General features: G+C 44.6%; 1 pseudogene; it reads right to left on the reverse strand.

Moving 5' to 3' along the window:
• Positions 1 to 375: 375 nt before the first annotated feature.
• LOC106604992 (protein MMS22-like) lies at positions 376 to 42,095 on the reverse strand (annotated as a pseudogene).
• Between the last annotated feature and the right edge of the window lie 29,994 nt (positions 42,096 to 72,089).

Raw genomic sequence — 72,089 nt, forward strand, 5'->3', positions numbered from 1 at the left:
AATCAACTTAGGACGAAAGTCCCAATCCCTACATTTCAGATGTTTTCCCCACATAGGCCAACACGCAATTTATACCATGCAACTTACACCGTGCGATAATGGTTCCCCGTGGTGTTCCCCGTAGCGTTATATCAGGTAGAGTGACAAGATTCTCTACGAGGAAACGGATAAAAAGGCATCCTACATGCTGTCGGACTGCTTTGGACTGCTAATTCCCATAATGCAACAGTAAATGAACCTTTAAAAATAGGATTATGTATGGGTTAGGTTATGTCCAACATTTGAAAACATTTTGCTACGGTGTACAATAATAGACACGACCCAAGTGCTGAACACAGAGAGAGGAAGAGTAAAGGTTATGGCAGTTGGTGTCACTCACCGTAGAACAGTGACAGTCTGGTCACATGGTGCATCCCCTGAACATCTCTCCACCACCAGCTGCAGGGCCTCTGTACTGGTCCTCCTCATTGTGAACACACAGTTGCTTTTAGACTAGTTACCACACACAGATGCACATTGCACACACAAAAACCTAGAAAAACACTACCCATAAAAGCAAGCTTGTTTGCACATTGTTCACAAATATGATTACTGTGTGTACGTGTCTTTATGTGTGTGTACTCTCACCGTGAGGCTCGTTGACCAGCTTCAGGCAGCGGAGCAGAGAGGGGAAGGGGCATGGTGAGCAGGGCGGGGTCACTGTCATTGTTCCGTCTCAGCAGCTCCAATAGGAAGGCCAGGACCGTGACCTTTAAAATGCAGGAAGTTCTCACTATGGAGACAGACACAGAAGAGGTATGACACAGAGCCAGTCGTCTGGCCATTTAGTAGATGCTCTTAGGAGGCTGTCAAGGTGGATTAGGATGAAGTTGTCCTGAGACACTGCTCCAATTTCAGTTTGGCTTCGCATTCCCTTACCTAATTATTAAGGCTAGAATTTGGGCAGGGTTAACTCATCCTGGATATGTGCCTAAGAGCAATCTCTACCCAGAGCGTCAGAATCCTACCTGATCACCTGCAGGATGCTCCTCCTCAGTGCTGCCCCACGTGGGGTGGGTGTGACCTCGCAGGCCGCCAGCAGCGCCGGGTGATTGGCTGTGGCCCCAACCGATGGAGTGGCAGGCAGGAAATGGTCAAGGTACTTGGAGATGACATCACGGAGCTGCTTCTTTAGGCAGGCTCCCTGAGACAGACATACTGGCTGCTATAGACAGACCCTGGAGGGGAAGAAAGGAGAGACAAACACACAGTGAGAGAGGTCAGTATAGTATTATTAATTCTCATGGAAAATACTTCTGGATTTTTCTTTCCTCCCCTCTAACCCTGCTAGTATAGTATTTTCTGAAGTATCCAAACAATACTTTTTTCCTGAAGTATCCAAACTGGGGTAGTAAGTAACATAATGTTTAGGTATAGGGAGTGTTTGTGTTCGCGGGTGTGTATGCGTGTGTCTGTTCATGCGTCCCACCTGCAGGTAGAGGGTGTCATGACGTTGGCCTGTGGGTAAGGTTTATGACCCCCCATAAATACCTTTCTCCCCTTCCCCTCTCTCTCTGACCCTACTGAAGGACTTTTGAATAGCCTTTGTTAAATATAGAGAGTCTGGGAACATCAAACAAGTTGGGGGAAAGGAACCATATTTCGGTAATAGAACCAGTTGGAAATATGCGTTGGAACTTAATGAGTATGGATGTCAGTTCGGTTGTCATCTGAGACATTATGACTGATGACAGGATGACATAAACTGTACCTGGGAAAGTCTACCCATTCTAGTTATCAGATTCACATAGAATTGTTGTGCAATTTAAATGTTTGATATTGAAACGGTTTGTTAGGAGTTTAAATGTAATTTTAGCTTCCAAATGGGAGAATTGGGTTTTCATAAGGAAAGAGCCCTGACCAATCAGTGGCCCGCCCCTGTGAAGAGACAGGGGTTATAAACGATGAAACACACCCTTCTCCCCTCGCCACTATATAAGTCAGTGACGAAAACGTAACCAGTCTGTTCCGGGTACGTGAGGTCTGCAGCCTCTGCGTTAAAAGGACACACATGTCAAGTACAGAACTAAGCCAACCTTGGCGTGAGTTTTGGTTGCGAATGGAATGAACTTTGAACTTATTCACTACAGAAGTGATACTTCCTAGCTGTTGAGTTAGCAGTGGCCGCTGTAGATGTGGGCTAGGAAAGGACGGACGACGGATCCAGTCTAACACACAATGAAGATACTACAACGTATCCATTTTACCACCAGTGACATTCTTCCGAGGACAGGAAGATCTCTGTTGGCCAACACGGCCAGCATCTACGACCAACCTACCGAAGCGTAGCTCAGAGTAAATATTTATTGCATTTTCCTTTTCCTAATGGGCGGTAATTTAGAATGCATACGATAATGTATTTACGATGGCATAGCTGCTTTTTCTTGTTACTCAGTCTTCCCGCTCTTTCATTCAAGCCCAACCCCCTTTCTTTGTGTAACAAGCCGCCATGCCGGTTTAGCCCACTAGGGCACATTCTCCTATCATTTCCTTGTAACCATATCTGTTTGTTTATGCATTTCTGTGAATTATTTAGTTTAGTAAATAAATGATTTTAAGACAATTGATGTATGGATGACTCATAGTGAAGACTGGGTTCGTGCAGATAACCAACAATTTACAACGTTTGGAATGAGACTAACGTGAGGTAAACTAACACATCATTAATCAGAGGACTCATGGATCAGATATTATAATATCTGAAAGTTATATTAGGAAAATTCTAACTTTGTAATGTGAATATTTTCCTTGGTGCCCCGACCTTCTAGTTAATTACAGTTACACGATTAATCAGTTTAATAGCGTAATAATAATTACAGAGAGTTATTTGATAAACATGTCTTCAGTTTAATGATGCCAAAGACACGACAAGGGACAGGCTGTCCCTCAAGGCCTTGTCCAGCCCGGACAGAGAGTTAGGGAGGAGCAGCCCGGTGACAATGTTGAACTACAGCTGCTGGGCCTTGGAGGTGGCCAGCAGGGGACTCCAGTGCTTTACCACGAAACACACACACACACACACACACACACACACACACACACACACACACACACACACACACACACACACACACACACACACACACACACACACACACACACACACAGTCAACACCAAGGATGACAGACATTCAATGCGTTTGAGGAGATAGGCTCGAAGCAAGTCGCTGGGCAGAATTGCTCATCCTGATCCTCTCACATACGCCGATTCCTTCTCGCCCAACACCAAATTGACCTCAAGCCAATATCTTTTCTACACACTTGTAGAGATCTGAAATGATTGGATAGGTATAAGCAATAAGGTTATAGCTCCACCTTACACCTATCCAGTCCTTAGAGATTCATACAACAGCCTAAGGGGATAGGGGCAGCCCTCCGTGATGCATACACCCACCCACAGCCCAGTAGGCCAGCAGCAGCCCCTCCTGAGGACTCTTATCGACCAGGTAGTGTTTGATATACTTCATGATGTCCCCCTGTGTAGTCCAGAGCACGGGCGACCATGGCAGAATGCTCAGACAACATCTGCAGCCCACTGTACACACGCCCCACAGCCTGAAAAAGAAAAATACAAAAGCGACATAATGTATTTAAGCTGTATATGTTTGGAAATGCATGTCTTAATAGGGCATTGGGCCACCACGAGCAGCCAGAACAGCTTCAATACTTCTTGGCATAGATTCTACAAGTGTCTGGAACTCTATTGCAAGGATGTGACACCATTCTTCCCCGAGAAATTGCATTTTGGAAAACGCTGTATCAGGCGCCGCTCCATGAATCTCCCATAAGGGTTTTAATTGGGTTGAGATCGGTTGTTCGAGACACACACACACACACACACACACACACACACACCCTCAAAACCCCCTATGCTACTTTGAGACCCCTCTTTCAAAGTCACTGAGATCTCTTCTTCTAGACATGGTAGCCAAAATAATGGACAACTGGGCATTTTTATACATGACCCTTAAGCATGATGGGATGAATTGCTTAAATAACTCAGGAACCACACCTGTGTGGAAGCACCTGCTTTCAATATACTTTGTATCCCTCATTTACTCAAGTGTTTACTTTCTTTTGGCGATTACCTGTATGTATCTTGCATGCTGCAAATATCCTTGTTCACATGCGTGTGTGAGATGACAAGCTACCCTGTTACACTGTGTGTGTGACGTGGTGCTACCCTGTTACAGTGTGTGTGTGTAGTACCTTGATGAACATCTCCAGAGCAGACCTGGGCACTAGCTTGCAGCCCGGCCCTCTGCAGTAGGGAGTCCACCTCAGGGAGCCTTAATACGAGCCTAGTGAGCTCTGACAACAGCTCCTCCAGAGTCCTGCCTGGAAAAAGTCAGTAACACATCATAAATAATCATATATGCCACTTAGCAGACACTTTTATCCAAAGACTGCATTTACACACGTATCCCAATTCCGATCTTTTGCCCAATTATCGGCAGAATATCTGATCTGATTGGTCAAAAGACCAATAATTGGGCAAAATATCAAAATTGGTCTGCCTGTGTAAATGCTGGCCATTTTTAGGATGTGTATTAGCTCCTTATGGGACCTGAACCCACGACCTTAAGTGTTTCTAGCGCCACACTCTTTCCAACTGCCACACACACACACACACACACTTACATATCCACAACAAAACACTGAAATAAACGTACAGAAATACACATACTTAAAAACAGAAACGAATGGGAAATCATCATAATATTGTAATAGACAAGAAGTGTAGGTTGCAAGTGTTTTAAATGTGGCCTAACTGACTGAGGATGTCGTTCCATTGCTGAACGGAGACCAGTGAGGCCTGGCCAGTGTGTGCACGCAAGACTCTAAGTACCTTTGGATAAAAGCGTTTGCTAAATGGTCGGGGTTCTAGGTTGAGGTTCTGTACCTGCTCTGCTGTCAATGCCATCTGGGTTCATGTGGATGTGCTGCTGCCGAACATAGCGGAACCAGGCTCTCACAGACAGGGTCTGGGCTAAGCCCGACACGGAACCTCCACAGCCGGAGCTCACTGAATACACCAGCTCGCTGGGGAAGAGAGGTCAGTTTGACATAGAACAGACGACAAATGTGTTTAAGGGAATCACAAGTTAGAGTAAGGTGAGGCGCAGAATTGATCATCTTGATCAAATAATTCGTTATTGTTTGGGATGCGAGGTGATTTGTAGATCAGTGATTCTGTGCAGTCTGACCGCAATGTAGTGGATCTCAATCTCTATGTTCCACCAGAGCAAAGCGCTGCACAGATGTGCTAATCTGTATAAAGGAGGCTCACATGATGGATAGTAGTTTGGAATGCAAAGGTGATTTGTAGAGCAGTGATTTTGTGCAGCACCTTGCTTAGAATGATCATTTTGGATGTCTGCCACCACACATGGTTTGTATTCATTAGTGCACTCCGTAGCAAAGTGTTTTGCAATAAAAACCAAAAACAAGCATTTCTTATTGGACAAGTTCAGACCCTGCTTACTAGGGTAATGTACTGGAGTAATGTTACCTGTTCTGGAGCAGGTGGGGTAGGTAGCAAGTCACTAGCAGGGGGGTGCAGCATGTCGTCCCAGCTGAAGCACTGCATGATGGACTGGATGGGATTGGGCTGGAGGTCTTGGGGGGGGGCAGAGTAAATCCTGGAAATGAGAGTCAACATTCATACCATGTTACCTACGGTAACTACCATGGAAAATACGTTTGAGAGAGTCATACTATAATGGAAAGATTTTTCACTGCATGCTCAACACAAAGCACAGATGCAAGATATTGAGAGTAAAAGAACTGACGAGAGAAAAAAAAGAGAGAGAGAGAAACAGTGAGACAAAGGCAGACAGTGTATATTATCTCATGAGGAAGACAATTGTTAGTGTGTGCAACCCACAGTGTGAAATTGTTGTGTACAGTGAACATTTATCCTCCTCCCCCATTCCTCCCACTCTCTCCCTCTCTCCCTCTGGGTGTGCATCTGACCTGCGGCAGCATCAGCCAGCTGGGCAGGAGGGGTGTTGGAAAGGCGCAGGCTGCGGAGGAAGGGGAAAAGGTTGGCCCAGAGAGCTGCTGCCACCGCTAGGTGGCGGCCTTTACCCACGCTGGCATTGGGAGGAGGCAGCCAGGCACCGGGGGGGACATGCTGAGTGGCCAGGCTGGACATTGCGCTGATGGACCGTCCTGTAGGAGACACACACACACACAACCACACAGGAGAGAAACACACACACACCAATAACATCCTTATTCAACAGAAACACAGTATCTCTCCTTCACACCACCTCTCCACCTCCTTCCCTTTCTTATATTCCGCTTCCCTCCTCTCTTTCACATTATCTCCATCCTTCTTCATCGCTCTCTCACTCTTCCCATCTCTGGGGGGGATTAGGTCATGCGGTGCGATGCAAGGTAGAGAGGAACAGGACAGGGCAGAGCGGGGCTGATCCCCTGTACACAGACTGGGCTCTGGCTGCTGTGTCTGCCTGGCTCCACGGCGGCTGGCATTAGCCCAGATAAGCAGCTGAAGGAGCTGTAATCTCATTTAGACTGGAGATGATCCTCCTGTCCCCTCATTCGCCCGGATGGAGCGATGGAGGGGAGGGAGGGAGGGCTGAGTACTGGCATCCTCAGCTCCCCTTGCACTCCCCACTCGTGTCCCCCACACACACACACACACACACACACACACACACACACACACACACACACACACACACACACACACACACACACACCACACACACACACACACACACCTCTGCCTGCGCCTTCCAGCAAGGTTGCATCTAATCCAGAGAGAGCTGAGACAATCGATTAGAGTCTGAATTCATTAGCCTCGTTACTACGGCGGAATGGGCCTTTCACACCCATCAAGGCTCATTGTACAAGACATAGTCAGAGACCCCACTTAATCCTCCTCACTGCCGCTTCTTATAGCTGTACACACACCATTAGAGACCCCACTTAACCCCTCCCCCAATTGCAGCCACTAACACACACACACACACACACAGACTGACTTGCAACCCAGACAGCTGATGAAACTGTGGGTTTGCACAACCGATGAATTTCTGCACAAACTGTCAGAAACAGTCTCATGGAAGCTCATCTGCGTGCTCGTCGTCCTCACCAGGGTCTTGACTTGACTGCAGTTCGGCGTCGTAACCGACTTCAGTGGGAAAATGCTCACCTTCGATGGCCACTGGCACACTAGAGAAGTGTGCTCTTCATGGATGAATCCCGGTTTCAACTGTACCGGGCAGATGGCAGATGGTGTATATGGCATCGTGCGGGCAAGCAGTTTGCTGATGTCAAAGTTGTAAACCGAGTGCCCCATGGTGGCGGTGGGGTTATGGTATAGGCATGCATAAGCTATAGACAATGAATACAATTACATTTTATCAATGGTAATTTGAATGCCCAGAGATACAGTGTCGAGATCCTGAGGCTCATTGTTGTGCCATATATCCGCCCGCCATTCCCTCATATTTCAGCATGATATTGCAGGGCCCCATGTTGCAAGGATCTGTACACAATTCCTGGAAGCTGAAAATGTCCCAGTTCTTCCATGGCCTGCATACTCACCAGACATATCACCCATTGAGCATGTTTGGGATGCTCTGGATCAACGTGTATGACAGCGTATTCCAGTTCCCGACAATATCCAGCAACTTTGCACAGCCATTGAAGAAGAGTAGTACAACATTTCACAGCCTGATCAACTATATGCGAAGGAGATGTGTTGCGCTGCATGAGGCAAATGGTGGTCACACCCGATAGTGACTGGTTTTCTGATCCACACCCCTACCTTTTTTTTTAAAGCTATCTGTGAGAAACAGATGCATATCTGTATTCCGAGTCATGTGAAATCCCTAGATTAGGGTCTAATGAATTTATTTAAATTGACCAATTTCCTTATATGAACTGTAACTCAGTAAAATCTTTTTAAATTGTTGCATGTTTATATTTTTATATTTTGTTCAGTGTAGTTAAGACATACTGTAGTCTACACCGGCTTAATGCGTTTGTTGTTTTTGTCAGCTAATCAAAGTGGCACTGTCTACAGTGGCTCCAAATGAAGCAAACAACGTAGATCTTTAAATCAATGCAAAGTTGAATAAAAATTACGGAATTAAGTTAGTTAAATGATAAGGAGTAGGCTACAACGACCAATCATCAGATAGGCTGTTGTTTAATCTAAAATGAGTTGTAGACAAGGACGGGAAGCACAGCAAAATAGCCTCAATTAGCCTAGGTAGCTAGCTATATTAGCTAGCTTCTTTACATTGATTTGATGCGGTCAAGACAGGCACTATCTGTATGGCTACTCTCTCTTTTTTTCCTCCTTCCCGGGTCAAACTCAAGCAAGCAGAGTATCACCTCTCTCCTTTAGTCACACAGGATGCACAGCAAGCCAGTTCCCAAGTTGTTTTTTTGTTTTACATTTTAGTCATTTAGCAGACGCTCTTATCCAGAGCGACTTACAGTAGTGAATGTATACATTTCATACATTTTTTTTTTTCTTCTCCGTACTGGTCCCCCGTGGGAATCGAACACACAACCCTGGCATTGCAAACACCATGCTCTACCAACTGAGCCAACTGAGCCACACGGGACCTTACCCCTTTTTCTCCCCAATGTCGTGGTATCCAATTGGTAGTTACAGTCTTGTCCCAGTCAACTCCCGTACGGACTCGGGAGAGGCGAAGGTCGATAGCCGTGCGTTCTCCGAAACACAACCCAGCCAAGCCGCAATGCTTTGTGACACAATGCCCGCTTAACCAAGAAGCCAGTCGCACCAATGGGTTGGAGGAAACACCGTACACCGGGCAACTGCGACCAGCCTGCCACAGGAGTCGCTAGTGCGCAGTGGGACAAGAACATCCCTGCCGGCCAAACCCTCCCCTAACCCGGACGGCGCTGGGCCAATTGTGCGCCACCCCACAGGTCTCCCGGTCATGGCCGGCTGCGACAGAGCCTGGACTCAAACCAGGGTCTCTAGTGGCACAGTGCCTTAGACCACTGCACCACTCGGTAGGCCCCATTCCCAAGTTTTTTAACACATGTATTTCGACTATCCGGACATCTGATAAAATGTCATGATATTATTCTAATAGTGAAAATATTTAAAATACTCAACCATAAAAATAAACAAAAATAACGTCTCAGCAAAGAGCAATTTCTCAAGCAACACTTTTGCAAGGACTGTCTGGGAGTGGTCTCAGTGAAGAGGGAAAAACTGAAAACTAGCAGTTATTGCCTGAGAGGTTTGGAACTCTCTTTCTTATTGGTCTATTAACTAATGTAACCAGGCAGGCCAAAACTCCATCCCACCAAAACAGGCAAAAATTTCAGGCGGTATTTTCAAACAGCTCTTACACTAAACGGGCATTATCATAATTTTCACAATTACACAGTATTATCCAACCTCAGTGTGGAAAATGATGTTTATGATTGCACTGGGCCTTAAATAATGACAGGGGAAAACAACTATTGCCTCCCACCACCTCTATAATGTCCATCCACTGCTCTTTAGAGAGAGACTCAGGGTCCAATGGAGGGCCAAGGTGTAGGGGCGTAGGGTCTAGATACGGAGGAGAGCACTTAATTAAGATCTCAGATAATTGTCCACCACCCGTCCTCCAATATAATACTGAATGTGTACCACTGAGACCTCACACACACCCTCTGGCGACACAGGGGTCTCAAGCCCTCATGCACAGGATCATGGGAAGGAATGCAATGTGAGGAATTAGCCTACTGGTTGGCTGTTAGGCGGGCGGCCGGCCTTGGCGACAGCCATACGAGTCAGTGGTTGTCACACACGCACACACACCTCTTGGTCTCGGCCTCTGGCGGGATAATTCTCTTGATGTGTGCAGATTCCGCTCTGCTCTTAATAAACATAATGACGGCGAGGCACAATTTGCAGGACTACATAATTACCTGTTAATTGTGTCACTGAAAACACATTAATCACAGAGATACCAAGTACTGCCAGGATGGAGAATTAAGCATAATTTGGCGGGACGAATTTGAGAGAGCGCTTTTTTATTTCATTAAATGGGTCAGCGTGATCTCGGCCATAACACTGTCCCCTTTGGGAGTTTGTGCAAATGAGTGCCCTCCAACCCCGAGATATGAGATGGGGACGTTTTTAGAATTAGCGAAGCTAACGAGATATGCCGCGTTACGGGAGCCTGGACTGAAATAAGATGGGTGATAGTGATGGGTGAAAAATCTACAGTTACATATCGGGATTTTTTTGAACGATATATCGTATTGACAATATCGCAATATTTTTTATATCGTATCGGCACTTAAGTATCGTGATATCGTATTGTGAGGTCCCTGGCAATTCCCAGCACTAGCACACTTAGTGTTTCACCTTGGAGGTATGTGTGTATGTGGGAGTGTTGGCATGTATACACAGGTGAGTCAAAGCAAGCACACACTCATATAAGTCGTGAGTGAGGATTGTTGCAGGCTGGCAGCTTACTGCTTCACTAGCGCTGACTCAGGGTAATCCAAACTGAACAATAACACAACACTGTAGTGGTCCGGTCCATTTACATACAACCAGACATCCTCTCCCTCCTGACACCTCTGTCCTACCCTTTTACTTCTTCCCTCACCAAAACAGACACCTGTGTCACCTGTGCCTTTCTCTCTAAACCCTTGACCTCTGATTGGGTCGTCCGTGTAACACACACCGGTGGCCCGCCGGTGACTTCACCCTGACACCGTCTCCACTCTCCGCCACACAGTCACTCCACATACTCACGACCTGCCGCTATACCCATGGTGACCGCACTGGGGCCCCTAGAGGCCGTAACTATACTCAGGCCTCTGCCAGCACCTACTGAAGGTGACCTGGGGGCCACGGGGCCCCAAGAGACAGAGAGGGGCCTCCCGACACAATGGATGGGCTGGGTTTATCGTAGGGATGGAGGGGGAACAGAGGACAGCACAATCCTGTCTTTGTAGATGTCAGTACTGGCGCCTGACTGACCCCTTTACGGCTTCTAGATCACAGCATTGAAAGGTAGGGCCAGGAGTTTTTTCACGTGATCATGCCAGCAAAAACTCCAGGATCTAGTTGTAGGGTCTCCGGAGGGAGCAGGCGCAGCAGCTCACATGCCCGGCCGGCCACGTCCTCCAGCTCGGCCTGCCGGGTCAACACAACGAACAACAGCAGGAAGTTCATCAGCCCAGCCTCGGATAGTTCCTGCATCCGCCGCTGGTGGAAGTTGGAGTACACCCTGGAGAGGAGAGAGCGAGAGAGATGGATGAGAAACAAGGGACATAAGTTTCCATTGGTCATAGTAAGATGAAGAGATAGTAGTGTCACAGTTCAAATTGAGTGTGTGACATTCATATTACTCACTGAGACTTTGCATTGCTCTAGTCAAGATCAGAGTGCATATGTATTGGTAGATCTCCCCACCCGTCCCTTCCTCCATCATAAAGCTCCATCACTCCTTCTCTGGTGCTGATGAGAGACATGCCAGGCATGCGTGTGTGTCTGTGTGTATGAGAAAAACACCCAGCGCAACGTTGTTGGATCCTGCGCGTACCGTGAACAAATGCCTTTAGAGATCATGTTAAATGTCAGACACTCAGCCACGCAGCGGTAGGCACACAGTCGCCCTCTCTGCAGTCAAACCAATCTACTGCAACACCAGTTAGAGATCAATAACTACCACACACACACACACACACACACACACACACACACACACACACACACACACACACACACACACACACACACACACACACACACACACACACACACACACACACACACACACACACACACACACACCACCCCCTGCAGTGCACCCAGAGGGCTCCATAGTTCCCCTAGAACGGACACAGCACATATTGAGGAACAGGGACTGAAACTCCCCCATACAAATTATGAGCATTATCATGACTAGGGCTGTGGCGGTCATTACATTTTTGCAGCCGGTGATTGTCAAGCAAATAACTGCCGGTCTCACGGTAATTGACCATTAATTAAAATAAACACATTTAGCATCTCCTGGCTTTCATGCATAGCCTACAAGTCACTAATGCAGACCTTTGGAACATCTACAGTACCAGTCAAAAGTTTGGACACACCTACTCATTCATTTCTACATAGTAGAATAATTATGAAAACATCAAAACTATGAAATAACACATATGGAACCATGTAGTAACAAAAAATATATTTGAGATTCTTCAAAGTAGCCACCCTTTGCCTTGATGACAGCTCTGCACACTCTTGGCATTCTCTCAACCAGCTTCATGAGGTAGTCACCTGGAATGCATTTCAGTTACCAGGTGCCTTGTTAAAAGTTCATTTGTGGAATTTCTTTCCTTCTTAATGTGTTTGAGCCAATCAGTTGTGTTGTGACAAGGTAGGTGTGGTATACAGAAAATAGCCCTATTTGGTAAAAGACCAAGTCCATATTATGGCAAGAATTGCTCAAATAAGCAAAGAGAAACGACAGTCCATCATTACTTTAAGACATGAAGGTCAGTCAATCCGGAAAATTTCAAGGTCTTTGAAAGTTTCTTCAAGTGCAGTCACAAAAACTATCAAGCGCTATGATGAAACTGGCTCCGCATGTGTAGTTCCTAACGCGAAGCATGAAGGAGGTGGTGTGATGGTGCTTTGCTGGTGACACTGTTGTGATTTATTTAGAATTCAAAGCACACTTAACCAGCATGGCTATCCCATCTGGTTTACGCTTAGTGGGACTATCATTTTTTTTTCAACAGGATAATGACCCAACACACCTCCAGGCTGTGTAAGGGCTATTTGACCAAGAAGAAGAGTGATGGAGTTCTGCATCAGATGACCTGGCCTCCACAATCACCTGACCTCAACCCAATTGAGATTGTTTGGGATGAATTGGACCGCAGAGTGAAGGAAAAGCAGCCAACAAGTGCTCAGCATATGTGGGAACTCCTTCAAGACTGTTGGAAAAGCATTCCTCATGAAGCTGGTTGAGAGAATGCAGAGAGTGTGCAAAGCTGTCATCAAGACAAAGGGTGGCTACTTTGAAGAATCTCAAATATATGTTGAGTTGATTTGAACACTTTTTGGTGACTACATGATTCCATATGTGCTATTTCATAGTTTTGAAGTCTTCCCAATTATTCTACAATGTAGAAAATAGTAAAAATAAAGAAAAACGCTTGAATGAGTAGGTGTGTCCAAACTTTTGATTGGTACTGTACATAAATCAATTTAATATAGCCTACACCATCTCAATTAATCCATTACTAATTTTAGACAGGTCTAAAGACACATGATATGAAGAAAATGTAGACAAGATTTGTTTAGAATTCCGTGGTATTATATTATTTTATAGTATGAAGAATAAAATGTAACATAGTGTCATAAAAATAGTTGTACTCATCCTTAAAAATGTCGTACTGGAGAGAAGAGGACCAAAACGCAGCAGGTATGTGCAGGCTCATCTTGACTTTTATTAACTATCAAAATGAATGCCAAAATAACAAACCATGAGAATGAACGAACAACCAACAAACAGTCTGGCAAAGCATAGGCTCAACACAGAACAATTCCCCACAACCCCAAAGACAAACACACACACCTATATAGGACTTCCAATCAAAGGCAACTATACACACCTGCCTTCAATTGGAAGTCCCAATCATCAACCCAACATTTAACAAACACAAACATGCCACGTCCTGACCAAAATTAAAACACTAGCTCCATCTGCTGGTCAGGACGTGACAGTACCCCCCCCTCAAGGTGCAGACCCCGGAATGCACCTAAAAAAGAAAAACAAGAAAATCCCCAATACCCCAACAAAAACCCAACAAACAATAACCCCTAAACCATAAGGGAGGGAAGGGAGGGTGGCTGCCGTCAACGACGGCACTGTGCTACACCCTCCCTCCCCAACCCACCTATCCTGGAGGTGGCTCAGGTGCAGGCCGTTCCAGGCTGTCGGGGCAGTCTGGCAACTCGGGACAGTCGGGGCAGTCTGGCAACTCGGGACAGTCTGGCAACTCGGGACAGTCTGGCAACTCGGGACAGTCGGGGTAGTCTGGCAACTCGGGACAGTCGGGGCAGTCTGGCAACTCGGGACAGTCGGGGCAGTCTGGCAACTCGGGACAGTCGGGGCAGTCTGGCAACTCGGGGCAGTCTGGCAACTCGGGACAGTCGGGGCAGTCTGGCCACGCCGGCAGTTCGGGGCAGTCTGGCCACGCCGGCAGTTCAGCGCAGTCTGGCCACGCCGGCAGTTCAGCGCAGTCTGGCCACGCCGGCAGTTCAGCGCAGTCTGGCCACTCCGGCAGTTCAGCGCAGTCTGGCCACTCCGGCAGTTCAGCGCAGTCTGGCCACTCCGGCAGTTCAGCGCAGTCTGGCCACTCCGGCAGTTCAGCGCAGTCTGGCCACTCCGGCAGTTCAGCGCAGTCTGGCCTCTCCGGCAGTTCAGCGCAGTCTGACCTCTCCGGCAGTTCAGCGCAGTCTGACCTCTCTGGCGACTGTTGACTGGCGGGCAGCTCTGACGACTGTTGACTGGCGGGCAGCTCTCACGACTGTTGACTGGCGGGCAGCTCTGACGACTGTTGACTGGCGGGCAGCTCTGACGACTGTTGACTGGCGGGCAGCTCTGACGACTGTTGACTGCGACGACTGTTGACTGGCGGGCAGCTCTGACGACGACTGTTGACTGGCGGGCAGCTCTGACGACGACTGTTGACTGGCGGGCAGCTCTGACGACGACTGTTGACTGGCGGGCAGCTCTGACGACGACTGTTGACTGGCGGGCAGCTCTGACGACGACTGTTGACTGGCGGGCAGCTCTGATGACGACTGTTGACTGGCGGGCAGCTCTTGCCCCGTCAAACAGCCCTTGTGCCCCCCCCTAAAAAATTCTTGGGGGTGCCTCTCGGTCTCCCTTACCTCGCCAGCCTTCTTCCGCTGCTTGGTCCTTTGTTGGTGGGGAATTCTGGCATAAAAATAGTTGTACTCATCCTTAAAAATGTCGTACTGGAGAGAAGAGGACCAAAACGCAGCAGGTATGTGCAGGCTCATCTTGACTTTTATTAACTATCAAAATGAATGCCAAAATAACAAACCATGAGAATGAACGAACAACCAACAAACAGTCTGGCAAAGCATAGGCTCAACACAGAACAATTCCCCACAACCCCAAAGACAAACACACACACCTATATAGGACTTCCAATCAAAGGCAACTATACACACCTGCCTTCAATTGGAAGTCCCAATCATCAACCCAACATTTAACAAACACAAACATGCCACGTCCTGACCAAAATTAAAACACTAGCTCCATCTGCTGGTCAGGACGTGACACATAGCTGAATGAAATAGAAACGATATATTCTGTGTTGAGCGATTAACAAAGAAACAAGTCTTCCTATATGCTTAATTTAGAGTTATTTATGCAACTTTAGTTGTGATAAAAATGTTGGGCTATACAGTGCATTCGGAAGGTATTCAGACCCCTTGACTTTTTCCTCCTTTTGTTACGTTACAGCCTTATTCTAAAATGGGTTAAATCATCCCCCCCCCTCATCAATCTACACACAATACCCCATAATGACAAAGCAAAACAGGTTTTTAGACATTTTAGCAAATGTAAAAATAAAAATAAAAAATGAAATATGGAAATATGACATTTACATAAGTATTCAGAACCTTTACTTAGTACTTTGTTGAAGGACCTTTGGCAGCAATTACAGCCTTGAGTCTTCTTGGGTACGACGCTACAAGCTTGGCACACCTGAATTTGGGGAGTTTTTCCCATTCTTCTCTGCAGATCGTTGTCCTGTTGGAAGGTGAACCTATGCCCCAGTCTGAGGTCGTGAGAGCTCTGAAGCAGGTTTTCATCGAGGATCTCTCTGTACATTGCTCTGTTCATCTTACCGTTGATCCTGTCTAGTCTCTCAATCCCTGCCGCTGAAAAACATCCCCAAAGCATGATTGCCACCACCATGCTTCACCGTAGGGATGGTGCCAGGTTTCCTCCAGAGGTGACGCTTGGCATTCAGGCCAAAGAGTTCAATCTTGGCTTCATCAGACCAGAGAATCTTGTTTCTCATGGTCTGAGAGTCCTTTAGGTGCCTTTTCGCAAACTCCAAGCGGGCTGTCATGTGCCTTTTACTGAGGAGTGGCTTCCGTCTGGCCAAACTACCATAAAGGCCTGATTGGTGGAGTGCTGCAGAGATGGTTGTCCTTCTCAAAGGTTCTCCCATCTCCACAGAGGAACTCTGGAGCTTTGTCAGAGTGACCATCGGGTTCTTGGTCACCTCCCTGACCAAGGCCCTTCTACTCACGATTGCTCAGTTTGGCCGGCTGGCCACCTCTAGGAAGAGTCTTTGTGGTTCCAAACTTCTTCCATTTAAGAATGATGGAGTCCACAGTGTTCCTGGGGACCTTCAATGCTGCAGAAATGTTTTGGTACCCTTCCCCAGAACTGTGCCTAGACAAAATCCTGCCTCTGAGCTCTATGGACAATTCCTTCGACCTCATGGCTTTGTTTTTGCTCTGACATGCACTGTCAACTGTGGGACCTTATATAGACAGGTGTGAATACTTTCCGAATGCACTATGTTTAGATTTTTAAAACATTCTAAGGCTGCATGATGCGACTCTAATGATGATTGGAAAAAGGTCACATGAGCTCTGCTTTGTTTTTTTTCTGCAGGCTGTACACACTTCATCAGTCTCTCATTCACGATTTGACAAGCACTTGATAATATTCTCACCAGGCCTCGAATTTCTGTGTGGCATCCCCCTTGTGTGGCCCAATACCCCCTAAAGAATTCCATGCCTTTTTGCAGCCAAAGTGGCCGTTGTGGGATGAATATAATAATCATAATTCCCTTCTCCTGGCTGCCAATCAATTCTTATTAGCCAATGCCCATCATGTGATTGGGTCCTTCTCACAGGCATCTCAGCTCCATAGAAGGCTACAAGTGAAGACAGACACATCGGGGACACAACTGCGCGTGTCCTTATCGAATTCCAAGGCGCATATTGAAGGTGTTAGAAGAACTGTCACATTTACTTTTCGTCAGCCAACAAGATGAGCATGCCTAACGAACAGCAAAAGCACTAGCCTATGTCAATCTACTATCGCCCATAGTATGAAAGTTTACCTATTCTATTGGTCAACTAGTCCTTTTGTGCGAGAACTAAATATTCCAAACAGACTCTGGGACAGTTGTTGGATGTGATAGATCCCAAATTAATACAACCATTCACATCAAAAAAACATTTAAAAGCAATGATTCTGGTCCTCCTGAGTGGAGCAGCAGTCTATCGCAGTGCTTGAGGCGTCACTACAAACCCGGGTTCGACTCCAGGCTGTGTCACAACTGGCCGTGACTGGGAGTCCCATAGGGCGGCACACAATTGGCCCAGCGTTGTCTGGGTTAGAGGAAGGTTTGGTCGGAGGAGCTTTACTTGGCTCATTGCCCTCTAGCAACTCCTTGTGGTAGGCCTGTCGCCTGCAGGCTGACTTTGATGGTCAGTTGAATGGTGTTTCCTCTGACACATTGGTGCAGCTGGTTTCAAGGTTAAGTGAGCGGGTGTTAAGAAGCGTAGTTTGGCAGGTCATGTTTCAGAGGATGCATGACTCGACCTTCGCCTCTTCTAAGCCTGTTGGGGAGTTGCAGCGATGAGACAAGATCGCAATTGGATATCACGAAATTGGGGAGAAAAAGGGGGTAAAATACAAAAAAGGGGGTGGGGACAGATAAAGAGCGGGAAAGACAGAGAGGGTACCCATTGTACATACAGTTGGAAAACTATGCTCATGGGAATGTGGATACATTGCACATGAACAACAGCACATTCGAAAAGAAGTGCAATGTATATATTTATGTTTGTATATCTTTGTCGTCACTCTCTGTTGAAACCACTCGATCCGTCTATGGCGAGTAGTTTGATGCAAGTCTCTGGTTGTCCACCAGAGGTCACAATGTACTTAGTAGTTGTAGTGTTCGTTAGACTGGATCCTTCAGAGGTAAACACGCGGTGGTCCTCAGTCGAGTTTACTAGGCAACCGGTATTTAAAAAGCTGCAGACTGAATGTTCCGGTATAGTCCCTATTCTCTTCACTAAAGAGTTCCAGAGGGTCCCACCATTGTCTGGTCTTGTAGTTTTAAACCATTTGTCACATATTCAGCTCGCACTGCTCGTAGACTGGTCTCAATGGCAGCAACCCAGCATGTTTTGGTCTAATATGTTAATTCTTCAGCAAGTTCTTTAAAGCACTCGCCTTGGAGGGCGGTTCCATCACGTTGCCACAATGTCTGTGCTCACGTGGGCGTGGTTACTGACTTGGCAAAAGTTTATATGAAAAACAATTCTCCTTTAAAGGCTAAAATCACATTTCATCTTCACAAAAGTATTCTTATACTTAACCTGTTAGGGCTAGGAGGCAGTATTGACACGGCCGGATAAAAAATGTACCCGATTTAATCTGGTTACTACTCCTGCCCAGTAACTAGAATATGCATATAATTATTGGCTTTGGATAGAAAACACCCTAAAGTTTCTAACTGTTTGAATGGTGTCTGTGAGTATAACAGAACTCAAATGGCAGGCCAAAACCTGAGAAGATTCCATGCAGGAAGTGGCCTGTCTGACAAACTGTGTTTCATCTTGGCTCTTTTTATTGAGGACTGAGGATCTTTGCTCTAACGTGACACTTCCTACGGCTCCCATAGGCTCTCAGAGCCCGGGAAAAAGCTGAACGATATCGAGGCAGCCTCTGGCTGAAACACATTATCGCTTTTGGCAAGTGGCCGATCAGAGTACTATGGGCTTAGGCGCGTGCCCGAGTCGACCGAATGCTTTATTTTCTTTCGTCTGTTTACCTAAACGCAGATTCCCGGTCGGAATATTATCGCTTTTTTATGAGAAAAATGGCATAAAAATTGATTTTAAACAGCGGTTGACATGCTTCGAAGTACGGTAATGGAATATTTACAATTTTTTTGTCACGAATTGCGCCATGCTCGTCACCCTTATTTACCCTTTCGGATAGTGTCTTGAACGCACAAACAAAACGCCGCTGTTTGGATATAACTATGGATTATTTTGAACCAAACCAACATTTGTTATTGAAGTAGAAGTCCTGGGAGTGCATTCTGACGAAGACAGCAAAGGTAATAACATTTTTCTTATAGTAAATCTGACTTTGATGAGTGCTAAACTTGCTGGGTGTCTAAATAGCTAGCCCTGTGATGCCGGGCTATCTACTGAGAATATTGCAAAATGTGCTTTCACCGAAAAGCTATTTTAAAATCGGACATATCGAGTGCATAGAGGAGTTCTGTATCTATAATTCTTAAAATAATTGTTATGCTTTTTGTGAACGTTTATCGTGAGTAATTTAGTAAATTCACCGGCAGTGTTCGGTGGGAATGCTAGTCACATGCTAGTCACATGCTAATGTAAAAAGCTGGTTTTTGATATAAATATGAACTTGATTGAACAAAACATGCATGTATTGTATAACATAATGTCCTAGGGTTGTCATCTGATGAAGATCATCAAAGGTTAGTGCTGCATTTAGCTGTGGTTTGGGTTTATGTGACATTATATGCTAGCTTGAAAAATGGGTGTCTGATTATTTCTGGCTGGGTACTCTGCTGACATAATCTAATGTTTTGCTTTCGTTGTAAAGCCTTTTTGAAATCGGACAGTGTGGTTAGATTAACGAGAGTCTTGTCTTTAAAATGGTGTAAAATAGTCATATGTTTGAAAAATTGAAGTTTTTGCATTTTTGAGGTTTTTGAATAACGCGCCACGGGATTACACTGGCTGTTACGTAGGTGGGACGATTTGGTGCCACCTACCCTAGAGAGGTTAAGCTCTCCTCTCTGATGCGATCTTAGATCCTCACCCAGGAGTGAGAGTCATGACACCACAAATGCGATTATGCATTATTATAAAGGTGCATTTTCAAGGTGAAAAATATCTTCCCCAAACTTGAAACTCACGTGCCGCCTACGTATGGCAGTTAGCAGAGGTGTGGACTCGAGTCATGACAAATATGATGACTTGCAACTCAACTTTGACTTTAACACCAATGACTTGTGACTTGACTTGGACTTGAGCCTTATGACTCAACCTGACTTGATACCCTCCCCAAGCCCAAATATAAAAAATTCTGCTATTAAAAAAAGTGTGCAGCGCATCAAACTCTTCATTTAACGGATTACAGTTTGAATCGGACAGCAGCCAATCAAATTGTGCCAGCTGAGAAAACATTGTGCGTGGCAGTGCAGAGGAACATCAGCGGGTGAATTCTGATGGAGCCCTTGGAAAGACGATACCCCAAATTATTATTTTCGGATATAAAGACGACAAAAAACGAATTGCAACTTGAAAAACACGCGGGAAGAAAATTACAGACGGAGGCGCAACAATTTCCAACTTTGTTCGACATTTGAAGCTGCACAAAGAACGGTAAATCGTGGCTAATATAGCCGACAGCTATATATTTTATTACTTTACTGGTGTATCATGTAGGCTTGTGTAACGTTAAATCAATGAGCCTCCACACAGTCAGTCAGTGCGGGAACGTGATCATTGCACCCAAGATTGAGGTACAACTGGCTAGGCAGTTGGTAACCTAAATCCTGCCTGATGTTACTGCTGTTCCTAAAACCATTGACATACATTAACCTACTGTAACCACACAGTGAGAGAAAGAGTGTGTGTTAAGGTTGGGCGATTGCGCCCCATTGCGATCCTCAATAGTCGATCACTATTGGGGGGGTGTGTGTCTTTCTCCATGGAAATATAATGTTTATTTGGAAAGTAATAAATATTTAGATATTTTTAAAAGCATTCATGATTTGCGTAAATGTAATACACTATTACTCTTGTAATACCTTTTAACATTTGGTGAAGAGCACATTATGACTCGTTTTAAACTCGAAACTCAAAGTTTAGGACTTAAGACTTGACTTGATACTTGACGATCTGACTTGAGACTTGACTCGGACTTGCCTGTCTTGACTTGGGACTTGACTTGGGACTTGAGTGCTAAGACTTGATCCCACCTCTGGTGGTACAATCAGGCTTTACACTGATTGTAAAGAGGATTAATGTGCTTAATTTTAAGAAGATATTTTGCCACTTTAGTTGTGATACAAACCTTATCAACAGGCTACATGAGGTGTGTGACTATGATTTGAAAAAGTCGCAAAAAGAAGTAATGCGCTGTTTCTTGCCTGACTGCACACACTAGGCATCATTCACAAGCGACAGATAATACATCATTCACAAGTGAAAGGCTGATATTGTCACCCATCAGACCATTCTTAATTTAATCTTGTCTTTACATATATTAAATAATGTACAGTACCAGTCAAAAGTTTGGACACAGCGATTCATTCCAGGGTTTTTCTTTATTTGAACTATTTTACCAAGAGTGTGCAAAGCTGTCATCAAGGCAAAGGGTGACTACTTTGAAAAATATAAAATATATTTTGATTTGTTTAACACTTTTTTGGTTACTACATGACTCCATATGTGTTATTTTATAGTTTTGATGTCTTCACTATTATTCTACAATGTAGAAAATAGTAAAGAATTAAGAAAACCCTTGAATGAGTAGGTGTGTCCAAACTTTTAACTGGTACTCTGTGTGTGAAATGAGTTATGATTTAGAATGGACCATTATCATGCACCTGTCTCGGAACAGGGGCAGGGGGAAAAATACATGTAATCTATGCACTTCAATAGCGAATGGAGGACGCTTTTCCTGTGGTTCATTTTCATGCCAGGTAGGCTATATTCCTGTTGTAAAGCGAAGCAATATGCAAAAAATTAGGATAAGTTGAGAAATAAATAGAGGCCTAGCCTATAGAAAGCTGATGCAATCCTCTTTTTAATAGAAAACCATCAAAACTCTTGTTTTCTCGCGCAATTGTATAGCCTATAGAAATGTTCCTCAACATGAGCTCTCATTAAGTGTTCGATTTTATTTTCAATCACATTTGCATTTATGGCAGAGTGATTAGAGGGACAATAAAGTGCTGAGTACCAGGCAGTTAGCAAGTTTAATATGCTACTAATGACCGTCAGAGCTTGGAGAAGCTTAGTTACCGTGACTCAGCGGTCACGTAGAATTTGACTGCGGTCATGACCCATGACTGCCGGTGTGGCGGTAATACGGTCACTGTAACAGCCCTAACCATGACTGGTTCTAAAGTTCTGCTACATGCTACAGGGAGAGAGAGTGGGAGGAGGAGAAGGTAAAAGGTGTATGGATGGTATACATGTCGAAAAATAACCTAAGGCAGGAAGAGATTGTGAGAAGAAGCGAAAGATGAGAAAAAGAGAGAAGGTAGATAGGGAGATCCATTTAGAGAAAAACAGCAGTGGGAAATGGATTTACAGTTTGTCTGTAACAGGTTGGGAGGCTTTTTCCTGTGTTTTCTGTCTGTCAGACAGACAGTCCGTCTGCGTGTCTGTGTGTTTGTTTATCCTGGACATATTTTTCCGGAGGCAAGCAGATGCTCACGACTCCCGGCATAAGAGATCAGCGCTCTCCCAGTCGATCCCAGTAATGCAGCCACCACAGGCTTCCCATGGAGCCGGTCCAGCCAGCGAGAACGCTGCCGGAACGTTGCCGGAACGCCATAAGCACGCCCGGCTCTTCTCGAGGGAACTGGAGCAGAGACAGAGGGAGAGGGGGTGTTCTAATCTGGACCAGGCCCAGCCCAGTCCGGTCCCTGCCAGCAACCTCCCTGCCGCTGCCCACCCCCATCCGTGCTGGAAACCAACACGGCTTCGTTAAGGGGAATTAACCGCCATGCTCGTTAGCTAATTAGCCTTCATGTCTGTGGAGCGGCTGAGCACGTTCCAGACAGAGGGAAGTCATTAGGCGGATTTATCCTTCTCGCTGGCGCCCAGCCGGGCCCGTCCCAGGCCACGTTCTGATGTTGGGATCCATGGGCTTATCGTCTTTGGTCTCCCCCAGAAAGTGGAGCCATGGCTGGGGGAGTTTGGGAAGCAGCTGTGGGTTTGATGTGTGGCTCAGTGGGACTAGGCTGGCCTCCGCTGGGAGGAGAGGAGAGGCAGGTGGAGGTTCCTCCTGAGACACCTGCTCTCCCTGGGAGTCTGAGCAAATAGCAATGCCTCAGAGATGGGCTGTGCCACACCTGGCAGGCACACACACACGCACAGACACGACTCTCTGTGCCTTGATCTTGACGTGTCTGTGCGTGTGTGTGTGCCTGTGAGTGTGGACTTACCTGTCCCCCTTGGGACAGTATTTCATATCAACATAATATTGAACAAAACTAATTTAGCTCCATTTAAAGAGTACCTTAGGGGTTTAACTGGCCTCCTTTTCTGTACCCCTCCATGTTACCCATCCCTACATACACACACACACACCTCACCTGCCCTTGATCTGCCTCCAGGGGGCGCCGCCTGCGTTCTCCTGGGCCAGGTAGAGAGCCAGCACTCTGAGGAAGATGTGAAAGGAGTTGGCTGAGCGGTACAGTTGGGTGTGGCTGGGAGAAAGGAGGGGGGAAGGGGAGCAGTAGATCCGGGCCTGGTCCAACAGGGCCAGGGGGGTTCTGCTCACACTGCAGAGCCCTGACACCCCTAACCAGGGCACTGTGATCGAACCGCTTTGGAGGGAGGGGAGAATGTAAGTGGGATATTTTGAGGAGTACATTACATATTGTTCATGTCTTAGAGTGGTGTGTTAGAGGTGTTCCTTACCAGGTTTTGTGGTGACAGTGCTATTGTTAGGTTTCCATAGCACAGACAGATTCAGGCAGCAGTGGACGTGCATTCTGATCTGATCCTCCTGTAGCGTTCTCTGCAACACACACAGATCAATCAACAAACTAATTATAACTGTACACTGAAACCATGCTCCCATCCATAACCCATATCCTCTTTGAGCGAGAGCCTACCTTAGGGTTACAGGTGGAATAGAGCAGCTCACCCACAAAACTGCTGTTTCTGTGAGACCAGAGCATACATTATATTACCAACAAAACATACAGTCTAATAAGCTTGGCAAGAAGTCAAAATTGCAGCCTGTGACTTTCATCTTAACAGGGGATGCGATCGGGCCAAAACAGGATTTTGACCGTTTAAACTATAAATGGAGGACACATTTCACAAATTCAGCCATATCTGATTAATCAGGAAAAATCACACCCCTTTACAGTTTAGGACATCCCTCCTTATACCCCCTAATCTCAGGTAGATTACCGTAAATTCCGGACTATAAACCGCAACTTTTTTCCCAGGCTTTGAACCTCGCGGCTTAAACAATGACGCGGCCATTATATGGATTTTTCCCGCTTTCAATTTTTTTTTCTCCAAAAAAACACATTCTGTGACGTGCTCAGTTTTTTGCCGGCATGAAGCTTTCATTAGACCAATGAAATTGCCGAACGGGTTAAGGTCAAACAACTTTTTTGTTTACTGTTTAGATTAAAACGAGCGCTCTTAAACTTCCCATCATTCTGATTACGGTAGTCATTTTGTCACCCTCATCATGGCAAAGACACGGAGAAATGCATATGATGCAGCTTTCAAGTTGAAGGCGATTGATCTGGCTGTTGGAAAAGGAAATAGAGCTGCTGCACGGGAGCTTGGTCTTAATGAGTTGATGATAAGACGTTGGAAAAGACAACTAAAGCTTACTGCTAATTTTACATTTTTTGTTACAAGCCGTGTTTCGTTAAAGCCTATTTATTTTTGTTACAAGCCGTGTTTCGTTAAAGCCTATTTATTTTTGTTACAAGCCGTGTTTCGTTAAAGCCTGTGTAAAGTTCATTTGTTTCAATGTACCGGTAGGCACCTGCGGCTTATAGACATGTGCGGCTTATTTATGTTCAAAAAAATAAATAAATTTAATTCAGTGGGTGCGGCTTATATTCATGTGCGCTTAATAGTCTGGAAATTACGGTACCTCGTTTTGGAAGGCCCCGTTTCTGCTGTATTGTCCCAGCTCAGCCAAGTGAGTGACAAGCCACCAGGTGAAGCCCAGAGGGTCTTTACAGTGTGTAGGGAGCACACCGTACTCCTCTGCTACAGGCTGGCCACTGATCAGAGACCGCAGCAGTGTGTTCATGTAGTTCCAGAAAGACTACGGAGAAACACACACAAGTACGCACACACACACACACACACCACACACACACACACACACACACACACACACACACACACACACACACACACACACACACACACACACACACACACACACACAGTTGTAAATACAAACGCTATGTCAAATTTGATTAATTGCAGATAAAATCCAATGGTCACCAAATCATAGTTACATCAAGTGTGAATGTGTGTGTGTGTGTTCACCTGTTTGTGTAACACTTTGCTCCTGTGTTCCAGTAAGTGTATAGGTAGTATCCACAGCTCTTTGGTGCAGGTGCAGTGGTAGTGATGGCTGGTTAAGGGCCTCAGTAGGCCTTACCTAGAACAGAGGAGAGAGTTAGAAATACCCTTACCCCAAAAGCCTAAGCCTCGGAAGAGGCTACTAACTCTTACGGAGATGTAAATGTTGCCTGAAGGTTTTAAATTACCTATCGATTTCACCCGTTCCAGGCAGTATTATAACCATACAAAAAGTTATTAGGCATTCGTTTTTTGTTTTTCTTCTCCCCCAACTCTTAGACACAATCACATTGCTTACATCTGCCATGACTGGCTCATTGTCCACCCTCCCTCACAGAAGCCTGGAAGGGATGAGAGAGCCAAGCCTATGGGTTCGTAGCTTCAACCCCGCAGCACACACACACACACCCCAATTGATTAATGGACTGCTGAATGTATTTTTTTTTATCTTGCTTTGTTTGCTCTTCTCAGTATTATGTCTATCTCTGATAAGCTACCAAGGAAAAGGCTGAAATTAGCCCTAATATATGTAGCCTTAGAAATAAGGTTCATGAAATCAATAACTTGCTAACATCAGATAACATTCATATATTAGACATTTCTGTGAGTCACTTGGATAGTTCATTTGATGATACAGCAGTAGCAATTCAAGGATATAACATCTATAGAAGAGACAGAAATGCTTATGGGGACTGTATATATATATATTCAGAGCCATATCCCTGTAATGCTTAGAGAAGATCTTATGTCAAGTGTTATTGAAGTGTTGTGGCTGCAGGTTCACTTGGCACATCTAAAGTCTTTTCTTTTGGGGTGTTGCTAGAGGCCACCAAGTGTGAACAGTCAATGTCTAAATAATATGTGTGAAATGCTTGATAGTGTATGTGGTATAAACAGAGAAGTCTACTTTCTTGGGGACCTGAAAACTGACTGGTTTTCATCAAGTTGTCGGCTCAAGAGGAAGCTTCTTACTGTAACCAGTGCCTGTAATCTGGTTCAGGTTATTAATCAACCTACCAGGGTGTTTACAAACACTATAGGAACAAGATCATCCACATGTATCGATCACATTTTTACTAATACTGTAGAACTTTGTTCTAAAGCTGTATCCGTACCCATTCGATGCAGTGATCACAATATAGTAGCTATATCCAGGAAAGCCAAAGTTCCAACAGCTGGGCCTAAAATAATGTATAAGAGCTCATACAAAAGATTTTGCTGTGACTCTTATGTGGTTGATGTTTAAATATGTGTTGGTCTGATGTGATTAATAAGGAGCATCCAGACCCTGCACTTGATGAATTTATGAAATTGCTTCTTCCAGTTATTGATAAACATGCACATGTTAAAAAACGGACTGTTAGAACTGTTAAGGCTCCATGGATTGATGAGGAATTGAAAAACTGAATGGTTCAAAGAGATGGCTCAAAAGGAGTGGCTAATAAGTCTGGCTGTATATCTGACTGGCTGACTTACTACATATTGATTACTTCATTGGCAAAGGGGACAAACATAGGCAGGAAATTACAACAACGAACAGTGAGCCATTGTATTCATGCAACAACAAAAAAATTATGAAAGAAAAGCATTGCAAGTTTTAATTTTGTAAAGTTAATAATGACAAACCTCCTGGCATTGACAACTTGGAAAGCTACTGAGGATGGTAGCTGACTCTATGGCCACTCCTATCTATCATATCTTTAATCTGAGCCTAGAGGAAAGTCTTTGTCCTCAGGCGTGGAGGCAAGCCAAAGTAATTCCGCTACCCAAGAGTGGTAAAGCGGCCTTTACTGGTTCTAACAGCAGACCTATAAGCTTGCTGCCAGCTCTTAGCAAACTGTTGGAAAAAACTGTGTTTGACCAAATACAATGCTATTGCAGACTTTCAGCATGCTTATAGAGAAGGGCACACAACATGTACTGCACTGACACAAGTGACTGATGATTGGTTGAAAGAAACTGCTAATAAGAATATTGTGGGAGCTGTACTGTTGGATTTCAGTGCAGTCTTTGATATTATTGACAATAACCTGTTGTTGAAAAAAACTTGTGTGATGGCTTTTCAACCTCTGTCATATTGTGGATTCAGAGCTATCTATCTAATAGAACTCAAATTGAAGCTTCTCTAATGTCAAACATGTAAAGTGTGGTGTACCGCAGGGCAGCTCTCTAGGCCTTCTACTCTTTTCTATTTTTACCAATGACCGGCCACTGGCATTAAACAAAGCATGTGTGTCCATGTATGCTGATGATTCAACCATATACACATCATCAACCCCAACTAATGAAGTCACTGAAACCCTTAACAAAGAGTTGCAGTCTGTTTTGGAATAGGTGGCTAGTAATAAACTGGTCCTGAACATCTCTAAAACTAAGAGCATTGTATTTGGTAAAAAATAATTTCCTAAGTTCTAGACCTCAGCTGAATCTGGTAATGAATGGTGTGGCTGTTGAACAAGTTGAGGAGACTAAATTACTTGGGGTTACCTTAGATTGTAAACTGTCATGGTCAAAACATATAGATGAAATGGTTGTAAAGATGGGGAGAGGTCTGTCCGTAATAAAGAGATGCTCTGCTTTTTTAACACCACACTCCAAAAAGCAAGTTCTGCAGGCTCTAGTCCACTGCTGCAAGGAAAGACATACAGTGGGGGAAAAAAGTATTTGTTCCCCTGCTGATTTTGTGCGTTTGCCCACTGATAAAGAAAGGATCAGTCTATAATTTTAATGGTAGGTTTATTTGAACAGTGAGAGACAGAATAACAACAAAAATATCCAGAAAAACGCATGTCAAAAATGTTATAAATTGATTTGCATTTTAATGAGGGAAATAAGTATTTGACCCCCTCTCAATCAGAAAGATTTCTGGCTCCCAGGTGTCTTTTATACAGGTAACGAGCTGAGATTAGGAGCACACTCTTAAAGGGAGTGCTCCTAACCACAGTTTGTTACCTGTAAAAAAGACACCTGTCCACAGAAGCAATCAATCAATCAGATTCCAAACTCTCCACCATGGCCAAGACCAAAGCGCTCTCCAAGGATGTCAGGGACAACATTGTAGACCTACACAAGGCTGGAATGGGTTACAAGACCATCGCCAAGCAGCTTGGTAAGAAGGTGACAACAGTTGGTGCGATTATTCGCAAATGGAAGAAACACAAAAGAACTGTCAATATCCCTCGGCCTGGGGCTCCATGCAAGATCTCACCTCGTGGGGTTGCAATGATCATGAGAACGGTGAGCAATCAGCCCAGAACTACACGGGAGGATCTTGTCAATGATCTCAAGGCAGCTGGGACCATAGTCACCAAGAAAACAATTGGTAACACACTACGCCGTGAAGGACTGAAATCCTGCAGCGCCCGCAAGGTCCCCCTGCTCAAGAATACATATACATGCCCGTCTGAAGTTTGCCAATGAACATCTGAATGATTCAGAGGACAACTGGTGAAAGTGTTGTGGTCAGATGAGACCAAAATGGAGCTCTTTGGCATCAACTCAACTCGCCGTGTTTGGAGGAGGAGAAATGCTGCCAATGACCCCAAGAACACCATCTCCACCGTCAAACATGGAGGTGGAAACATTATGCTTTGGGGGTGTTTTTCTGCTAAGGGGGCAGGACAACTTCACCGCATCAAAGGGACGATGGACGGGGCCATGTACCGTCAAATCTTGGGTGAGAACATCCTTCCCTCAGCCAGGGCATTGAAAATGGGTCGTGGATGGGTATTCCAGCATGACAATGACTCAAAACACATGGCCAAGGCAACAAAGGAGTGGCTCAAGAAGAAGCACATTAACGCATTTTTGACATGCGTTTTTCTGGATTTTTTTGTTGTTATTCTGTCTCTCACTGTTCAAATTAACCTACCATTAAAATTATAGGCTAATAATTTCTTTGTAAATGGGCAAACGTACAAAATCAGCTGGGGATCAAATACTTTTTTCCCCCACTGTAGTTAAGCTGCAGCTGGCCCAGAACAGAGTGGCACGTCTTTCTCTTCATTGTAAACAGAGGGCTGACATAAATACTTTCTCTTAGCTAAGAGTTTAGGAGAGACTGACTGCATCACTTCTTCCATTTATAAGAAACATTAATGTGTTGAAAATCCCAAATAGTTTGCAAGGTCAACTTATACACAGCTCTGACACACACACTTACCCCACCAGACATGCCACCTGGGGTCTTTTCATAGTCCCCAAATCCAGAACAATTGTTTTTAAAGTGTACAGTATTATATAGAGCCATTATTGCATGGAACTCCATTCCATCTCATATTTCTCAAATAAACAGCAAACCTGGTTTCAAAAACAGATAAAGCAACACGGCACAACGCCTCTCCCCTATTTGACCTAGATAGTTTGTGTGTATGCATTGATATGTAGGCTACGTGTGCCTTTAAAAAAAAAGTATGTAGTTCTGTCCTTGAGCTGTTCTTGTCTATTAATGTTCTGTGTTGTCATGTTTCATGTTCTGTGTGGACCCCAGGAAAAGTACTGTAGCTGCTGCTTTTGCAACAGCTAATGGGGATCCTAATAAAATACAACAACAACAAAAATATACCACCCACCCACAGAGAGATGGGAGCACAGGGTCAGCCATAGTGTGGCGCACCTGGAGCATTTTTAAGGGGTTTGCCTCATGGCTTACTCAATGGTTAGCATTGTTAAGGAACACAAAACACATGTATAACCCCATACACATTACCTTGCTGTATTTTCCGATGGCCAGGCCAGTGAGGTCAGAGAGCAGGTTGCAGAGATGCTCCTCAAACAGGCTGTTGTTGGTCAGGTTCTCCCCAGTCAGGTTCACAAACTGGTGGGCGTACACCACCTAACCTGCAAAGGTCAAACAGACAAATAAGAATGTAGTAGACCTATAATTCACTGACAACACTAGCCTGACAACACAGGCCAAGTTTTTTTTCTTCTCTCTCTTCATATTGTGTATTTCAGATCCGCATTTCATTTTTGCAGTACTGCATATGACATTTGTTTTGCCTTGGAAGATTACCCTATGATAGGTTAGACGAGATCTTAAAAATAACAACAATAAAAACAACACATACCTTGCATCCTCTTCCCCAGCAGGTGGAGAATCTCCAACACTGACCAGTGGATGTCCAGGTGGAGGCATAACAAATGCCAGGAGGGAGGAAACAGCTGAGGGGAGGTATACAGTAAAAGCATATCAGGGTATATTCACCAGACCTGGGTTCAAATACTATTTCAAATATCTAAATTACTTTCACATACTTATGAAATGTGATGGAACATTTTATGTTTGTGCTTTTCTAATAATGTGACTGATTGAACAAATCCTCACTATCAGTATCTGCAATTTGGCAGTACCCCCAGACCTTTGTTTTGAGAATGAAAGATATCCCAGTTTCAAGATCTCAGCTTAGAGAAGAAGCCTTGCGAGGTATTGGTCTGTCACATGCATGACCCAGTATTGGTCGGTCACATGAATGAAGTTAACGTTAATGATTCATTAATTATGAATGAGCTTAATACAAATCATGCAAATATAACTTGTCTGCAGTATATTAGAGAACTAACGGGACTGCCCCGGTAGAGCTCCTGATCGACATGTGTACTTGGTGCATTGAGTTGGTTGGAACCTCTCCAGCGCGCTGATAATAAAGAATGATTCATTTAAGATTGACTTTGAGTGTCCCTGCATAGAATTTCCACAATAGAAGTAAGTATTGAGATATATTTTCTTTGAAAAGACAAGTAGTTGAATATTTTTATGTATTTGCAAATACACTTGCAAAGTATTTGATAAACTTAAATCCACTGACTCAAATACACTCCTATGCATTTAACCCAGGTATTTGAAAATAGCATTTGAAATAAGTATTTGAGCATACTGTCAAATACAATTTGGTTTTACATTCAAATACTCAAATAAAAATACTTGTTTTGGGCAAATCCTTACAGTGTTTTACTGGAACTAGCTACGTACAGTTGAAGTTGGAAGTTTACATACACTTGGGTTGGAGTCATTAAAACTAATTTTTCAACCATTCCACAAATGTATTGTTAACAAACTATAGTTTTGGCAAGTCGGATAGGACATCTACTTTATTCATGACACAAGTAATTTTTCCAACAATTGTTTACAGACAGATTATTTCACTTATAATTCACTGTATCACAATTCCAGTGGGTCAGAAGTTTACATACACTAAGTTGACTGTGCCTTTAAACAGCTTGGAAAATTCCAGAAAATGATGTCATGGCTTTAGAAGCTTCTGATAGGCTAATTGACATAATTTGAGTCAATTGGAGGTGGACCTGTGGATGTATTGCAAGGACTACCTTCAAACTCAGTGCCTCTTTGCTTGACATCATTGGAAAATATAAAGAAATCAGCCACAACCTCAGAAAAACAATTGTCGACCTCCACAAGTCTGGTTCATCCTTGGGAGCAATTTCCAAACGCTTGAAGGTACCACGTTCATCTGTATAAACAATAGTACGCAAGTATAAACACCATGGGACCACGCAGCCATCATACTGCTAAGGAAGGAGATGCGTTCTGTCTCCAAGAGATGAACATACTCTGGTGCGAAAAGTGCAAATCAATCCCAGAACAACAGCAAAGGACCTTGTGAAGATGCTGGAGGAAACAGGTACAAAAGTATCAATATCCACAGTCAAACGAGTCCTATATCGACATAACCTGAAAGGCCGCTCAGCAAGGAAGAAGCCACTGCTCCAAAACCACCATAAAAACACCAGACTACGGTTTGCAACTGCACATGGGGACAAAGATCGTACTTTTTGGAGAAATGTCATTTGGTCTGATGAAACAAAAATAAAACTGTTTGGCCATAATGACTATTGTTGTGTTTAGAGGAAAAAGGGGGACGCTTGCAAGCTGAAGAACACCATCCCAACCATGAAGCACGGGGGTGCTAGCATCATGTTGTGGGGGTGCTTTGCTGCAGGAGGGACTGGTGCACTTCACAAAATAGATGGCATCATGAGGCAGGAAAATATGTGGATATATTGAAGCAACATCTCAAGACAAGTATTTGGCTAAGGTGTATGTACACTTCCAACTTCAACAGTATATGCCTAGTAAATATAGTCTATGCCCTAGGCCAGGAATACAGTCAGTGAGAATCAGTAATAACTGACCAGCAGGCATTACCTGTATAGGACGACTTTGACATATTGGAGAAACAGCACACACTGTTTCCTAAGGTCTTCTGCCTCATAATGGAGGCTGCTGGCTTGGCCTGAAACATAACATTGTCAAATACATTCAGTACAACAAAAACAGTACAATATTTCCCCATTACAGCAACCTAGAAAAACATCTAACCACCACCATACCAAATCACTTCACAGTTGGTTATTTCCACAAACCTATATCAAATTTCAACTTATGAACTCTCACAAAACCTCTCACAAAACCATGAGCAGCAAGGTATACATTAAGTTAGCTTACCAAAGTCATGAGAGCTGGACTGCACCAGGGTCTCTAGTTTAAGAAGCTTTTGCCTGAAAGGTGACAACAAATTGTGACATTACTGACCTCGAAACCCTGACAATTAGAGACAGTGAGGCAGCTATACATAGTCTGAAAAAAATGAATGACATTATCTTGATTAGCCTTGATCTTGACGTGTCTGTGCGTGTGTGTGTGTCAGGTGTGGCACAGCCCATCTCTGAGGCTCCACATTATCTGGCTGTATTCCCACCTGAACAGGCCGAACAAAAGCTTGGTAGATTCCACCAGAGCAGTCTCTGTCACCCATGGGAAGCCAAAGATATCCACTGTGTCCTCCTCATAGTCTGCAGGGGCTGGGGCCAGATGTAACAGCAGCCTTTGGAAGACAATAGTGACTTAGTGTCACGTTCTGACCAGTAAAGGCGTCATTTGTTATTGTAGTTTGGTCAGGACGTGGCAGGGGGGTATTTGTTTTATGTGGTTCGGGGTGTGTGTTTATGTAGAGGGGTGTTTGGTTTGAGTATTCCGGGGTTTTTGGGTTATGTTCTATGTGTCGTATTCTAGGTTCTATCTATGTTGTGTATCTCTTTGTGTTGGCCTGGTATGTCTCTCAATCAGGAACAGCTGTACATCGTTGTTGCTGATTGAGAGTCATACTTAGGTAGCCTGTTGTCACCTGTCCCTTTGTGGGAAGTTGTATTCGTGCACTGCTATGTTTAGCCTGCAGAACTGTTAGCGGTCGTTCGTGGTTTCGGTTTGTTGTTTTTGTGTGGAGTTCGTAATAAAATAAATATGAGCATTCACGTACCCGCTGCATTTTGGTCCACTTCCTACGACGGCCGTTACACTTAGATCTGCTGCAGCCTAAAAGACACTGAAGGCAGGGACTTTTCCTCAAACAATATTGTCAGTAATGATTCTGTTGTATTATAACAAGGTCAACATAATATGTATTATTTCTGTCCACTGTTGTCAGCCGTCCAATCTAACAATCTTTTGAGTTACTATGTGTCACATACGATATGAAAGTCCCACCTACTTCCTGGATCATGTCCCACGCTGTTATTGAATGGCCTTCAAGATTATATTGTCAAATTCATGAAAACACAGTAATTTAAGATATGTCAAATATATTAGTATTTGTGGATTAATTGACTTCTACCTGATGCCTTTCATGAAGATTTCTGATTGACTGAGTAAATTAATCCACAAATACAAATATAATTTTACATATCTTAAATGACCGCTTTTTTATTAATTTGATTATATATGCTTGAAGGCCATTCAAAAACACTGTGGGACATGATCCATGAAGTAGACGGGACTTTCATGCTGTATTTACCAAGAGGAGTGGTGTTTTTGTCATGAGTCATGGCAAATGCCTAATGTAATGTCTCTGTACTCTTATACAGTAGATTATACACTGAACAAAGGAGTACTGAGGAGTATTTCTGTTAGTAATAATGTATTTAAATTGACTGATTTCCTTATATGAACTGATACTCACTAAAATCTTAGAAATTGTTGCATGTTGAGTTTATATTTTTGTTCAGTATAAGCCGCTCATATGCCTCAGCTGTGTGCTCATAGAGACGTTACCGTTTCAGGGAGCCCCTGCCAAAATAACTGTCAGATGACAGTGGCCGGGTGTCTTCCTGACTCGAGTCAGATGCACAGGAGAAACAGGGTGGCAGGGCTGGGGTCAGCTCACACTGGCTTTCCCCTGCGAAGGGTGACATCAGCGTCCTCTTCCGTTGTGTTCACTTTAGAGAAGTGACAAAGACACAATCTGTCATTTCAACAGTCTGGCCATGGCACTTTGGTTGGAAAGATGAGGGATGGGGCTGGGGGAAGAGTCAAATTCATACTTAAGCTAACTTGGCTAACTACATGTACGCTTATATGACATCCGGGGCCCCTGTTGTTAGTCAATCTCACTCAGATATCATATTAAAAACAGCAAACATTTCTCTCCACCCCATGGCAAAATGTGTAGAATTGCAGAGACTGATGTAAAATTGCAAAAACGTATATGCCCCCATGGCAAAATGTGTAGAATTGCACAAAATTAACTAAAACTTAAAAAACAACAACAGGGGAATGCTATTTTTTTGTTGTTGCTCGCAATGTGCTGTAGTGTGGTGGGGTCGGGGGTTATACACACGTGGATACGCACACCAGAGAGCAACTGCGGCCCCTCATTATAAGTTCAGGTTTTTCTGGCCCCCACCTCCGTCAAAGTTGACCATCCCTGGTATAGTTGATTAAATGTATTATATTTGTATGTCATTTGTAGCCTCGTATGAAAGTAACGTCCTATGCCCTTCCCCGACAGTTGGTATCTTGGTGTCCCCGTCTCATTAAAAACAGTACAACAGTGAGGTAAAATTGGACACAGGCTAACCCTAATTTCCATATGCAGATCTGTCTCTGCAAAACGGTATCTCGCCATCTCACCATGCTTGCATTCAAATGCATATTCACATATTTTCCAAAATCATTTTCAACAGGAGCAGAATGTTGTCGTTTGCTGGAGTAGTTTGTGACGGGATTTAATTCGCTTTCGTTTGCATACATGCTCGAGAACTAGGGAATCTATAGGCTAGATAAGTCCACATACAACCGCGTGCTTATACCACTGGGCGAATTTTTTATGAATATCCCCCTACACACCACAGATAGAGACAATAAAGACGACCGAGAGACATTGAATTGGATTTGTTTGCTTTGTGAGGCAACGTGTATGGTTTTCATAACATCAAGAGATCCAGGCCCAAAGCAAGCACACGGAGTCGTCTTGGATGTAAAGGTAGGTTCCATCATTTCTGCTAACCTTTCTTTGGAGAGAGGGGAGGACAATTTCAACCTGTGTATATGAATACATCTCCTTCCTAAAAGCGAGTGTGTAACTTAAGTCTTTCCAAATGGTCCATTGTGCTGTGAGATCAATTCTGTTGTTTTATTCGGGGGCGTTTCTAGCTTTTAGGGGTACCTAAAAGCGAGACTTTTCCCCGAAAAACACTTGGCAGCATAAGGAACATTTTACCGTTTTAAAGTAAATGTAAGCTAATTTCTTGCAGTTCTACACGTTTTGCCATGGGATGGAGAAAACATGTTGCCGTTTTAAAGCTAATTTCCTGCAGTTTTTACATATATTGCAATGACTTACGCCATGTTCATATGAGATCTGAGTGAGAGTAACTAACAAAATCAATGGGGGCCTCCTCGAGGTCAGGGCCCCTGGGCACATGCGTGCCTTGCGTGCCCAGCCAGTAATTCTGCCATGATTACTACAAAGTTTAGATAGCTGGCTAGACTAACTTACCTAGCAATCTATCAAATGTTAGCTGACATGGACTAATTGAGTGACAGTGACTGACATAACTTCCAACTAGCTGCCTCTTATTAACCCACAATAATATTGGCCTAGAAACGGCACTGATTTTATTATTATTATTTATTATTATTGCATCATTTAGTGGAATTTATTATATAGAGCTACTGTATTTCCCCATTGGTGTAACCCAGAATTGTGTCATGTATGTTGCAGTGAAACAGCAACTGTTTCTCGGAAATACAGTATTAGTTTTTACATGTGAATATAATCAGCATGTGTAATCAGCATGTCAGATGTAACGGATGTGAAATGGCTAGTTAGTTAGCGGTGGTGCGCGCTAATAGCATTTCAATTTGAGCAGCAGCAGCTGAAAAATGAGCTCCTACAAATATTGAAATTTACATGGTTTTTAGAGTGAAGTACATCAGAAAAAAGCAAAAGAAAACTGCAAGACTGAATAGGAGAAAAAACAAGCAACAAACAAAGAAGATAGGCTTTTGAAAAATAACTATTTTTCATAAAATTGTAGTTATCTTAGCAAGCTGAATTGTTTACCAGTTGCTAAGCAGTTGCTAGGGACTCTTTTGGAAGAAGCTAGCTAGCTAACGAAGAACAACAAAGAATATCTAGTTAACAGAAGAAAAGAAAGAGAAAATCAGGACAGAAGAAAAAGGATATCAAAGTGAAACAGTTCTCTAAAGACACAGGAGACAATAATACAAGAAACAACACTTCTGTAGCTTGTCAACTATGTGTCTGTCTATCCCTGTTCTCTCCTCTCTGCACAGGACATACAAACGCTTCACACCGCGTGGCCGCTGCCACTCTAACCTGGTGGTCCCAGCGCGCACGACCCACGTGGAGTTCCAGGTCTCCGGCAGCCTCTGGAACTGCCGGTCTGCAGCCAACAAGGCTGAGTTCATCTCAGCCTATGCTACCCTCCAGTCCCTAGACTTCCTGGCGCTGACGGAAACATGGATTACCACAGATAACACTGCTACTCCTACTGCTCTCTCTTCGTCTGCCCACGTGTTCTCGCATACCCCTAGAGCATCGAGCCAGCGGGGTGGTGGCACTGGAATCCTCATCTCTCCCAAGTGGACATTCTCTCTTTCTCCCCTGACCCATCTGTCTATCTCCTCATTTGAATTCCATGCTGTCACAGTTACCAGCCCTTTCAAGCTTAACATCCTTATCATTTATCGCCCTCCAGGTTCCCTTGGAGAGTTCATCAATGAGCTTGACGCCTTGATAAGTTCCTTTCCTGAGGATGGCTCACTTCTCACAGTTCTGGGTGACTTTAACCTCCCCACGTCTACCTTTGACTCATTCCTCTCTGCCTCCTTCTTTCCACTCCTCTCCTCTTTTGACCTCACCCTCTCACCTTCCCCCCCTACTCACAAGGCAGGCAATACGCTTGACCTCATCTTTACTAGATGCTGTTCTTCCACTAATCTCATTGCAACTCCCCTCCAAATCTCCGACCACTACCTTGTATCCTTTTCCCTCTTGCTCTCATCCAACACTTCTCACTCTGCCCCTATTCGGATGGTATTGCGCCGTCCCAACCTTCGCTCTCTCTCTCCCGCTACTCTCTCCTCTTCCATCCTATCATCTCTTCCCTCTGCTCAAACCTTCTCCAACCTATCTCCTGATTCTGCCTCCTCAACCCTCCTCTCCTCCCTTTCTGCATCCTTTGATTTTCTCTGTCCCCTATCCTCCAGGCCGGCTCGGTCCTCCCCTCCTGCTCCGTGGCTCGACGACTCACTACGAGCTCCGGGCAGCCGAGCGGAAATGGAGGAAAACTCGCCTCCCTGCGGACCTGGCATCCTTTCACTCACTCCTCTCTACATTCTCCTCTTCTGTCTCTGCTGCTAAAGCCACTTTCTACCACTCTAAATTCCAAGCATCTGCCTCTAACCCTAGGAAGCTCTTTGCTACCTTCTCCTCCCTCCTGAATCCTCCTCCCCCTCCCCCCCCCCCTCCTCCCTCTCTGCGGATGACTTCGTCAACCATTTTGAAAAGAAGGTTGACGATATCCGATCCTCGTTTGCTAAGTCAAACGACACCGCTGGTCCTGCTCACACTGCCCTACCCTGTGCTTTGACCTCTTTCTCCCCTCTCTCTCCAGATGAAATCTCGCGTCTTGTGACGGCCGGCCGCCCAACAACCTGCCCACTTGACCCTATCCCCTCCTCTCTTCTCCAGACCATTTCCGGAGACCTTCTCCCCTTCCTCACCTCGCTCATCAACTCATCCTTGACCGCTGGCTACGTCCCTTCCGTCTTCAAGAGAGCGAGAGTTGCACCCCTTCTGAAAAAACCTACACTCGATCCCTCCGATGTCAACAACTACAGACCAGTATCCCTTCTTTCTTTTCTCTCCAAAACTCTTGAACGTGCCGTCCTTGGCCAGCTCTCCTGCTATCTCTCTCAGAATGACCTTCTTGATCCTAATCAGTCAGGTTTCAAGACTGGGCATTCAACTGAGACTGCTCTTCTCTGTGTCACGGAGGCTCTCCGCACTGCTAAAGCTAACTCTCTCTCCTCTGCTCTCATCCTTCTAGACCTATCTGCTGCCTTTGATACTGTGAACCATCAGATCCTCCTCTCCACCCTCTCCGAGTTGGGCATCTCCGGCGCGGCCCACGCTTGGATTGCGTCCTACCTGACAGGTCGCTCCTACCAGGTGGCGTGGCGAGAATCTGTCTCCGCACCATGCGCTCTCACCACTGGTGTCCCCCAGGGCTCTGTTCTAGGCCCTCTCCTATTCTCGCTATACACCAAGTCACTTGGCTCTGTCATATCCTCACATGCTCTCTCCTATCATTGCTATGCAGACGACACACAATTAATCTTCTCCTTTCCCCCTTCTGATAACCAGGCGGCGAATCGCATCTCTGCATGTCTGTCAGACATATCAGTGTGGATGACGGATCACCAGCTCAAGCTGAACCTCGGCAAGACGGAGCTGCTCTTCCTCCCGGGGAAGGACTGCCCGTTCCATGATCTCACCATCACGGTTGACAACTCCCTTGTGTCCTCCTCCCAGAGTGCTAAGAACCTTGGCGTGATCCTGGACAACACCCTGTCGTTCTCCACTAACATCAAGGCGGTGACCCGATCCTGTAGGTTCATGCTCTACAACATTCGCAGAGTACGACCCTGCCTCACACAGGAAGCGGCGCAGGTCCTAATCCAGGCACTTGTCATCTCCCGTCTGGATTACTGCAACTCGCTGTTGGCTGGGCTCCCTGCCTGTGCCATTAAACCCCTACAACTCATCCAGAACGCCGCAGCCCGTCTGGTGTTCAACCTTCCCAAGTTCTCTCACGTCACCCCGCTCCTCCGCTCTCTCCACTGGCTTCCAGTTGAAGCTCGCATCCGCTACAAGACCATGGTGATTGCCTACGGAGCTGTGAAGTGAACGGCACCTCCATACCTTCAGGCTCTGATCAGGCCCTACACCCAAACAAGGGCACTGCGTTCATCCACCACTGGCCTGCTGGCCCCCCTACCTCTGAGGAAGCACAGTTCCCGCTCAGCCCAGTCAAAACTGTTCGCTGCTCTGGCACCCCAATGGTGGAACAAGCTCCCTCACGACGCCAGGACAGCGGAGTCAATCACCACCTTCCGGAGACACCTGAAACCCCACCTCTTTAAGGAATACCTAGGATAGGATAAAGTAATCCTTCTAACCCCCCCCCCCCCCTTAAAAGATTTAGATGCACTATTGTAAAGTGGTTGTTCCACTGGATATCATAAGGTGAATGCACCATTTTGTAAGTCGCTCTGGATAAGAGCGTCTGCTAAATGACTTAAATGTAATGTAAATGTAATTTCAATCAGTGACGTCACTCGCTCTGAGACTTGAAGTACGGTTTCCCCTTGCGTTGCAAGGGCCGCGGCTTTTGTGGCGCGATGGGTAACGATGCTTCGTGGGTGTCAGTTGTTGATGTGTACAAGGGTCCCTGGTTCGAGCCCAGGTCGGGGCGAAGAGAGGGACGGAAACCTACACTGTTACACAGACATGCCGAGAGTTTGGGACTATAAGGTTCTATCTGCAAAAAGATAATTCTGAAATAATTGGCTTAACCGAACCCTCATAGCAATTTTTTTTTATCAAGTATTCTTTTGAACTTAACAACATTAATTGGGGTATTTTGAGGTACTATATAGGTAGAGAACATTGAACAATAACAACATTTTGACAAAAATGCACATAGAACCTTATACAGTAGTCCCAAACTCTCGATGCGTAGAGAAAATGCATGTTGATGGGGAAATTAGTGGAGCTGTTAGCAGCACGCTGTAATGGGGCTCAGCATGCTACTAACAGCTTAGCTTCCTCCACTGTCCGACTGCCCTATGCTGGGCTCAAACCAATTATCCTGTTTCACAACACACGTGACTGCGCTCCTTGACACTGTGCAAACCAATTGAGCCATACAAAAGGGACCCCTTGCATGGCTCCATCGGCGACATTTCAAGATAGCTGTGGAGGGAGCTTACGGTACGTTCTTAACTCCGTTACACTCACCCCTTCTAAACTCGCTAGACAGCGAGCAACCCCGACCGTTGACCTGAGGCCAACTGTCGATCCGGGTCACGTCACCACCGTAACTGGGCTCAGCGTGCTGCTAAAAGCATAGCTACCGCCACTGTCCGACTGCCCCATACTGGGCTCGGGGTATCTACAGATACTGTTTGTCATTCTCAAGGAATGAGCGCCATTGTTTTTTTTTTACGTTTACAGTAACAAGTCTGATGTCAACAGTAACAAGTCTGGTCTACAAGTTAACACCCTGGCAGTGCTGTGTGACCTATAACCTGACCTCTGGAAATCATGTCCAATTCTACCACTAACTCTCTTTTTTTTCTTTTAAACGCTCTTTACAAAAAGAGTCCCATATAGTTAGTACCTCATATTGATTTAGCATAATGAGCTACATTCTCTTTCATTGGGTCTCCTCCAAAGAATATCTCCTCATTGTGCTGAGCATAGTGGTAGTCACTTTTATCTCTGGTAAGGCCCTGTGGCCTCTGCTTGATCAATTAACCTGGAATTTTATCATGTTTAAGGGAAACAGTAACTGTTTCTAGGAAATAAAGTACGTTTTCACTTGTCACTAACTGACTGTCACTGCTCTGTGCTCTCTGGGGGTTTCTGGAGGCAAAGGCATAGAGGAATGGATCCAAGTTGCTGTTGATGAAGACCAGAGATCCTGCAATCCTCCAATTGTCCTCCCAGAACACTCTCAGAGCCTTATTCTTTGCCAAGATGGCCATCACTCCCAGCACATTCATGACATGGTGAGGAGTCCATAGAACGATGAAGGTCCCAACGATAAGGCTCACTAATCTGGTCATCCTGGGGCTCCTGAAGAAAGCTGTTTGGTTCACCCTTTGCTGGATGCGGATATAGGCTGTGGCCATGATGAAGAAAGGAACTACAAATGCCAGGAGAGTCTGTAGGAGCAACACAGCCACCAGCTCAGCGTCTGATACAAAATCATACTGGCACCGGACCCATCCATTATCATCCTTCACATCCCGCACCGTCACCCCATAAGGAATGGACAGGACCCCAGCTACCCCCCACAGGACAACCAGTAGCACCCGCTCCTTTGCCACACCCGGTCTGGCCCAGCTGTGAGAATGCACTACCTGGAGGTTGCGCTGGATGCTCAGAAGTGTGACAGTCAGCAGACCGGTACAGATACTGCAGTAGAAAAAGTACATGTTGAGCTGACAGAGCACTAGACCCAGGCTCCAGGTGAAGACTAGGTTGTAGATACGCAAAGGTAGGGTAAGGATGCAGAGTAGGTCCGATGCAGCCAAGTTCAACATCAGTCTCCGGCTCAAACTGGATAGATCTTGGTTCCCGATGGAGGACGACTATAACTGCAATGTTACCGGGAATACTGAGCAGGCAGTACAGAGACAAGGCCACGCCTGGAGCCAGACCCCAGAAGAAGGCATTAGAGGTGGAGTTGAAGGTGGAGAAGTTAAGTTGTTCCATTTCTTGCAGTAAGGCAAACTGACCGGTCGACTGGCTCTCAGTAAAGTGAAACCCAGATATGTCATATGGGGTAACAACCTAGTAATATTTCTGAACGTTCGCTATTTGTAGTTGCAGAAGCTTGCTGATCATGTTAAGGAACAAATGGCACTCCTTAGAGGTCTACGGAACTCAACATTTTACTAGGAAATACATCATTATTTTAAGGAATGTGTGGGCAACCCTTCCATGGATTGAAGAACTTAATGTGGCACTTTCAGTATTAATCAAACCACAATTCCCTGGGTTAAGGTTCTCCAACCCTATTTAGCATTAAGTATGTAGAATTCAGTGTTTTTAAACATACCCATTGGTTCTGAAACGGTACAAAAATGCAAATGTTTTGTTAATGCATCGGCTCCATGCATTAGGTTCCATGCTAGTGTAACAGTGTAGGTTCCGTCCCTCTCTTCGCCCCAACCTGGGCTCGAACCAGGGACCCTTGCACACATCAACAACTGACACCCACGAAGCATCGTTACCCATCGCGCCACAAAAGCCGCGGCCCTTGCAAGGCAAGGGGAAACCTTACTTCAAGTCTCAGAGCAAGTGACGTCACTGATTGAAACACTATTAGCGCGCACCACCGCTAACTAACTAGCCATTTCACATCGGTTACACTAGTATTTTCAGAGCAATAAACAATGTAAGAATTCTCTGCGTTTACCATGTTTTAAACATCATACCCTATCATCTTAAAATAATTGTATACTTAGTCATTGAGCAACACAATCCATTTAAGAGATAATGTAGGAAATAAATTGTAAACATGCTAAACAGGGGATCTACAGATATGTCGTTTTTTTTCAAGGAATGAGCAGCATTGTTTTTTAAATGTATTTTAATTGTACCGAGTACAGTAACAAGTCTGGTCTACAAGTTAACACCCTGGCAGTGTTGCGTGACCTCTGGAAATCATGTTCAATTCTACCACAAACTCTCTTTAAAAACTCTTTAAAAAAATTAGTCCCATATAGTTAGTACCTCATAATGACTTTGCATAATGAGCTACATTCTCCTTCTTCATTGGGTCTCCTCCAAAATAGATCTCCTCATTGTGCTGAGCATAGTGGTAGTCACTTTTATCTCTGGTAAAGCCCTGTGGCCTCTGCTTGATCAATTAAACTCCTGAAAGGCCTCTCCCCTGGCCCTTTCATCCTTCCGCATGGGAGGAATAGAAAGTTATCATTCTTTCCAAGCTGATATGCAGGACGGAAATAAGTAGTTTGTCTATAAAAATGTACAGGTGCTTTATCGGCGTCACAGTAGGCCCCCAGGCCGCCTCTGCATTCAGTTTCCTGCTGCCTGTTCGCCATTCGTTCCACGACCCATCTGGCCCCTTGTTCAGCCTGCCTTTGCCTGGGGCCTGCTTACATAGGGGGCGTACTGTACAGCCCTGCCCTGCAGACCCGGCTCCTCCAGCTCCAGACAGGGATAGACTAGGGCTAAGTCCCCTGGCGATGTTATTGATTTCAGCAAGGGTATTCTTACTGTAGATTGGGCCTGAGTGATGGTGTAGATTTGAACCACGATGATCCTATTGATGGGGTAGTTTGGGGAGCAGTGTGGGTAGCCGTTTTCATATGGCTGACTGTTAAGTGTTTTGAAGGGAGGTGATGTTAAAGAGGAAGTGAAGGAGAAAGAGCATAACCCGAGTGATGTGTTCATCATTGCTCAGTGAATATAGAGGGATAAATTGAAACGGCAGCGATAAAGAACAAACATGAAAAAAATATATAGTCTAAGTAAGCTACTCTTTAAGGAAATGTAAAGCTAAATTATTAATTTTTCTAAGATTTTGTGTTGACGTGAGGCAGCAACAGTTCAGGCTCAGTCAGGTGCAGAAAATATATGTATTTTACCGTGCAGGTGATGAAGAAGGCTGGATCAAGTATATAAAAAACAATCACCTTTCTTGGCCAATAGCAAAATTTCCTCAAACACAGGGCAAAATTCCCATAAACACACATCTGAATTGTATATGGCAGAGCTAAACTCAGCAAAAAAAAGAAACGTTCCACAGACATGTGACTAACAGAAATGGAATAATGTGTCCCTGAACAAAGGGGGGGTCAAAATCAAAAGTAACAGTCGGTATCTGGTGTGGCCACCAGCTGCATTAAATACTGCAGTGCATCTCCTCCTCATGGATTGCACCAGATTTGCCAGTTCTTGCTGTGAGATGTTACCCCACTCTTCCACCAAGGCACCTGCAAGTTCCCGGACATTTCTGGGGGTAATGACCCTAGCCCTCACCCTCCGATCCAACAGGTCCCATACGTGCTCAATGGGATTGAGATCCGGGCTCTTCGCTGGCCATGGCAGAACACTGACATTCGTGTCTTGCTGGAAATTACGTACAGAACGAGCAGTATGGCTGGTGGCATTGTCATGCTGAAGGGTCATGTCAGGATGAGCCTGCTGGAAGGCTACCACATGAGGGAGGAGGATGTCTTCCCTGTAACACACAGCGTGGAGATTGCCTGCAATGACAACAAGCTCAGTCCGATGATGCTGTGACACACTCCCCAGACCATGACGGACCCTACACCTCCAAATTGATCCCGCTCCAGAGTACAGGCCTCAGTGTAACACTCATTCCATCGACGATAAACGCGAATCTGACCATCACCCCTGGTGAGACAAAACCCGCGTCTCGTCAGTGAAGAGCACTTTTTGCCAGTCCTGTCTGGTCCAGCGACGGTGGGTTTGTGCCCATAGGTAACGCTGTTGCCGGTGATGTCTGGTGAGGACCTGCCTTACAACAGGCCTACAAGCCCTCAGCCCAGTCTCTCTCAACCTATTGTGGACAGTCTGAGCACTGATGGAGGGATTGTGCTTTCCTGGTGTAACTCAGGCATTTGCTGTTGCCATCCTGTACCTGTCCCGCGGGTGTGATGTTCGGATGTACCGATCCTGTGCAGGTGTTGTTACACGTGGTCTACCACTGCGAGGATGATCAGCTGTCCGTCCTGTCTCCCTGTAGCGCTGTCTTAGGCATCTCACAGTACGGACATTGCAATTTATTGCCCTGGCCACATCTGCAGTCCTCATGCCTGGTGCACATTCACACAGATGAGCAGGGACCCTGGGCATCTTTCTTTTGGTGTTTTTCAGAGTCAGTAGAAAGGCCTCTTTAGTGTCCTACGTTTTCATAACTGTGACCTTAATTGCCTACCGTCTGTAAGCTGTTAGTGTCTTAACGACCGTTCCACAGGTGCATGTTCATTAATTGTTTATGGTTCATTGAACAAGCATGGGAAACAGTGTTTAAACCCTTTACAATGAAGATCTGTGAAGTTATTTGGATTTTTACTAATGATCTTTCAAAGACAGGCTCCTTGAAAAAGGGACTTTTCTTTTTTTGCTGAGTTTATAACAGCATGTTACCTGACAAGCAGCTCTCCCAAAATGAGGAAAATGAGGATCCTAAAAGGACCTCTCTAACCTGGCATAAACCCTTCATGCCTTTCCATGTAAATTCTCAATGAACAGGGATAGGCCTAATACACTTTAATGGCAATTTGATTGCACAATTCACATTACTCTGGCCAAAAGGAAACCTGTTAATGAAAACAACGGCATCATTAAACATGAGTTATTATTAATCAAACAATCATCCCGTTTGTGTGGGGAGAAATAGAGGGAAATGTGTTATCTGGCTTGACTTGGATTTTTGCCACAAATGCTAAAAAGTTAGCATTTGGAAACAGTAGCCAGGTTAACAAAAGCATTGCATGCTTGGATTTCTGTCTTACAGATGTAGAATCTTAATTTCAGCCAGTTTTCAACAGCAGGAAAATAATCCTGCAGCAACAGGAAATGTGAAATATCATGTGAATTATAATTATTGGACATTTTTTGTTGGATTTTGTAGGGGGCAAATCTGACATTTTATTGTGGAAATGACTTACTTTAGAAGCCATTTTAAACATTGAATACACTACAAGTATGCAGTTACTGCTGTGCAGGTAAATACAATTCTCAGCAAAAAAAAGAATGATCAAATTAAGATCATACATCTGTACCTTGTCCATAGACTGCTTACAGTGTAAGGAAACCAATATGTAATTTTGTAACTTGGAACTATCGTTTCCTCAAAAATTGTAACAGCTGGTTTACTGTCCGTATATCATAGTCAGTCCTTCATAGATGCACTACATGACCAAAAGTATGTGGACACCTGCTCGTCGAACATCTCATTACAAAATCATACATTAATATGGAGTTAGTTCCCCCTTTGTTGCCTTAATGCCCACTTTTCACACACTCTGAAAGCGGGCATTATCATGCAGTGGTTCCCCTATTTAATTATTTCATGATGCTAGAAAGTGATTGTTGAATTTCGATATATAACTAGTCATGTCATTTTTTTAAAGGCTTTCCACTAGATGTTAGAACATTGCTGCAGGGACTTGCTTCCATTTAGCCGAAGGAGCATTAGTGAGGTCGGGCACTGATGTTTGGTCGATTAGGCATGGCTCGCAGTCGGCATTCAAATTCATCCCGAAGGTGTTCGGTGGGGTTGAGGTCAGGGCTCTCGACAAACCATTTCTGTATGGACCTCATTTTGTGCATGGGGGCATTGTCATGCTGAAACAGGAAAGGGCCTTCCCCAAACTGTTGTCACAACGTCGGAAGCACAGAATGTCACTGTATGCTGTAGCGTTAAGATTTCCCTTTTCCCTAAGGGGTCTAGCCCGAACCATGAAAAAAAGCCCCAGACCATTATTCGTCCTCCACCAAACTTTACAGTTGGCACCACACTATGCATTGGGGCAGGTAGCGTTCTCTTGGATCCTCCAAACCCAGATTTGTCCGTCGAACTGCCAGATGGTGAAGCGTGATTCATCACTCCAGAGAAGGCATGGCGGCGAGCTTTACACCACTCCAGCTGATGCTTGGCATTGCGCATGGTGATCTTAGGCTTGTGTGCGGCTGCTCGGCTATTGAAGCCCATTTCATGAAGCTCCTGACGAACAGTTATTGTGGTGACGTTGCTTCCAGAGGCAGTTTGCAACTCGGTAGTGTGTGCTGCAACCAAGGACAGACGATTTTTACGCACTTCAGCAATCGGTGGTCCTGTTCTGTGAGCTTGTGTGGCCTACCACTTCGTGGCTGAGCCGTTATTGCTCCTAGACGGTTCCACTTCACAATAACGGCACTTATACTTGAATGGGGCAGCTCTAGCAGGGCAGAAATTTGACGAACTGACTTGTTGGAAAGGTGGCATCCTATGACGGAGCCACGTTGAAAGTCACTGAGCTCTTCAGTAAGGCCATTCTACTGCCAATGGTTGGCTATGGAGATTGCATGGCTGTGTGCTTGATTTTATACACCTGTCAGCCACAGGTGTGGCTGAAATAGCCGAATCCACTCATTTGAAAGGGTGTCCACATACTTCTGGATATATAGTGTATCACTCTTCCCTGGGAAATCCTTATGGCTTCCCTGCAGTTGATATATCTAAAGTCTCCTAGACATCTTTTAAAGGCCTAGTGCAGTTAAAAAACGTGATTTACCTGTGTTTTATATATATTTCCACTCTATGAGGTTGGAATAATACTGTGAAATTGTGAAAATTATTATAATGCCCTTCTAGCAAGAGCTGTTTGAAAAGGCAACCTGAAATTTCAATCTGTTTTGGTGGGATGGAGTTTTGGCCTGTCTGGTGACAAATTAGTAAATAGACCGATAACAAAGAGAGTTCTTAACCTCTCTGCCAATAAAAGCTAGTTTTCAGTTTTCCCCTCCCCACTCAGACCACTCCCAGACAGTCCAAGTGAAATTCTTGCTTGAGAAATTTCTCTTTGCTAAAAAGCTAGTTTTGTTTCTGTTTGATCATTTTAATTGAAAACAGTCACAGTAAGGTACTTAATTGTTACCCAGATAGGATTTGATATTGGAATAAAAATGGCTCCATTGGAACTTTTAGGCTCGGGGCAAACAGGTATGAGTAGGTTATAGCAGTAACTCAATGTAATAACATGAGCCCCACACAATGGTGGCGCAAATAAAACAGGATAGATAGAGGGATGGCATAAAAAGGCAGATAAAGAGATGGTTTTGCATGAAGATGAAAGTCCACAGAAGGAGAGTGCTGTGTTTCTGCATTCGATACATTCGCATTAAGGCCAAGATATTCAATTGTGTGGGAAGAGTGTGTGTGAAAGTGTGTGTTTTCATGCTCTGGGCTCTTATGCCAGAGTTCTAACCCAGTGCAGCATACGGAGAGACCAGTGAAGGATCAGACTCGGACACTTTCTGCTGCTACAGGTGGGTGGTATTTATACTGTACGCTATAGGCTACATCCACTCTTTGCATGTGCATTTGATACAGTGGCTCACATGGGAAGTATTAGGGTCTATGTTGAAGGTATTATTGCTATTATTAAATGTTCCAGTATAATGTTATAGGCCTAGGGAGAGGTTGCTAGATCCTGTTACTAACTGTGCTCCTGCATTGTTACAAAGCCATAGTCATTGTCATATGATATGACAACTTGTGGACTATGGTACTCTGCTGAAGGGGAACTAACATCTACACTATATGCTCGTGCTTGAATTAGATTGGGTTGTTTCAGTACATTTACAGCAATAATTTGGCAAGTGGATTATTTAAATCTACATTATTATGCCTTATAACAACACTTATGTGTTAGGTCTCTCTATGCATAACATTTTTAACTGTCTCAAATGGGCTGTTCTTTAGTCCGAGATGATTATAAGACATTATAAAGGGGTCTTGCTCATGGGAAGTCTTACAATGCATTAAAATGTTATTCTCACCTAATAACTCATTTAGATGAGCAGGTCAGGCTCAGGCAGGCACCGTCTTTTGCTTGTAAAGCAACAAATGAAGGACTTCACTTTCAGTTCTATCGGTACTGTCTGTCTATTTCTGTGTCTGTAGCTGGATGGCCCTCAGGCCTGCATTTCCCCAGTCACACACTCTCTGAAAGCTGGCATTATCATGCAGTGGTTCCCCTATTTATCTATTTCATGATGCTAGAAAGTGATTGTTTAATTTCGATACATAATTGATCATGTAATTTGTTATTGACCTAGACATTTTCCTGTCAAACTTTACCTACTGTTGTACCCTTTGACCTTTTGATTATTTTACAACATTTTGTTATTCTTTGGCTATGCAGTTTCATAGCTAGTTTTAAAATGTTAATGCACGGTGCTGGTTAACAAACCATAATGAAGTGTAACTTGTAAACACTATTGATTTGTAATTGAGGTTTTAGAAATTTAAGCTAAAATGCTGTTGTTGCTCTCTCACAGTAACTACCCTCAGGCTTTAACTTGGCATGTGTTAAACCATATTTCTGTGTATCAGGGCCTTGAAGGACAGGGCGGTGGTTGTGCTGCTGACTGTATGCTGCCTGCTGCAGTGGCTTCTAGCGACCACAGGGGGGCAGCCCGGCACCAAGCCCCACTTCTATGCTGTGGAGATGGACGGAGGCGCCACAGATGCACGAGCCCTGGCCGAGCAGCACGGACTACAGTTCATATCACAGGTCAGTGCATATTTAAAACCTACCTTTATTACTTCATCTTATGGACCCGCAATTTTCGTTCTTTAAATCAGTTTACTGAGGGGCTTTTTGTCGGGAGGTGTATGAAAGTGCTGACTTCCATTTCCATTTGAGGATATCTGACTTTCATCAAATTACAGCGGGCTTTCTGAATATTTCATATCTGATCAAAGACCCCCTCTCACCCATTCACACACGCACACACACACACTCACTTTCACTCTTACCTATCGTCACAGGCCAACCTTGGAATCCTATACTAAAATTTGATATAAGAAATCCAGTTGTCTTTAGAAATGATTAGGCCTATTGGCTTCCATTTTATCTATTGTCTTCTCGCCTGTCCATCTGTCTGTATGACTGATTCGTACCATATCAGTACTGTCTTTTGTAAAGCGTCTAGGCCTATTCAGGGTGTTTGTGTAGCTGATGTAATCGATGTTTAGGGGACGTGAGTTTGAGTCAAGTTTTGTAATTGTGTGGCTTAGTAGATTCTGTATGTCAATGCGCCAAGATATTCCGTTTTTTTGTAGTTTGAGGTACAGTGTTAGTGTTATACAGTATAGTGTGTTTCCAAGTTCCTGTTTTGCCTGGTCAAACTATTGAAGGAGAGGGTGAGCGAGTATGAGGTTATTGATAAGTGATCAGGGATGTGTCCTTTGCCCTGGTGGTCGACTCCCTAATGTTCACCCTGAGGACGTAAGCACATCTCAGCCTTGGCTCTGCCCGCTGCTGCCTGGACTAGGGTTGCACATTTTGGGGAAAATTGAAAGGTGGAAACTTTCCGTGGGAATTAACGGGAATATATGGGAATTAATGGAAATATATGCAAATTAATGTTATGTTTTTTGCATTGGATATATTTACCATATCATATGGAGACAGAACCATAAGCCTTTTACCTTATCATCAATATACATAATTGCAAAATATGAAATCCTTCCAATAGAAATAAAAAAAACAATTTAGTTATGAATTGAACTTTAATTAAATGAGTTGACTCTTCACATGGGATGATTTCACTGAACAACAAAAGAAAGGGAATATTGAATGATACCCAATGAACCATCGCATCTCCCAAAAACGTTTTCAACATCTGTAAAATGATAGTCTATAAACTAAAGCTTTGGTTGTCTTCCTCTCAGGCTTCCATGTCTTCTCCCTGGACCTCCTCAATGTCCACCTCTTGAACATCAGACTCTGAGGCCCTCATCTTCACTGTCACTTTCCAACCTTTTTGAGGATGGCTCGTTGTCAGGCTCAAAACACCTCAAATTTGCCCGGATTGCCACCAGTGTTTCAACCCTTGTATTGGTCAGCCTGTTGCGTGCTTTGGTGTGTGTGTTCCCAAACAAGGACCTGTTGCGCTCTGAGGCGGCTGATGTTGGTGGGATTTGGAGGATGATGGAGGCAACAAGGGAAAGAGCCTCAGATCGACAAAGTCCTTCCACCAGGTGGCTGATGAGATATGTTGGCACGACTGCCATATTACATCTCCATCCCAAAGACCTTGCTTGGAAGTGTACTTCGCCAGACTGCCAAGAACCTTGCCCTCATCCAGGCCAAGGTGGCGAGACACGGTAGTGATGACACCATAGGCCTTGTTGATCTCTGCACCAGACAGGATGCTCTTGCCAGCATACTTGGGGTCCAACATATACGCTGCGGCGTGTATGGGCTTCAGGCAGAAGTCTTCACGCTTTTTGATGTATTTCAGAACTGAAGTTTCCTCTGCTTGGAGCAGCAGTGAAGTGGGCAGGACTGTACGGATTTCTTCTCTTACATCTGCAAGCAGAGTCTGAACATCAGACAGGATGGCATTGTCTCCCTCAATCTGTGCAATGGCTACTGCTATAAGTTTCAGGAGTTTCAGGCTGCTTACCACCCTCTCCCAAAATACACCATCCAGGAGGATCCTCTTGATGGGACTGTCCGTATCAGCAGACTGTGATATGGCCATTTCTTGGAGAGACTCCATCCCCTCCAGGAGACTATCAAACATGATGACAACACCACCCCAACGGGTGTTGCTGGGCAGCTTCAATGTGGTGCTCTTATTCTTCTCACTTTGCTTGGTGAGGTAGATTGCTGCTATAACTTGATTACCCTTCACATACCTAACCATTTCCTTGGCTCTCTTGCAGAGTGTATCCATTGTTTTCAGTGCCATGATGTCCTTGAAGAGCAGATTCAATGCATGAGCAGCACAGCCAATGGGTGTGATGTGAGGGTAGGACTCCTCCATTTTAGACCAAGCAGCCTTCATGTTCGCAGCATTGTCTGTCACCAGTGCAAATACCTTCTGTGGTCCAAGGTCATTGATGACTGCCTTCAAGTCATCTGCAGTGCAGAGACTGGTGTGTCTGTTGTCCCTTGTGTCTGTGCTCTTGTAGAATACTGGTTGAGGGGTGGAGATGATGTAGTTAATTATTCCTTGCCCACAAACATTCGACCACCCATCAGAGATGATTGCAATACAGTCTGCTCTCTCTATGATTTGCTTGACCTTCACTTGAACTCTGTTGAACTCTGCATCCAGCAAATGAGTAGATAAAGTATGTCTGGTTGGAGGGGTGTATGCTGGGCGAAGAACATTCAGAAATCTCTTCCAATACACATTGTCTGTGAGCATCAGAGGTGAACCAGTTGCATACACAGCTCAAGCAAGACATTCATCAGCATTTCTCTGACTATGTTCCTCCATTGAGTCAACAAAAACTTCTGATTCCAGGAGGACCATGACCTGTTGCTATCGATAAGGTGTCTGATTCATCATTTTCACATTGATTAGAAGTAGAGGGACTTTTGTCAGAGGTTGCTTGTTGTGAGCGCTGAGGGAACTTTATGCACTTGGCCAGATGATTCTGCATTTTTTTTTGCATTCTTCACATATGATTTGGTATAATATTTGCAAATGTACACAGCTTTTCCTTCTACATTAGCTGCAGTGAAATGTCTCCACACATCATAGTGCCCATGGCATTTTCCTGTAAAGATTAGAAAAAAATAAGTAAAAAAAATAAATACAATTCCATGTACAGATAAATAGTTAAGCAGTTAGATTGAAACAACTCCTTTGTAAGATTAAAAAAAACGAAACATGTATGGAAACAGGTGAATTAACACTCCTCAGTTAGCAGGCTCAAGCAAGTTAAAACCCACTTGGTAACTAACTAGCAGAAATTGTTAACAAGTTAGGACTGATTTAAACACACTTTGCTGTAGGCTACTATTTATTAGTTAACAAAAAGAAATGTTTGTCATATAAAATATATTCCCCCACCAGTATTGTAATCAAAACTTACCAGAAAGCAGGTAGTCCTTGGCTCAGACAGTGTAGTAGTGTGGGCTCAATAGCATCTCATTAGTGTGCAAGATCTTGAGAATCAGCTGTACATGTGATGGAAGAGTGCACTGTGCATGCAGAGGGTTGCAATTACATTGAATTGTGGATAGTTTAACCAAAATATACCACAAGACCTAGAATTGCCTTATATGTGTCCCATAAAAAAGGTTCACTGTTTTAAGCTAACTGTTTTTGATGAATTTATGGAAAATTCCCCAAATTCCCAGGCTTAACTTCCCAAGGAAAAATTCCGGAAATTTACTGGAAAGTTTCCGACCCTTTGCAACCCTAGCCTGGACCATGAATAATACATTGAGTTGACTTTCATCAGGAGTTTGTTGGACAGTGCCCCTCCATCTTGAACTCTTATACACACACGGGCGCATACAAACACACACAAGCATACATGCATGCATGCACGCAAAACGTAAAGGTGGCCTCTCTTCTCAGGTATTAATGAGAGTGGGATCTGTCTTGAATCACCTCTCTCTCTCTCTCTCTTTCTCTCTCTCTCTTTTTGTGTATAGTATAGTCTCAGCAACTTTGGTCTCAGCAGCAGAGGAACGCCAAGCCAACCATGGCAGGTTCCTGTAGCTCCTCCAATCTGCTGACTGGCCTGTTTTACCTGTCGCCACAGGCTGATGCTAAATGTCAATGACATTAAATCCCTTTGTTAAGTCAAATCCAATTTAATTGTGTCACCGGTGATTTGCTCATTGCATGCATACGATATTGTATATCAAGACCGGCACTTCACAATTGACTGTGATATTTTTGAAAACATTGAAGTGAAATGAAAAGTTTGACAGCACGGCGGGCTTTGGAGGATTATGATATCTGCTTCTGGCATTCCAGTGGTAATATTGTATGAAGGGAATGGGAATCAAATGTCTATTGACGCTAGCACTCAACATATTGGTGGTCTCTTTGATTTAGTAGCGCACCTAGGAAAATGTCATCAGGTTTCTGTGTATTGTATTGTGCTGGCTTGACATATTCATTTCAACTGGGATAAAAAAAAAAGAAGCAAAAAGGTAAAAACAGAAACAGCATTTTTGACATGATATATTTTACAGCAATGCACTATAGGTCTCTTTACTTTCTGTGCGCACTCTTCAATACTGTATAATACAGCATAGCAGACATTATTGTAGTCAATTCAATATAAATGTCCAAATTCTAGTTTTCCTCATTGCTTTTTCAGTGGCAGAATATTCACCTTCCTATTTTGGATTTTATTTGATTCATTGACGGTCACTGGGGAGATTCAAGAGGACACTTGCAGTTCGCTGTGCAGATTTCTCAGTGCTCTTCTACTTTGGTTCGGATGATGATGATGGCCATGATTAAACATCGTTATGTTGTTTTTCTCTTACCATACCGTACGGCTCCCAGATTTTTACCTGAGCAGTCATTTCAAAAGGGCCTTAAAGATACCTCTCATTTGAAGGGTGGTATTAAAACCTTCAGCAAGCCTGTACTTTAGATGTCTGAACGTCAGAAAATCTTCAGATGAGGCGCAGTGAAAATATAGAACAGAAAAAAACACACGTTTTAAGTTAGTTTCAGTTCTCTCAAGAGAGGATAAGGATGTGAGTTGTAGTATCAGAAACTCCCCCATGCGTGTGTTTGTGTGTACTCAGGATGGATTATTGTCAGAATGTGTGGTACAGGTACTCTTCCAAACCCATGTAGTATATGGTTGCAGTCCATTGTTTATAGATGTGATGTGTAGCCCATTGTGTGTGTGTGACAAGAGCACGCTCAGACAGGGTAGGTAATAGCAGACATTACTGGTGTGAGGTTTCAGACATGGAAAACAACAGGATCGTTCTCAACCACTTCACACACACACACACACACACACACACACACACACACACACACACACACACACACACACACAGCACACACACATGCGCACGCACACACACACACATGCGCACGCACACACATATGCGCACGCACACACACACACACACACACACACACACACACACACACACACACACACACACACACACACACACACACACACACACACACACACACACACACACACACACACTTCGCATGGCCCCCGGCATGTGTGAAGGATTGGCATGCACACACATGCACACACACACTCCCCTTAATCTCTTCATACTCCTTTTATTATACAGAACATCAGACTGACTCAAGATACTGTACAGGCTTAAGAGCCCTCGCACTCACATGCGCAAATGCATTCTGCATGTGTATTTGCAAATATGTCGTATCATGTTATTGCGTATTTGTTTTAATGACTGTAGATAGTGTGTATATGTGATAGTAGTATATATGACCGTGTGTGTGTGTGGGTGCGTATGGGTAGGTGTGTGTGTGTGTGTGTGTTGTGGGTGTGTGTTGTTGTTGTTGTGTACTCTGAGACCAGGAAGTCCCTCCTCTCCACCCAGTGGTGAAAGGCCTCCCAGAATTCCCCTCTCTCTAGTGATGTGGAACACTGCTGCCGGATTACCATATCATTACCATAGCATTACCATAACATTACCAAAGCACAGCTTGTGTTAGTGTCTGTGGACATTGTATCAGCTCATCAAGAGATTCAACCCCCCCCCCAATGCCTATTTTACACATACCCTACCTTCCACCTGTCTCTCTCTACCAATCATACATGTACTCTTGAGATGTGTTTTCTATCTGAGTAAAGCACATGTAATTGATGTAGAGAACTGGATTTACTGGGCTAAATGAAATCAGAGCGCTCAGAGATCAGTCAACTCGGCTGTCATACACGCTTAAAACTACCTTTGAACAGGGCTTAGTCTGTATACTGTACCTCATTTAGAATCTCAATATCCTTTCAACAAAAGATACAAACCTGCGAGTTACAGACTGACCAGTCAACTGAGCGAACGCGCAATATCAAACCAGGACATGTAAAATGCGGACTGCAGACAAACGTAAATGCTGCTTACATGTGCTAAAACAGATACAATATTGACAGTATCTGGCAAAATTAGTAGAAAATGCTGGTAAATACACAAATAAATATATTCTATAAATGTTCAAGGTAATAGACATTTAAGTCTTACGAACAACCTCCATTCCCTATGCGTTCATATGCATGGTGGATGGATGTTGGCTGAAATGCAATGACCAGACCCCAAGGCACACCTCTCTTTCCTCTCCCTCCTCCATCCCTCTCTCCTGTGTCCTCTCCCTCTCTTTGCTCTTTGTGCTGGGCACTTAGGGGCACGGGGAGGAATACCAATACTCTAATGGCTAGTTGTGAGGCCCCATTCCATTAGTTAGAGGGCTAAGGGTTCACTCCTCTCTTTCTGTGTGTGTGTGTGTGTGTGTGTGTGTGTGTGTGTGTGTGTGTGTGTGTGTGTGTGTGTGTGTGTGTGTGTGTGTGTGTGTGTGTGTGTGTGTGTGTGTGTGTGTGTGTAATGGAGGCAGGTGATGGCCATGGCAGGAGGGTGGGCACTGCTGCACCAGCTGCACACTATAAAAGGCACCGCATTCATTTTTTTTTTTTTTTTTTAATTTTTTTAATTATTTTTAATTTAACCATGTAGGCCAGTTGAGAACAAGTTCTCATTTACAACTGCGACCTGGCCAAGATAAAGCAAAGCAGTGTGACAAAAAACAACAACACAGAGTTACACATGGGCTAAACAAATGTACAGTCAATAACACAATAGAAAAATATATATACAGTGTGTTCAAATGGAGTAAGGAGGTAAGGCAATAAATAGACCATACTGGCGAAGTAATTACAATCTAGCAAATTAACACTGGAGTGATAGATGTGCAAGTAGAAATACGGGTGTGCAAAAGAGAAAAAAAGTTAATAAAAACAATATGGGGATGAGGTAGGTAGTTTGTTGGATGGGCTATTTACAGATGGGCTGTATACAGCTGCAGCGATCAGTAAGCAGCTCAGATAGCTGATGTTTAAAGTTAGTGAGGGAGATATGAGTCTCCAACTTCAGTGATTTTTGCAATTCGTTCCAGTCATTGGCAGCAGAGAACTGGAAGGAGAGGCGGCCAAAGTAGGTGTTGGCTTTGGGGATGACCAGTGAGATATACCTGCTGGAGTGCGTGCTACGGGTGGGTGTTGCTATGGTGACCAGTGAGCTGAGATAAGGCAGAGCTTTACCTAGCAAAGACTTATAGATGACCTGGAGCCAGTGGGTTTGGCGACGAATATGTAGCGAGGGCCAGCCGACGAGAGCTGATGATTCTGCTCACTCTTAACTTCTCTCCCACCTGTCCTACTCATGCCTCACTCTCAGCTGTTAAGACAGGGAGGAGAAACGGACAGATGCAAAAAGAGGCAAAGAGTAGTCTCTGACTCTGGAAGATGTAGATGTAGATGTTTCTCCCTTTCAGGTGGGAATGCCAGGAAGAAATGGAGGACGAAGAGGAAGAGAGCAGAAATTATGTTGGGTGCTCTTTCTCTCTCTCTCTCTCTCTCTCTCTCTCCAGGCTGAGATGATGTATGGCTACAAAGGCCACATGTTGGCCGTGTGATGGATTAAAGCACTTTGTAGGAAAATTACTGAGAGCGCCTCAGCACCCCCGAGTCCAGCCTTAAATAAAACTCTCTTCAATATTGAAATGGAGAAAGGAGAGGAGAGAGGAGGAAAGGTAAAAGGGGAGAGAGGGAAAGAGAGGGAGGGGATGGGAGAGAGAGAGAAACACAAACACATTTACTCACACAATGCACTTAAGCTATGTGGAAATAGACTTGCAATGAGAGATATTGCTATATAGACCTTTTAGCGTAAGAGGTTTAGCATTGTTATAGCTTCTGTAGATAATGGTGATATTTGGAAGAAATTAGACTTAAATAAATGCACTGAAAACAAAGACATACACTAGCTTTATTAAATCCTTTATTTTTGTTCGATTAAAATCATTTTTTTACTGTGCGGTGCAAAAACCATGTCACGCTCATTTTGATTCGTTGGTTGTTTAATCATGTAGGTCATTCTGTGTTTTTGATTGGTCAGTGTATTAGTGCTGTTAATGGTATTCTATTCAGATTGGTCAGTTTAAGGTAGCATGCTGTCTTCCTCTGCTCATCACTTATTGTTCATCCAACTAGAGGCAGAAATTAATGAATATTTCACATCTGTGGATAAGTAGTGTGAGGATTACTAGATTAGCGGGCAATATAAAGAGGTTTCAGAACCACTACCACATTACTACCCTTCCCTCTGTGTTAGCAGCAGAGCAGACTTTCATCTAAAACACCTTTGTCCAACTACATAGCCCAGAATTCTCTACCAACCCTGAAGCCAACAAGACATCACTGCTCACCCCACTTACCCCATCCAACATGGCACCATCACAAACAACCCCCCCCCCCCTTTTCTCCCTCTCTCTCTATCACACACACACAGACACATACACACAGATGCACACACACGCCTGGTCGTATCTCTTAGTTATGGCTTCTATTGGCTTCCACAGGCCTAAACCCCTGTAGAGCAGTAAGCATACACACCAGCTGTCTCTCTCTCCATAGGGTGGGCCCGCCACACGTGGCTCTTGCACATCGCCTCAGTGACTCTTGATGTCTCTGTTTGTTTTTGTTTTTCTTCCACGCTGTCCCCTCCCTTCCTCTGTCGGTCGGAGGCTGTCAGTGGGAGCGGCTCATGCGGCTTGTTTGATAGATGTGTCAGAGAGCTGTTCAAACCCATACTATGGCAGACCTAGGATGCGTCCTAAATGGAACCCTATTCCCTTTATACTGCACTACTTTTGATCAGGGTCCATATGGCTCTGGTCAAAATGAATGCAATATATAGGGAATAGGGTGCCATTTGGGACGCAGCCTAGAATGGAGGTGGGCATAGCTATAAAGTCACAGATAGGCTGCTACGCATCAGCGTATTGAGACCTGTTAACTCACCCTCTAGTGACCTCATGGGTGGAATGTTATTAATATTTTTCATAATTTCATAATGAATAAAAAAAAACTGAGAAGTATAATATTGGATGCAAACTCAAAATGGAATACATTTCAACTCTTTATCTGACATGATACAGGTGTCTTATTTTATTTAAGCCCATAACCATGTGTATGAGCTGTATACTTTTGTTTCAAAGTAGATTTTTTTAAGACTACCAAGAAACACTCTGTGTGACCCTGATTCAGGCCACTGCAGTAAAAGGTTAGATGATGTAGTGTAGTCACTGGGTTAGTGAAGATTTTGATTGACAGGTAATGATAATAGTCACAACATGCCAGTGGCATGGTACAGATATAGCATCTTAATTTGACCAGTATTGTTGCAGCAGTAAAATAATCCTGCAGCAACAGGAAAGGTGAATATATTGTGTGGATTAAAATGAATGGACATTTATGTAGGGGTTAATACATTTTTCATTAGGGCAAATCAAGACCGACATTTTAAAGTCGAAATGACAAACTTTACAAGACTTTTTAAACCTCAAGTGTGCATTTCGAATTGTGCATTTCCTGTGGCGCAGAAAAATTGATGCGACAACAGGGTGATCAAATCAAGGTCCTACATCTGTATGTTGTGATGCATAGGATGAGCAGTGACTTCAAGCTTTGATTCATGCACACACATATAGAAGCATATCTTAAGGACGGTTTCAACACCTAAACTCTACATAGATAAACACAAGCAGACACACCGTTGCGCACACGCGCACATGCACGGACGCACGCACGCACACACACTCAATTAAGGATACCCTTTTCTGCCTATTATGCGATGTGAGTATTTTTTTCCCCCCTTGGTGGTCCTTACTGCAAAAGGTCACCTCCATAAATTAAAAGCCAATTAGATTTTTTTCAGGTTTTAAAAAAGCAACATGTTTTCCTTCATATTTTTTTCCTTTCTCTCTTAAAGAGCGACTGGCAGAAATAGGTGCTTCTTTCGTAGCTCAGGTCTAGGGGAGAGGGGGGGAAGTGCCCTACACACAGCATTAACTGCGTCCGCTGTAAACTAGGATCAGAGGGTGAAGGCTGAGAGGTTGGATGGATGGCTGTGGTCAGTCCTTGGCTGTCGCCCTGTGAGGATTTTAGGATTTAGCTCATGTTTTATTAATATACAGTACACAATCATCAAGGACCCATGCGCTCAAGGCCAATACCACTTCTATACTGTACTGCTTTATTTCACTCAAGATCTAGAGCTATCAATATCAAGCTATCGAGGCAACACATTATTTTGATGACTCCATACTAAACACAACCCGAAGCTGGACTGATACATTGGCTGATGGGTTATGAGATAAGTTGACGTGTTAACACACTGAGAGGGTTGTAGGGACAGAGGTTCTGTCTGGTCCCGTCTGTGATATGATTAGTGTTCTCTCTCATTGGCGTGTGTGTGTGTGCGTGTGTGTGCGTGTGTGTGCGTGTGCGTGTGTAAGGCAGACAGGCCTTATACTTCCACACTGGAGGACATGAGTGAAGGAGCGGATAATTGATAGTGACAAGTCTCTCCCCGCTTTAATTGCTGGTGGTGGATTAGATTACCTTTTCAAAGTGCCTTCATTAGCAGGGGGGAGATCCATACCAACTCTAACTCTGATTGTCCTCACATTGTTCTCCGCTGAACCTGCCCTGGCAAGGTGGCCGTGTTTGCTTTGGCGGGATTGGGTAGGGATGTTTTGGTGGGTGTCAGTAGACGGATGCAGTCATTTTGTGTAATGTAGGTTGGCTTCCATGTTGTGTGTTGGAGTACAGCAACACCACCAGTCAGAACCCCAGCTCTATACCCTATCAGCAGCCCCAGTCAGAACCCCAGCTCTATACCCTATCAGCAGCCCCAGTCAGAACCCCAGCTCTATACCCTATCAGCAGCCCCAGTCAGAACCCCAGCTCTATACCCTATCAGCAGCCCCAGTCAGAACCCCAGCTCTATACCCTATCAGCAGCCCCAGTCAGAACCCCAGCTCTATACCCTATCAGCAGCCCCAGTCAGAACCCCAGCTCTATACCCTATCAGCAGCCCCAGTCAGAACCCCAGCTCTATACCCTATCAGCAGCCCCAGTCAGAACCCCAGCTCTATACCCTATCAGCAGCCCCAGTCAGAACCCCAGCTCTATACCCTATCACTAGTCCCAGTCATACATACCCAGCCCCATCTATACCTGTCCCTATCCCCATCCCCATTGATCCCTATCCCTATTTCTTATCCCCGGCCCTAGTCATCCCCATCCCCATCCTATAGTCTCAGTTCACTCGACAGCTCCATCCGCAGTCCCTATTTCCAGCCTGCCTCCCACTGAGTCTAATGGAGTGTGCAGGAGCCAGGGGAGTCGCATGCGCTCAGCACAGCTCAGCTGGGCTCAGGACTGCCAGCATTATAAACTTACCGTGTGATTATTGTCAGAGCGGGACTCTGCTGCCCGGGGGGTCTGCACTGATGGGTAGTGTGTCACTGAGTACAGCCAGCCTGGGAGGGCAGGAGGGAGGAGGAGAGTGAGAACAGGGAGTAGAGAACACTGACTGAAGAGGAAAGAAAGCAGAGGGAGGGAAGGCTGAGATGATACATGGTGTGGGAGATAAAGAGAGCACGTAGGGAGTGATATATAGAGAGAGGAGGATAAGAATAGTCTGAGGGAAGAAAAAGAGAGGCAATAGGGAAATCAGGGAGGGAGAAAAATGTTGAAGAAAAAGGGATGGGGAGAGAAGGAGAAATTAGAGGAAATTGTTAAGCGTGCAAGCGTGTGCTGTGATATTGTTTCTCTCTCTCTCCATCTTCCTCTCCCTCTCTCTCTAAACGGTGGGGATGTAGCCTGTATCTGCCAAGGAAAAGGAACTCAATTTGGAACAATTTACTCGGCAGTCTCGGGCCTGATGTACCTTGGGGACAGAGAATAGGAGAGAATGAAACTGAAGGAAGATAGAATCAGCAAGAGACACACACACACATAGTCCACATACACAAACCCCTCTCGTACAAGGCACACAATTGCCACAAAGTAGATTTCACTTAGTTAGGTCTCCCAGGCGAGTCAAAAGGTTTGAGTTTATAAGGCTTGGAAATGAAAAGCCTGGGATTTGGCCAGATGAAATGTGGGCTATTGGATTTTAGCACCACCACCTCTTACAGAGACAGATGGTCAGGGTAAATGTTGAAATCGTGTTGTGGAAGGGGTCACAAGGGGAGTAAAAGGGTATCTTCATGATATGCTCTCGTTTCTACACTTAGCTCAGGTGGAATCAAATCATAAACCTCTCTAACCCTCTACGTAACCCCAACTTCGGGAAAGAGGTCCGAAACGTCCTACTGTGTATGGCTGCACTGGACATGAATGGAGCGATACTATAGTCATGTGCTAGAGTAGCGTAGCGTGTGGCGTGTGTTTGTTTTTGTTTGTGTGTGTGTCAGTAACATGTCTGAGCTCCACCCAAACAGATAGGCAACCTGGAGGGCCACTTCACCCTGAGAGACAGCAGGGGGCGCCCTGACAGAGCTGCCCTGGGGAACACCCTGGCAGAGAGAGCAGGGGTGAGTATCTACTGAACTTCAGGTAGAATATTTAACCACTGATCTAGGGTCAGATAACCATATCCCTAATCCTAACCATCAGGGGGATGATAAAATAGCTGACCCCTTATCAGTGGTTAGGAGAAGCTATTACCTATTCCATCTGCTATGAGCACAGAGAGGCACATAACACCAACAGTGCCTGTGTTGTATCCGTACTGTATATGCATTTCCAAGCCTTTCAAGGGATTTTTTCCTAGCCACCGTGCTTCTACACCTGCATTGCTTGCTGTTTGGGGTTTTAGGCTGGGTTTCTGTACAGCACTTTGAGATATCAGCTGATGTAAGAAGGGCTTTATAAATACATTTGATTTGATTTGATATGCATACATTATGGTGGGGTTATATGTTATGTGGTGACATGTTGCTTGAGTGTAAGCTGTCTGTAGAACATGTTAGGAAACTGATGTGAAACAAGAGTAAAGAGAAACTTTTTTTTTCCGATGTGGTTTTTGGAAATATTTACCACGGCCCTGTTCGAAGCAAATTCACACCAATGTATGAGTTTTAATTTTACGCAGCATGTATATGCAAATGTAGACTCATTTGGTTTTGCGTTACTGCTTTAATCAAGCCTAGTGTTGATGAGAAAAAAGAGAGAGTGTGTGTTGATGTTTACCTCTTTGGTACGGACCCCCCATAGCACCCCTGCCCCCCCCCATCCCAACCCTTTTGTACCACCTCTATCACCCCATCCCCGCTCTGCATAACCCTCCGAGCATGCAGCCTCCTCGCACCGAGGCGTTGCTAGGGCAACTGTCACCCACGGCGACATCCCATGACAGCATGGGGCGACTGGAGGGGAGAGAGGGGCTGTGGCACATCCTGTGTCCTCTCTCTAAAGTCCCCTCTCTCTTTCTCCCCTGTAGACTTGGCCCTTTACCAAACCCTGCACCCCTATCACACCCTTCATTCACTGTCCTGACCTCTCACACACACATGAACGGACGCGTGCAAGCACACACGCACACGCTCGCACGCATCCACAAACAGATATACACAACACACATATATACACACACACACACACACACACACACACACACACACACACACACACACACACACACACACACACACACACACACACACACACACACACACACACACACACACACACACACACACACACACACACACAATACCCCTACAGCAGAGAGAAGATCCTCTAACTTTTACCATCTGAATCAGACTCCGTGTGATTAATTGAAGTAATTTATGCACAATCTCTAGTGACTCCATGTATGCTTCATGATTTCATTAAAATGTAAGTTTAATTACTTTTCTAGCGTCTTAACTTTAGGTGAAAATGAATTCACACTCTGACAATATTGCATATTTGATAATGAGTCTCAAACGTAATGGATGGCGCAAATAACGTTTTGTAATCATGAAGTATTACAGAAATATTGCGTATTTACATAGTACCACCATGGCAGTTTCCTTGCTATAACCCTCATTATACAGGTATGTTGTATTTGCATTACATTTACATTCTCCTCTCCATTCCCATTGGTTGGTGTTTGCTGTTTAACCCGCCTGTTGAGGATGTAGAATAGAGCGGAACTACAGCTCTCACATCCCTCTCTATAACATGATTAGAGAATTCCTATGTTTAGGAGTGTGAGACCTAGAACTCCTATGTTTCAGACTAATATAATCTGCTTAATTGATTTTTTGGGACAGTCAATATTGTAATAGGGTTATGAGAGACTTTTATTTGTGTGTGTGTGTGTGTGTGTGTGTGTGTGTGTGTGTGTGTGTGTGTGTGTGTGTGTGTGTGTGTGTGTGTGTGTGTGTGTGTGTGTGTGTGTGTGTGTGTGTGTGTGTGTGTGTGTGTGACAAATACAATTAGTGTGCTACCTGGGCTGTAGCCAAGGCCTGCTGCTCTGCTCTACAACCCCTGAGTCTCAGCTTTTCTCTGACTTGTTTTCAGCTCAGTTGATAGCAGTGGATCTGTCTACCAGTATAATGTATGTGAGATAACTCTATGGGGCTTACATCTTTATTTGATAGGATTGGTGGTTAGTCTAGTCTGGTTGTCAGTCTTGGGGTGCCAACAAACAGACCTTTATGAAAGGCAGAAGCCGTCTATGATTCCAATGTAGACCATATTGAGTTTTGAGTTGAGTCCTATTTCATGTGTGCTATGGCAGCTACTGAGTTGCAGACACATTTAAAGCAATAAACTGAGACACAAGGAATGGTAAGTAAGGTAAATTATACTACAACATCCAGATGGCATAGAGATCAGTGAGTCTGTGGATGTGATGTGATGCGAGGTAATGTGGGAAGATTGTAAAAAGACATTATCTCTCTCAGAGAGAGAAAGAGGGGCATGGTGGAGGAATGGTCCGTTGTGGTCCCCACGAGGGAGTGTGGGTTTGTTACCATGTAATCCCGACCCATGCAACCCGAGCAAAGCAACAATTAGCCATTGTGCTAATTACACTGCTAATTACATGTTTACCAAGCCTCTGGAAAGCAGCTCATCACAGAGATCTTCGAGGTCTGAGACAACACGCAGATAAGGCCTCAACATATGCACACACGTGCATGAACAGCACACAATCGCACCTGCACACACCACATCCCACACACACCACACACACACACACACACACACACACACACACACACACACACACACACACACACACACACACACACACCACACACACACACACACACACACACACACACACACACACACACAGAGACTGACTGACTGAGTTTGCTGTGCTGAGTGTAGCTGCTAGGTTAACTGCAGTGTGAGTGTGAGGCTTCAGACTGCAGAGTTCCACGCTCTGACAGTAATATCATTTCCCAGTCTTCAGAGGGCATGTCTCTGTGACGTAAAACAGAATGAGATCAGACTCTCCCTCTCTCTCTCTCCCTCTTCCTCTATCTCTCTTTTTCCCTCTCTCTCTCTCTCTCTCCTCTGCCAGCTCTATGACACACACTCTTGATTCACCTGTCTCAGCCATCTCACCTGGATCACGCTCCCTGGGGGAACACACACACACACACACACACACTGATTCTCAGAGACTGAACTCCACAGTGACCTTTTACAGAGCGTCTCAGACACAGACCCCCCACCGGCTTCTGACCTACACACATGTCACTGCTAGTGCAGAATAAAACACACACACACACACACACACACACACACACACACACACACACACACACACACACACACACACACACACACACACACACACACACACACACACACACACACACACACACACACACATGCACATGCACACTCCCAGTGTACATCCAAATCACCCCCAGTGCAGAATACACTAATACACACTTAATTGGTGCAAAACCTGAAAGAGTGGGACACCAACAAACATGTCAACAATGGAGCAAATGCAAAAAAAACATGATTTGAAGCTATAAATCATTTGTTTACCCCTGTCACAACGAAAGTAAAACCAAAATATTTTTCGCCGCTTTTTTATGTGGTAAAGATACTTTTTTTTTTTTTTACTAATCTCATTAAGTTAAATCATGTAATAAAAATCTAATATATCATTATTAAATTACAGAAACATTACACACTGTAGCTTCAATATTCATTCATTTATACACACATACACAGAATACAACACTGTATGCACTCAAATACAGCTGACTCATGTACACACGCTGTAAATAACTAAAACAGTACACACTGTAAGGATGATGCTCTGTCTACAGTGTTTCTCTTTGATGATTTCCCCGCCGTTTCGACCTCATTGTTGTGTAGAGGTTTGATTTTGCCTCTGATTCTAACGATCCCCCACAATACCTTCTCTCCTCCTCTCCCGCCCTTCCCCTTCTCCATGCTCCTATCCTCCTCCCAAGGATGGAAAAACATTAGATTTATTTTTTCTCTCTTTCTCTCCAACCTCTCTCTCTCTCTCTGTCGGTGTTGTGTGTGTTTTTTTAAGACTCCAGTCACATCCGCAATCCCACGGCCCTATAAGGAGCTTTCACGCTTTTTGGTTTGCTTTAGATGTTTAATACCCCTCTCTTTTGTGTCAGGGAGCTGGAGAGGCGTTAAGAAGCGCTGATAAACCCACTTAGATCCCTTCCTGGCCCGTCACCCCGGCCTGCCAGGCCGCTTTAGCAGGGAGCTGATCTGTGACGGCCTGCCACTCAAACTGAGAGCTTCTGAAGGCTGACACAATAGAGTGAGCAGCGCACAGGGCCCCGGCGGAGGGAGAGATGGAGGGAGGAGAGGGAGTCTTGGAGGAGAGGGGAGGGATGGAGTGGGAGAGGGAGTCCAGGGGACAAGAGGTGCAGGGAAGAAGGCGAGAGGGGGTATGAGTGTATCTTCCTTATCCCTCCCCTGTCTTCCACTGTGGCCTCTTCTTTCTGCTCTCCATCGTTCCCCCTTTCTCTCTCTTCTGTCATATCCTCTAACCTTCGTTCCGTCCATTTGCCTCTCACATTCAGCCCCAATCAATCTCCGTTTTGTCTCCCTCTCTTCATTCTCCACCTTTCTTTCTTCCTATCACAGCCTCATCCCCCTCTCTGTGTTTTCCCCCTTCTCTCTCTCCCTGACTCTTTGTCCGTCAACCTCCCCCTTGTCTCTCTTTCCCCCCCTCCCTTCTCCCATGTCTCTGTGGTCAGACTGTCAGTGAGGGAGAGGATGGAAAGGGGAGAGGAGAGAGGAGGAGATAGGGATCAGTGGCGTGCGTCCAGGCGTGGGGTGGCGATGGTGGTGGTGGTGTGCGACCCCACTCCGCTTCGCCATAATGGGCTGGGGCAGACAGACAGACAGACAGCCGGAAGAGTGACAGGGAGTGGGGTGATTGACAGGTGCACACTGGCTCTGGCGCCCGCATCCCAGGGGGCCGTGGGGGGTAGCCGAGCCCGAAATGTCAGCCGTGATATCTGCACAGTTCCCAGTGTCTGCTCTGCCCGTATCGCACGGCTGCAGCTGGCTGCCATCGCCCGCCCTCACTCACACTCGTTCCTGCTCGCCCTCTGTCTCTCACTCTCCCTTTCTCTCTCTCTCTCCTTCACTCTCTCTTGCTCTCTCTCTCCCTCACTCATTCCCTCACTCACGCTCATTCCTGCTTACCCTCTGTTTCTCTCTCTCTCCATCTCTGTCCTCTGTCTCTCTCTCTCTCTCTCTCTGTCTTCCTCTCTCTCCCCCTGTTTATCATCCCTCTCTCCCTCTATCTCCTTCTCCCTCACACTTTATTTCTCTCTCTCTCTCTCTCCACTCTCTCTCTCTCTCCCACTCTCTTGCTGCCTTTCAGAAACACGCATACTCTTTCAACCAGTTTGTTTATCATAGCTGTCTCCTCATCTCTTTCTCCATTCATCTCTTACTCTCTCTTTCAGCCTCTGCTGTTCTCTCTCCATCTGGCCACACTTCATTGTGATTTGGAAAATGTCAGCTTCAGGTGGTCATCTTTTGTTTTTTTAACTTGGGTTTGCATTACAATGGCTCACTTTGTGTTCTCTATGTGAGAGAGGGAGAGAGAGGGAGGAAGAAAGAAAAAGAAAGAAAGGGAGTTTTTTTTCTGGGAATAGAGGCAATAGGCTTTGTTGTGCGTGGGTGTGTGTTTTATGTTTGCTCATGTCTGTTTGCGTGTGTGTTTGCGAATGCGTGTGTCTGTACAATGTGTGTGTGTGTGTGTGTGTGTGTGTGTGTGTGTGTGTGTGTGTGTGTGTGTGTGTGTGTGTGTGTGTGTGTGTGTGTGTGTGTGTGTGTGTGTGTGTGTGTGTGCCTGCATACATGTCATTGCTGGATGATGAATGCATTGACTGTGGAGGGGTCAGTGTCACAGACTGCATGGTCAATGGCCCACGTCCCTGGAGCGGAACCGTGAGTGAGCCTCCCCAAAGACTCTGAATCTGCCATTAAGACACACACACACGCACGGCCACACATGCATGGACACACACACACACACACGGCTCCCCTGTGAGTGTGCCATTAGGAGCTGGCAGGCCCCGGTCCTGACAGAGAGCGATTAGCTCCCTATCATGTCTATTGATCACTGTGTTCTGGCTGGCCCTCTCTGGGAGGGGAGGTGTGAGGTACAAGGGCACACGTCCAATCAAATGGCCATTATCTGTGTGTGTGTGTGTGTGTGTGTGTGTGTGTGTGTGTGTGTGTGTGTGTGTGTGTGTGTGTGTGTGTGTGTGTGTGTGTGTGTGTGTGTGTGTGTGTGTGTGTGTGTGTGTGTGTGTGTGTGTGCGCGCGCACGTGTTTTGGCCTGCCAACCCCCTGTCTCAACCTAGCGCATTTCTCCCAGTTTCCTTATTGTTTTTCCCTGTGGGGATACCGCTGTTGTTGCTGTTATGGAAAGACTTACACACACACACACATGGCAGGTGTCACTGATGACAGGAATAATGGTACCTACCTACCTACACTGTATCGGAGAACTGTAATTTATACGGTCATTTGGGGTATTATCAATAGTAAAATACTGTGAAACGTTTTACTGCAGCATACTGTAAATGATGGTGATTGTGGGAAAACGTTGTGGGTGGAGAAATAATTGCTGTACTTTGAATGGTACCGTAATTCCATCCTACAGAATAGATTACAGTACCGTATTTTTGGAGCGCCAAAAACCTTTTGATCACTAGTGGGTGAATGGTATTGTTGATTCTGTCTCATTCACATATTTTGAGTCGTGCCTTGTAAGAGGCTACATTTGTGCCCGTTAGTGAGAGTGCTGTACCAATTGAACTGGTATGCGGCTGTAGTGCCCCATCAATTTAAAATGTATAAGGGACAGGTCTTAATCGTTGAGCATTTTGCCATATCTTTTCTGTCTCATTTGCCCTGTAGTCGCTGCCAGTTGGAAGCCTTTGTTAAGGTCTCTGGAAGTGCATGTGATATAAAACACAAAATATTCATATAGGCTGAAATGTGTAAACAAATTACCTAGTAGCCAACCTACTTGCACCAATCCTATGTAATCCTAAAACACAGTGGAAATACAAGTTTCATCTCCACTCAATGAATTCCGTTCATTCATTCATTCATCCTTTTTTTTACGGTATAATACAGCCAATTCTACGGTATTATACTGTTTGTCGTTACACTGTACTTGCTTTGATACTGTCTTTAGATTACAGTAGGTGTACTGCAATATGAAATACAGTAACTTACTTGCCCTCTTCACTCCCTGTCAGTTACTGTCAAATTCACTGCAACCCCAAAGGCCTCAGTCTTCTAGGATGGCACTGGCAACTAGATGTTGTTGGTTGCCGCTATGAAGTCCTTACTTATGGTGATACTCGTATACACCCAAATAAAAGTGTTTACCTACTCAGCTGTGGCATGTTGCTAGTTTTTAATACAGACCTGTGAATGGGCTGACTGCCCCACATCCTCAACCTGTCTGTGTGTGTCTACCTGGCAGTGGGGCCTGTGCCAAGTTTCCCCTTTCACTCCCACTCAGGTCCGTTTAGCAGTAGGCAATAATTCACACACTCCAGCCAAAAAGAAGACATGTTTTCAAATGGACATGTGAATGAGAGGGATTCGCTGTCTGTAGGCGTCTCGCGTAGCCCAGTTGTATCTGTTGGCGTTATCCGTTTTTTTAAAAAGTGTGGTTTTTGTTGTTGATGAAAACTCTGGAAAAATGAGCTACTCTAATCAAAAGGATGATGAAGCCTTGCATGGTTTGTCTATAATTGCTATTCAGGACTTGAAAAGCCATATACAATTTGAAACATTCTCAAGCGTTGTTTGCTTTGACTTGTCCTTTGAAGGTTTCATGATATGTGTAGATGCGTCTTTAAATGAATTTGTTTCATATCAATGTTCTGAGTGACCCATTAGAATTCAGAAGCACATGTGAAGTGCACACTCTGTTAAACACACTCTCCTGAGTGTATTAGTCTACTCTAGATAATATAGAACAGACACAGTATTGTACACACACACACACACACACACACACACACACACACACACACACACACACACACACACACACACACACACACACACACACACACACACACACACACACACACACACACACACACACACACACACACACACACACACACACACACACACACATCCTTGTTGGTCCTGACAAGTTCATTTTAATTGAGCCTAATTGAACAATCGAAAGGGAAATAAAGCCAAGAAGCTTTTAGCACATGAAAGATGGCTGTGGTGTCCTATTGAACATTATTTATTGTTAGCCTCCTCGTCTGTGCTTTAAGTGTATGTCAGATATGGTGTGAGAGACTACAATAGGAGTCATGCACAGATCTAAAAGTGGAGCGTGTGTGTGTGTGTGTGTGTGTGTGTGTGTGTGCGAGTGCTTGTGAATGGGTGTTCTATAATTTACTGGGCCCACCTTCATGAGGACTAGGCCCACCCATGAAAGAGATCCAGGCTGAGTGTGTTTGTGTGTGTGTTTGTGTGTGCGTGCATGTTTGTGTGTGTATGAGAGAGAGAGGAGACAGGAGAGGGTGCTGTGTCGAGAGAGAGAGAGGAGAGAGAGAGAGAGAGAGACGTGAGTGATGCAGGTGGGTTGGAGAGGGGATTTTCTTTAGGGCCGTTGTGTTTAACCTGGGTGAGAGAGCTGGAAAGAGAGATTGAGAAAGAGAGCGAGAGAACATCCCTTTGAACTGATGAGGAGGGATAGCTGTGGCATCAAAGGCTTCCTTTGTTCCCTGGCCCGTCCCCAATGGAGACCCCAGACCAGGGGGACGAGTGTCCTATCCGGTCCCATCCACCCTCTGCTCCTACACTCTATTAGGGCTAATATTAGCATTAGAAGGTTAGCATTAGCACCAGGTTGTTGCTGTGTTTTCTGTTAACACTTTGTCACATTCTGTAAAATGTGCATACCATCAGAGTGTATAGGCAACCAACAAATACAATGGGAAAAATGTTTTGACATTCAAATAACACTTGATTCCTATAAGGAAAATCATTCTGTATTAATGTATTAAAGCTGCAATATGTAGCTTTGTGGGCTACCTGACAAAATTAACATAGAAATGTGAGTTATAGATATTTTATTCTCATTGAAAACAAGTCTAAGAAGTGGTAGAGCTGTTCTATGTGCTGTATTTCTATGCTTCCCATTTTTAAGTTTGGTTTTTGTGTATTTTATTTTCGCTTTTGTACACCACATTCAAACAGCTGAAAATACAATAATTTAGGTTATGGAAAATATATTTCACAGTGGTAGAATATTTTAGATAGCGGTACAATATTTTAGATGGTACAATGATTCTAGATACTATACTTGCTTGTTTTGTCACAAACTAAAATTAGGCAAACTACTACAATTTTAGATTGATTTTAGAGTGATTTCTTCATAATGCATCTTTAATGGTTGTGGTTGTATTAATGTTGTATTTAT

Source organism: Salmo salar, chromosome 05 (assembly GCF_965601325.2).
Source record: "Salmo salar chromosome 05, fSalSal1, whole genome shotgun sequence".
NCBI classification, from domain to species: Eukaryota; Metazoa; Chordata; class Actinopteri; order Salmoniformes; family Salmonidae; genus Salmo; species Salmo salar.